The sequence below is a fragment of the Bos indicus genome, chromosome X (genome assembly GCF_029378745.1).
Source record: "Bos indicus isolate NIAB-ARS_2022 breed Sahiwal x Tharparkar chromosome X, NIAB-ARS_B.indTharparkar_mat_pri_1.0, whole genome shotgun sequence".
Classification (NCBI taxonomy): domain Eukaryota; kingdom Metazoa; phylum Chordata; class Mammalia; order Artiodactyla; family Bovidae; genus Bos; species Bos indicus.
Window position 1 is genome coordinate 40,648,321 of NC_091789.1, and position 62,725 is coordinate 40,711,045.

A 62,725-nucleotide genomic window follows, 5' to 3' on the forward strand; every position below is an offset into this window, starting at 1 on the left:
TTAAAGGTTTGTGTAGAGGGGGAGGGGGCTCGCCAGGGCGCCCGGCCGCAGCGTCCTGTAAGCCCTCTCCTTCCTCCGGAGGTAGAGCACAGTCTCCCTCCTTTTCTTCGTCAATGGCAGAAAATATGATCTGCGCAGAAGGTGGAGACCCACTACCATCCACTGCTATAGCCTCTCCCATAGGCTATCCCACAGCCTCATGATGAGGATCCAGAACATTTTTAATCATATTTATAGGATAAGTGTTTAGTTGTTTTTTTCACCTTCACCCAAGTATCTAAATTAACAGTAGCTTTAACAGTTTCAAGATTACTTGTATAAAGAGTTGCCATTCTTAGTTTCAGTGTTATCCATGTCAGAAAGTTAAATATAATAGAAGATAAAGCTTTTAGCTTTCAAAAGATCAGGCTTTTCTTTGGCCTTTTAACTTCAGAAACCATTTTTTCTCTCTAACTCTAACTCTTTAACACTTTCAACACTTCCCACTCCTCTCGCCCTGTCTATCCTACAGGGGGGTCCGTGGCACCCTTGAGTGGGGTCCTAGCCGTCCCGAACACTGGAAGAACAATAGGGCTGATGGCCCAGATTGTTCCGGGGGAGGAACAGTAGGCTGATGGCCCAAACTGTTCCAAGGGAGGAGCAGTAGGGCTGGTGACCCAAACTGCTCCGTGGGGGAACAAGAGGGCTGGTGACCCAGTTGTTCCGAGAACGGGGAGCAATAGGGCTGATGGCTCTGATTGCTTTGGGGAGCTTACCTTCGAAAATCCCTGTCTCGGGCGCCACCTGCCGAGGACCAGCCCCAGCTGATCCAGGGTACTCGAAGGAGAGACGGCGTCGGCGAGGGTCAGGATACGATAGCTTCAATTAGATATTAATTAGAGATATAAAGAGTAATAGAATAAGGATAGCTCAGTAGGAAAATTCAGTGGAGAAAAGAGGCTGAGTAGCTTGGTTTACGCGGGAGACCAATAAAACTTCAAGACAAGAAGCTTGCACCACTTACGTAGGCCGCAGGCGTCCTTCCGTTCTCCCGAAGGAGAGGAGACACTGAGGCCTCCCCGGTCGGATCTTAGAAGCCCAGGCATAATTAGTAAGCATGGTGGGTTCCGCGCTCCAGATGGAGACTCAGCCAGAGGGAGAGAGAGACATGGGGAGACCAGTATTTCGAGAAACTGATCCCAATTCTTTATTTTCCAGAGTCTGTTTTTATACACTAAGATGTTATACAAAAGTCACGTGGGGACAGCAGTCCTGACTTTTATTAAAGTCAGGTGCTTCACACAAATGTATACAGAGGTCTTAGGGGTGTTACATCATCTTCTGGCCAGGGGGGCCTGCTGACAATTTACGACCCTCTCCTTGTGACAGCGGTCAGTCAATCAGGACACTTATTTCTCCAGGGCTGATTATTCTCAAAACAGACGCCACCCAAATAAAGTTACATTCCTACAGGGTGAGGGTGTAGTGGGTTTTAGTTAAGGAAAGAATTTACTTAGCCTAAGGTCTAACGTGATTAATATCAAAGGTTAATTCTATATATTCATTAATGTGTGTAAGGGCAGGGGATGTGGAGACTTAGCAACAAACATTGGCTCAACAAATGAAAAACCCTTCACCAACACAATTTCTAATTAGCCCATTATACTTATACTAATAGTTTTCTAACTTTTCTAAGGAACCTGTTTTTAGAAGGTTTAAAGCATCTTGTGCTTCTCACGGTTGGGAGGCTGTGAGCGATCACATGTGGCCGGACAAGCCTGTCAGGCAGGCCAGAGAACCTTCAGAGGAGTTTGTAGGTTAAAACACTCTTATCACGCCCAGGAATTATTATAAACTGGAGCTCTAAGTTAACTCCTTCTCCAAAAGAGGTGGTGGGGGACAGCCCCCCGTAAAGTCAGAGGTGTAGGTGAGCACAAAGTAGTAAAGTAGGCAGGCTCTGGTTATGGGGGTAGATGCTCGAGGAGTTCCAGGGGGACTCCTGAGGCTCGATCCCGCCTTTGCGTATGTCGAGCCTCCTTCCTCATGACCTTTGTCATGGGCGGAGTACCTCACTCTGGCCCCCAACAACAAGCCATCTGCTAGCCATGGTGTAAGCACAATCTGATGGGAGAGGGCAGGTTTGGGTGCCAAGAAAAAGTGCATTCAAGTCCAAGGACACCTGTCCTGTAAGAGGCTCCTCCACTGTGCAGGCCCTCAGGTATTCCCTCACACCTGCATCACTCAGGGCTCGGGGTGGAGAGGTTGGAGCACATCTTCCAGGCAGACCTGTAAAGTGCAGAGCTTGATACGAGGCAGAGGTTGGGGAGCATGAAATGTGGGGGACCAAACACTGACTCACATCAAGGGACCATGGAGGGCTTTTTAGACGGGAGGGCCATCTTGGCTGGGTCTTGTAGTGAAGAGGGTCTCCTTCGCTGGAAAATGGAGGAAGGCCCGCCAAGAGTTAGACCCATGGAGGGAACTGAGCCCAGGTGTGTAGCTGGAGCAGGCGAGCTTGTGGAGGGCCTGCAGCCTGACACCATCTGTATAGGTCCTCTGAGGGATTTTTAGCAAAGGATTTCTAGAGACTTTGATGTGCTGTGAAGTTTCATCCATTGCCTGCAGAGGCAAGTCTGCGAGCAGGTATGTGCAGCAGCCAGGAAGGCTGGGGAGGCTATGGTCCTCCACAGAGGTGGTGTGCAAGAAAGAAGACACTCTGTTCTGCCATCTCAAACCTGGATTGGTCCCCAGCACCACCACTTCTGGAGTGTGAGTCTCAGCAAATCACTCCCTCTCAGAGTCTCCATTTGTTTATCTGAAGGATGAGCACAGTGTGAAATGTGCCCATTACTAGTAATACTATTTATTTGTGTATCTGATGGGAGTGAGCCAGTCACTGGATGATTCACACAAAAGCAGTCTGTAAACCAGAAAGCACCTACTATGAATACTGGTTGAAGAGGCATCTCTTTTGCCAAGAAAGCTTTCCCCAGAATGAGTGGGAATGCAGGCATGTACCTTGAAGTCTGCAGCTGGGAGACAGGGAGACAGCAAGGATCCTCAGATTAGGAAAGGGGGAAGAGATGGACACCATTGGCCCCCAGTGTCAAAGGTTCTATAGGATGTGGCCTGGTTTGGGGCTTGAGAGCCACTGGTGGATTTTGAGCAAAGATGTATATAGTGGCCCCTGGAGACAGGCATTGTGAGCTGAGTCAAACTGCAAGGATTTGTGAACTGGGGGGAACCAGTGCTAGGACCACAAGTTCCTAGCAGGACTAGGAATCTATGAAGCTGTGAGCCTCTTCCCTGAACTGTGCAGGAGTCAACATCTGCCTGCTGCCTCAGGTCCATAATCTGCTGTCCACCATTCTATCACCCAGAACACTTCAGCAGCCAAGTGTTTTCACCAGATTGACCTAAACACTTTTGGTAGTAAAACAAAAAATGGATGATACCAAGAAGCTATTTATAGTATCCCGAATTTTCTCTATGTAGCCCACTTGGTATTAACAGTCATATGGTTCACTGCAGTCGTGTCAGTGTGTTTGCATGTGCCTGCCTGGGTGTTGATCTCTGTGTCACTATTAATGATTTCTAAATCCCTAAACTCTTGTGGCCCCCAAAGGTTTTGGACAAAGCATTAGGCACAAGTCATCTTAGCCCCAATAAGAGCCAACACTTTCAGAGACTGACGGAGGCCCAGGGGTACTGGTTCTGTTACCTTCCTCCAACCTTTGGCCTAGAGGGATACCCTTCCTGGGACAGGCAGGACCGAGGGCCAGCCCCAGGTCAACCTGGATGAGTATACACCACACCATCTGCCAAACAGCCTCAGGATGTGGAATCTTTTGGTACCAACCATGGTCTTCTGTGGTATAAATGGGTGGAACATAGAGCTAAAAAGAAGAAGGACACTTGGCAAACTCGTGTATTCACTAGTTTGTAATTCTGGACACCTGTCCACAATCTTGTTTCAGGACAAGAGCTGAAGGAGCCCTGTGTGGTCTCCCAGTACAGCCCAAAAAAACCTGGGTCCACCCACACAATTCTGGGGTGTTAATGTGATTCAGAAATCTCTGGTTTTGAGACATAGGCAATGACACCAGAAGCTCAGCAGCATTAGGCTCACCTTGTTGACTTGCTTTCATACCACACTTCTCAAGTGCCAATAGGCAATGCAAGTAGAGGAGATGAGGAGAAAGGTCATTGTGCTGCTGCTGGTGCTGCTTGCCTTGCTGGGCGCCCCCCTCTGTCTCAGAGAAGCCTGTGTGTTAGCTTTGGACAGGATGGAAAGCTGCCTTTAGGAAGTGGCACCCAGGCCTCACTTACTCCATGCTTGGTAGCTAATATTCTTAGGATTAATCTTGACCCTAAATTGCAAAGGCCATGTTTTCCCTGCGCAAAATTGTGGTTTCCAATCAGCCCAATATCTGGAGGCTGTCTCTTGTTTGCCCACCCCAGCTTCTGTGCCCTAGTGTCCCTCCAGGTACCCTGGTTACCCATGAAGGTGTATGACCATCAGCCTCACAGCGCAGGGCTGAGCAGCCCAGATCAGTGTCCTTGCCTGGGTTTGTCCTTGGCCTTGTGGTGTCATGGCTCATTGGCCAGGGTTTAAGATCTTGAGCCAGTGATGACCCTTTTCCAGCCTCAGGTTTCACATCTGTATGCTGGGTGTAGTAACAGTGCAAAGTCACTAGGTCAGCAAGGAGGGTTCCATGAGTTGAAAGGTTGGGATAAACTTGGTGCACAAAGATGATATTGGGAAGGGAACCAGGAAAATTATGCCGTGGTCTTTCATCTGCTTTTGGGACCTACCATTGGTTGACAAGGGCAGAAAAAAGTGCTCCAAGTCACCTTGTTGCCAGCCTGCTATTGTGTCCCTCTGGGGTTCTGGGGACTATCTTTAAGCAGCTTGCTGTTGGCATAGCAACATTGCTGGGAGAAATATCAATTACCTCAGATATGGAGATGACATCACCCTTATGACAGAAAGCAAAGAGGAACTGAAGCGTCTCTTGATGAAAGTTAAAGAGGAGAGTGAAATAGCTAGCTTAAAACTCAACATTCAAAAAAATAAGATCATGGCATCCGGTCCCATCACTTCATGGCAAACAGATGGGGAAACAATGGAAACAGTGATAGATTTTATTTTCTTGGACTCCAAAATCACTGCAGATTGTGACTGCATTCATGAAATTAAAAGACACTTGCTGCTCGGAAGAAAAGCTATGATAAACGTAAACAGTATAGAAAAGGTCTGTGTAGTCAAAGTTATGGTTTTGCCAGTAGTCATGTATGGATATGAGAACTGGATCATAAAGAAGGCTGAAGGCTGAAGAATTGATGCTTTTGAACTATGGTGTTGGAGTAGACTGTTCAGAGTCCCTTGGACTGCAAGGAGATAAAACCAGTCAATACTAATGGAAGTCAGTCCTGAATATTCATTGGAGGGACTGATACTGAAGCTCAAGCTCCAATACTTTGGCACCTGATGCAAAGATCTGACTCATTGGAAAAAACCCTGATGATGGGAAAGATTGAAGGCAGGAGGAGAAGGGGGTGACAGAGGATGAGATGCTTGGATGGCATTACTGACTCAAGAGACATGAGTTTGAGCAAGCCCTGGGAGTTGGTGATGGACAGGGAAGCCTGGCATTCTGCAGTCCATGGGGTCACAAAGAGTTGGACATGACTGAGCAACTGAACTGAACTGATGGGTCCAGATGCTATGCTAAGAAAATTACACATACTGAGTGGTTGCTATAGATTTGAGTATACTGTTATGCCCACTTAACAGATGAGGAAGCTAAGGTAGCATGTAGTAAAGTCGTAGTGACAAGATTTAAGCACAGAACCTGTTGACCTTTTTAGTCCTCTGACTCAGCATGAGACTGAGCCAAGTGACAGAGTCCCTGTTGCTCCAGGGCCCTGGCAGGCAACTTGAAGAAGTGAGGTCAATGGGTACAAACCACAGGAAGCGAGGGGGCTGGAACACATGCAGAGAGCACGATCTAGCCCAGAAGGAGCTGCCACTCACAATAGGAGGGTGTGTGGGCCAGGTGCCAGGACTTTTGATTTATCTAGAATGGCCAAAAAAGCTGAAGTTCAGTAAGAGATCTCCCGCTTTTTGCATGTTGGATCCTCATTTTATAAAGGCACTCTCCACGCCAGCCGCCTATACCTGCCACTCATGCAGAGCCTACAAGTAGCCCTCTCCTTCCTCCACTGCACTGGATCTGCACAGTGTGCCCCTTGCCAGGGATTTGCTCTCAGACTTTGATCTTCTGTCTGAAAGTGCTCCCGCCTGGCTTAAATGGTCTGCTCAGCTTCATGAATGCATGCTGTTGAAGAATGGAGGGAGACTCGGGGAACCCGACTGCTTCCATGTCTCCTCCTGCAGTTTACTCAGCTCAGTATGAACTGCACCTCCAAGCTTTCCCACATCCTCTCTGTTGGGATCAGTGTCCTCTTGGCCAAAGTTCTCCTGAGGCGTTGCACTGCATCTGGATGTATCCTTTCTTCCTTTTACCTGGTCCATTTCTCCTCTCTCCCAGTTACAGAGTCAGCCTCTGGGGACAAGTCCAAAGTCTTACTAATTATCTCACTCTTCTGATCTTTCCCCAAGTCTGATCTCAGTGCTTAATAGGTTTACCTTTAAAATATTTGCTGAATTAAATATAAAAATTGCAGTAAATGTGAGGCTTGTCTTCATATTCTTATTAATGACAAGGCAGGTTCAGTTCCTTTAATAAAGAACTAAAAATAGAGTTACTTTGCATCTTGAATCCTGTTTTCTCATCTATTAAATATTATCAAACCTATAAGAATCACTTAATAGGTGTAAATTCCATAACACAGTGCCTGATGCATAGAAGGCACTCAGGAGAGGTCAATTCATCTTGTTGTTACAGCTTTCATGATTTAATGCAATTGTTGTTTAGACTCTGTTTGATCCCATGAACTGTAGCACTCCAGGCTTCCCTGTCCTTCACCATCTACCAGAGCTTGTTCAATCTCATGTCCATTAGTCGATGATGCCTTCCAAGCATCTCATCCTCTGTCGCCCCTTTCTCCTCTTACCCTCAGTCTTTTGCAGCATCCGGTTATTTTCCAATGTGTCAAATCTTGGCATCAGGTGGCCGGAGTATTGGAACTTCAGCTTCAGCATCAGTCCTTTTTATGAATATTCAGGGTCAATTTCCTTTAGGGTTGAGTGGATCGATGTACTTGCAGTTCGAGGATCACTCAAGAGTCTTCTCCAACATCACAGTTCAAAAGCATCAATTCTTTGGCACCCAGCCTTTTTTCTGGTCCAACTGTCACATGCATACATGACTACTGGAAAAAGCATAGCTTTGACTAGACAGACCTATGTCAGTAAAGTAATGTCATTGCTTTTTACTATGCTGTCTAGTTTGGTCATAACTTTTCTTCCAAGGAAGAAGTGTCTTTTAGTTTCATGGCTGCAGTCACCATCTGCAGTGATTTTGGAGTCCAAGAAAATAAAACCTGTCACTGTTTTCATGCTTCCCCCATCTATTTCCCATGAAGTGATGGGACCAGATGCCACGATCTTAGTTTTTTGAACGTTGAGTTTTAAGCCAACTTTTTCACTCTCCTCTTTCACTTTTATCAAGAGGCTCTTTAGTTGCTCTTCACTTTCTACCATAAGAGTGGTGTCATATCTGAGGTTATTGGTATTTCTCCCAGAAATCTTGATTTCAGCTCAGGCTTCATCAAGCCTGGCATTTCACATGATGTACTATGCATATAAGATAACCAGGGTGATAAAATACAGGCTTGATATACTCCTTTCCCAAATTTGAAACCAGTCTGTTCCATGTTGAGTTCTAACTGTTGCTTGTCTCTCAGAATATGTGTCTCTCAGTGTGTTTCTGTCTCTCTCTCAGTGTGTGTGTCTCGTTCAGTGTGAGTGTTTCTGGTTCTTAGCATGTGTGTGTGTGTGTGTGTGTGTGTGTGTCTCCCTCTCTGTGTATGTCTATCAGTGTGTCTGTGTCTCCCTGTGACTGTCTCTCTCTTGTGTGTGTCTCTCAGTCTGCTTGTGTCTCTCTTGCAATGTGTGTGACTCTCAGTGTGTGTGTATATCTCTCTCTGTATGTATATGCCTCTAAGTGTGTGTGTGTGTCTCTGTGCCTGTGTCTCACAATGTCTGTGTCCCTTTCTCACTGTGTATGTCTCTCTCAGTGTGTGTGTCTCTCAGCGTGTGTGTGTTTGTATCTCTCTCAGTGTGCGTGGATAACTCTCAGTGTGTGTGTGTCTGTCTTTCAGGGTGTGTGTCTGTGTGTGTGTGTGTGTCTCTGTGTGACTCCCACAGTGTCTCTGTTCGTGTGTCTCCCATTGTGTCTCTCAATGTGTATGTGTCTGTCTCACTGTGTGTCTGCCTCAGTGTTGTGTGTCTGTTTTTAGTGTTTGTGTGAATCTCTCAGTGTGTCTGTCTCTCAGTGTGTTTGTGTCTCTCAGTGTCTGTGAGTCTCTCTCTCTGTATGTCTATGTCTCTAAGTGTGTGAGTGGGTGTCACAGTGTGTGTGTCTCACAATGTTTGTGCCTGTCACTCAGTGTGTATGTCTCTCTCAGTGTGTGTGTTTCTCAGTTTGTTTTCCTCCTTCTCAGTGCAGATGTCTGTCTCTCTCAGTGTGTGTCTCTCTCTCAGTGTGTGTGTGTCTCTCTAAGTGTGTATGTGTCTCTGTGTGTTGCGTGTTCCCTCTTTCACAGTGTGTGTCTCTGTCAGTGTGTGTGTGCTTCTCTGTGTGTGTGTCTCTGTGTGACTCTCAGTGTCTCTGTTCTTGTGTCTCCCGGTGTGTCTCTCTCTCTCTCAATGTGTGTGTGTCTGTCTCATTGTGTGTCTGCCTCAGTGTTTTGTGTCTATTTTTAGTGTCTGTGTGTGTCTCTCAGTATGTGTGTTTCTCCCTCCCAGGTGTGTAGGTGGGTATCTCTCTCTCAGTGTTTGTGTGTCTCTCTTAGTGTGGGAGTTTGTGTGTCTCTCTCTCTGTGTATATTTCTCTCCCTCAATGTGTGTGTGTGTCTCGCTCTCAGGAATGTGTTTGTCTTCCTGGATGTGGGTGTCTCTCTCAGCATGTATGTCATTCTCCATTTGTGTGTCTTTGTCTGTGTCTCTCAGTATGTGTGTCTCTCAGTGTGTTTTTGTCTCTCTCTCAGTGTGTGTGTCCCTTTCAGTGTGAGTGTTTCTGGTTCTTAGCATGTGTGTGTCTCTCAATATCTGTGTCTCTCTCTCTCATTGTGTATGTCTCTCTCAGTGTGTGTGTGTTTTTCTCTCTCTCACTGTGTGCGTGGCTAACTCTCAGTGTGTGTGTATCTTTCAGTGTGTGTGTGTGTCTGTATGTGTGTGTCTCTCTGTGTGTCTCCACAGTGTCTCTGTTCGTGTGTGTCCCATTATGTCTCTCCCTCTAAGTGTGTGTGTCGGTCTCGCTGTGTGTCTGCCTCAGTGTTGTGTGTCTCTTTTTAGTGTTTGTGTGAGTCTCTCAGTGTGTGTGACTCTCAGTGTGTTTGTGTCTCTCAGTCAGTGTTTAAGTCTCTCTTTGTGTGTGTGTCTCTGTGTGTGTTTCTCTCTCTCAGTGTGGATGTCTCTTTCTCACTCAGTGTGTGTGTGTATCTCTCCCTGATGTGTATGTCTCTAAGTGTATGTGTGTCTCTCTCAGCGTGTGTGTCAGTCTCAATTTGTGTGCCTCTGTGTGTCTCTCAGAATGTGTGTCTCTCAGTGTGTTTGTGTGTCTCTCTCAGTGTGTGTGTCTTGTTTAGTGTGAGTGTTTCTGGTTCTTAGCGTGTGTGTGTGTCTCTGTCTCTGTGTATGTCTCTCATTGTGTGTGTGTCTCCCTGTGAATGTGTGTGTCTCTCTCTTGTGTGTGACTCTCAGTGTGGTTTTGTCTCACTCTCAGTGTGTTTGACTCTCACAGTGTATGTGTCTCACTCTCTGATGCTGTGGGTCTCGGTGAGTGTCTGTGGGCATGTTCTCTCAGTGTGTGTGTGTCTGTTTCTCAGTGTGTGTCTGTGTGTGTGTGTCTCTCTCTCTCTGTATGTGTATGTGTTTCAGTGTGTGTTTCTCAGTATGCATGTCTATATATTGTCTCTCTGTTTTTGTGTCTCTCTCTCAGTGTTTCAGTCTTTATCCATGTGTGTTTCTCTATCTCAGTGTGGATGTCTCTCTATCTCTCAGTGTGTGTGTGTCTCTCTCTGTATGTATATGTCTCTAAGTATGTGTTTGTGTCTCAGTGTGTGTCTCACAATGTCTCTGTCTCTCTCTCACTGTGTATGTCTATCTCAGTGGGTGTTTCTCTCTGCTTATGTGTGTTTGTCTGTCTCAGGGTGCGTGGATAGCTCTCACTGTGTGTGTGTCTCTTTCAGGGTGTGTGTCTCTGTGTAACTCCCACAGTGTCTCTGTTCCTGTGTCTCCCATTATGTCTCTCAATGTGTGTGTGTCTGTCTCACTGTGTGTCTGCCTCAGTGTTGTGTGTCTGTTTTTAGTGTTTGTGTGAGTTTCTCAGTGTGTCTGTATCTCAGTGTGTATGAGTCTCTCTCTCTGTAAGTCTGTCTTTAAGCGTGTGTGTGGGTGTCACAGTGTGTGTCTCACAATGTTTGTGCCTCTCACTCTGCGTATGTCTCTGTCAGTGTGTGGGTCTCTCATTGCATGTTTCTCCTTCTCAGAGTGGATGTCTGTCTCATTGTGTGTGTCTCTATCAGTGTGTGTGTGTCTGTGTGTGTGTCTCCACAGTGTCTCTGTTCGTGTGTCTCCCATTATGTCTCACTCTCTATGTGTGTGTATCTGTCTCATTGTGTTTCCGCCTCAGCATTGTGTGTCTCTTTTTAGTGTCTGTGTGAGTCTCTCAGTGTGTGTGACTCAGTGTGCTTGTGTCTCTCTCTTAATGTATGTGACTCTCTCAGTCCGTGTGTCTTGCTCTCTGAGTGTGTGTGTGACTCTGTAGGTCCCTGTGTTTTTGTCTCTCATAGTGTGTGTCTGTGTCTCTGTGTGTGTGTCTCTCTCTGTATGCATATGTGTTTCAGTGTGTGTCTCTCAGTGTGCATGTCTCTATGTTGTTTCTCTGTTTTTGTGTCTCTCTCTCAGTATTCTTTCTCCATGTGTATTTCTCTCTCTCAGTGTGGATGTCTATTTCTCAGAGTGTGTGTGTCTCTCTCTGTATGTATATGTCTTTAAGTGTGGTTGTGTGTCTCTGTGTGTGTGTTTCACATTGTCTGTGTCCCTGTCTCACTGTGTATGTCTCTCTCACTGTGTGTGTTTCTTAGTTTGTTTTCCTCCTTCTCAGTGCGGATGTCTGTGTCTCTCAGTGTGTGTGTGTCTCTCTCAGTGTGTGTTTGGCTCTTTCAGTGTGTGTGTGTCTCTTTAAGTGTGTGTGTGACTCTTTAAGTGTGTGTGTGTCTTTGTGTGTTGTGTGTTCCTCTATCACAGTGTGTGTCTCTGTCAGTATGTGTTTGTTTCTCTCTGTGCTTCTCTCTGTGTGACTCTCAGTGTCTCTGTTCTTGTGTCTCCCAGCGTGTCTGTCTCTCAATGTGTGTGTGTCTGTCTCATTGTGTGTCTGCCTCAGTGTTGTGTGTCTATTTTTAGTGTCTGTGTGTGTCTCTCAGTATGTGTGTCTCTCCCTCCCAGGTGTGTAGGTGGGTCTCTCTCTCAGTGTTTGTGTGTCTCTCTTAGTGTGGGAGTTTGTGTCTCTCTCTGTGTATGTTTCTCTCCCTCAATGTGTGTGTGTGTCTCGTTCTCAGGAGTGTGCTTGTCTTCCTGGATGTGCGTGTCTCTGTCAGCGTGTGCGTCACTCTCCATTTGTGTGTCTCTGTCTGTGTCTCTCAGTATGTGTGTCTCTCAGTGTGTTTTTGTCTCTCTCTCAGAGTGTGTGTCCCTTTCAGTGAGTGTTTCTGGTTCTTAGCATGTGTGTGTCTCTCGATATCTGTGTCTCTCTCTCACTGTGTATGTCTCTCTCAGTGTGTGTGTGTTTTTCTCTCTCTCACTGTGTGCGTGGCTAACTCTCAGTGTGTGTGTATCTTTCAGTGTGTGTGTGTGTCTGTATGTGTGTGTCTCTCTGTGTGTCTCCACAGTGTCTCTGTTCGTGTGTGTCCCATTATGTCTCTCCCTCTAAGTGTGTGTGTCGGTCTCGCTGTGTGTCTGCCTCAGTGTTGTGTGTCTCTTTTTAGTGTTTGTGTGAGTCTCTCAGTGTGTGTGACTCTCAGTGTGTTTGTGTCTCTCAGTCAGTGTTTAAGTCTCTCTTTGTGTGTGTGTCTCTGTGTGTGTTTCTCTCTCTCAGTGCGGATGTCTCTTTCTCACTCAGTGTGTGTGTGTATCTCTCTCTGATGTGTATGTCTCTAAGTGTATGTGTGTCTCTCTCAGCGTGTGTGTCAGTCTCAATTTGTGTGCCTCTGTGTGTCTCTCAGAATGTGTGTCTCTCAGTGTGTTTGTGTGTCTCTCTCAGTGTGTGTGTCTTGTTTAGTGTGAGTGTTTCTGGTTCTTAGCCTGTGTGTCTCTCTCTGTGTATGTCTCTCAATGTGTGTGTGTCTCCCTGTGAATGTGTGTGTCTCTCTCTTGTGTGTGACTCTCAGTGTGGTTTTGTCTCACTCTCAGTGTGTTTGACTCTCACAGTGTATGTGTCTCACTCTCTGATGCTGTGGGTCTCAGTGAGTGTCTGTGGGCATGTTCTCTCAGTGGGTGTGTGTCTGTTTCTCAGTGTGTGTCTGTGTCTGTGTGTGTATCTCTCTCTGTATATATGTGTTTCAGAGTGTGTCTCTCAGTATGTGTGTCTCTATGTTGTCTCTCTGTTTTTGTGTCTCTCTCTCTCAGTGTTTCAGTCTTTCTCCGTGTGCATTTCTCTATCTCAGTGTGGATGACTCTCCATCTCTCAGTGTGTGCATGTGTCTCTCTGTATGTATATGTCTCTAAGTGTGTGTGTGTGTCTCAGTGTGTTTCTCACAATGTCTGTGTCTCTCTCTCACTGTGTATGTCTATCTCAGTGTGTGTGTCTCTCTGCATGTGTGTTTGTCTGTCTCTCACAGTGTGCATGGATAACTCTCACTGTGTGTGTGTCTCTTTCAGGGTGTGTGTCTATGTGTGTGTGTGTGTCTCTGTGTGACTCCCACAGTGTCTCTGTTCCTGTGTCTCCCATTATGTCTCTCAATGTGTGTGTGTCTGGCTCACTGTGTGTCTGCCTCAGTGTTGTGTGTCTGTTTTTAGTGTTTGTGTGAGTCTCTCAGTGTGTCTGTATCTCAGTGTGTGTGTCTCTCTCTCTGTAAGTCTATGTCTCTAAGCGTGTGTGTGGGTGTCACAGTGTGTGGCTCACAAAGTTTGTGCCTCTCACTCAGTGTGTATGTCTCTCTCAATGTGTGGGTCTCTCAGTGCGTGTTTTTCCTTCTCAGGGTGGATGTCTGTCTCATTGTGTGTGTCTCTGTGTGTGTGTCTCTGTGTGTGTGTGTGTCTCTGTGTGTATGTATCTGTGTGTCTCCACAGTGTCTCTGTTCATGTGTCTCCCATTATGTCTCTCCCTCTATGTGTGTGTGTCTGGCTCACTCTGTGTCTGCCTCAGTGTTGTGTGTCTCTTTTTAGTGTCTGTGTGAATCTCTCAGTGTGTGTGACTCTCAGTGTGTTTGTGTCTCTCTCTCAGTGTGTATGACTCTCTCAGTATGTGTGTCTTGCTCTCTGAGTGTGTGTGACTCTTTGGGTCCCTGTGTGTGTGTCTCTCTCAGTGTGTGTCTGTGTGTGTTTGTTTCTCTCTGTATGCATATGTGTTTCAGTGTGTGTCTCTCAGTGTGCATGTCAATATGTTGTCTCTCTGTTTTTGTGTCTCTCTCCCAGTGTTTATGTCTTCCTCCGTGTGTGTTTCTCTCTCTCAGTGTGGATGTCTATTTCTCAGAGTGTGTGTGTCTCTCTCTGTATGTGTATGTCTCTAAGTGTGTGTGTGTGTCTGTGTGTGTGTGTCTCACAATGTATGTGTCCCTCTCTGACTGTGTATGTCTCTCTCAGTGTGAGTGGATAACTCTCTGTGTGTGTGTGTGTGTCTCTTACAGGGTGTGTCTCTGTGTGACTCCCACAGTGCCTCCTTTCGTGTGTCTCCCATTGTGTCTCTCAATGTGTGTGTGTCTCTCTCACTGTGTGTCTGCCTCAGTGTTGGGTGTCTGTTTCTAGTGTTTGTGTGAGTCTCTCTGTGTGCCTGTATCTCAGTGTGTGTGAGTCTCTCTCTCTCTGTATGTCTATGTCTCTAAGCATGTGTGTGGGTATCAAAATGTGTGTCTCACAGTGTTTGTGCCTCTGAGTGTGTATGTCTCTGTGTGTGTGTGTGTCTCTCAGTGTGTGTTTCTCCTTCTCAGTGTGGATGTCTGTCTCATTGTGTGTGTCTCTCTCAGTGTGCCTGTGTCTCTGTATATTGTGTGTTATCTCTTTCAGAGTGTGTGTCTCTCTCTCGTGTGTGTCTCTCTAAGTGCTTGTGACTTTGTCTCTCTCTCTCAGTGTGCATGGCTAACTCTCAGTACGTGTGTGTCTCTTTCGGTTTATGTGTGTCTCTCTCTGTGTCAGTCTATGTGTGACTCTCACAGTGTCTCTGTTCATGTGTCTCTCTGTGTGTCTGTCTCTTAATGTGGGTGTCTTTCTCATTGTGTGTCTACCTCAGTGTTGTGTGTCTATTTCTAGTGTTTGTGTGTATCTCAGGATGTTTGTGTCTCTCTCACAGTGTGTGTGACTATCAGTGTGTTTGTGTGTCTCTCTAACTGTGTATGTCTCTCTCAGTGGGTGTGTCTCTCAGTGTGTGTTTCTGTCTCTCAGTGTGGATCACTCTCTCTTTCTCTCAGTGTGTGTGGGTCTCTCTCTGTATGTCTATGTCTCTATGTGTGTGTGTCTCTCACAATGTTTGTGTCTCTCTCACAATGTTTGTGTCTCTCTCTCAGGGTGTATGTCTTTCTCAGTGTGTGTGTTTCTAGTTTGTTTTCTCCTTCTCAGTGCAGATGTCTGTCTCTCTCAATGTGTGCATGTCTCTCTCAGTGTGTGTGTCTCTCTCAGTGTGTCTGTGTCTCTCAGTGTGTATGTGTCTCTGTGTGTTGTGTGTTTCCTCTTTCACAGTGTGTGCCTCTGTCAGTTGTGTGTGTTTCACTCTGGTGTGTCTCTGTGTGACTCTCAGTGTCTGTTCTTGCGTCTCCCAGTGTGTCTCTCTCTCAATGCATGTGTGTCTGTCTCATTGTGTGTCTGCCTCAGTGTTGTGTGTCTATTTTTAGTGTCTGTGTGTGTCTCTCAGTATGTGTGTCTCTCCCTCCCAGGTGTGTAGGTGGGTCTCTCTCTCTCAGTGTTTGTGTGTCTCTCTTAGTGTGGGAGTTTGTGTCTTGCTGTCTGTGTGTATGTTTCTCTCCCTCAATGTCTGTGTGTGTCTCACTCTCCAGAGTGTGTTTGTCTTCCTGGATGTAGGTGTCTCTATCAGTGTGTGCGTCACTCTCAATTTGTGTGTCTCTGTCTGTGTCTCTCAGTGTGTTTTTGTCTCTCTCAAAGTGTGTGTGTCCCTTTCAGTGTGAGTGTTTCTGGTTCTTAGCGTGTGTGTGTCTCTCAATATCTGTGTCTCTCTCTCACTGTGTATGTCTCTTTCAGTGTGTGTGTGTTTTTCTCTCTCGCACTGTGTGCGTGGCTAACTCTCAGTGTGTGTATATCTTTCAGTGTGTGTGTGTCTGTGTGTGTGTGTGTGTGCTTCTGTGTGTCTCCACAGTGTCTCTGTTCGTGAGTCTCCCATTATGTCTCTCCCTCTAATGTGTGTGTCGGTCTCACTGTGTGTCTGCCTCGGTCTTGTGTTTCTTCCTAGTGTTTGTGTGAGTCTCTCAGTGTGTGTGACTCTCAGTGTGTTTGTGTCTCTCAGTCAGTGTTTAAGTCTCTCTTTGTGTGTGTGTCTCTGTGTGTGTTTCTCTCTCTCAGTGTGGATGTCTCTCTCTCACTCAATGTGTGTGTGTATCTCTCTCTGTATGTGTATGTCTCTAAGTGTATGTGTGTCTCTCTCAGCATGTGCGTCAGTCTCAATTTGTGTGTGTCTGTGTGTCTCTCAGAATGTGTGTCTTCAGTGTGTTTGTGTGTCCCTCTCAGTGTGTATGTCCTGTTTAGTGTGAGTGTTTCTGGTTCTTAGCGTATGTTTGTTTCTCTCTCTCTCTGTGTATGTCTCTCAAAGTGTGTGTGTCTCCCTGTGAATGTGTGTGTCTCTCTCTTGTGTGTGACTCTCAGTGTGGTTTTGTCCCACTCAGTGTGTGTGACTCTCACAGTGTGTGTGTCTCGCTCTCTGACGGTGTGGGCCTCAGTGAGTGTCTGTGGGCATGTTCTCTCAATGTGTGTGTGTCTGTTTCTCAGTGTGTGTCTGTGTCTGTGTGTGTGTGTCTCTCTCTGTATGTGTATGTGTTTCAGTGTGTGTCTCTCAGTGTGCGTGTCTCTATGTTGTCTCTCTGTTTTTGTGTCTCTCTCTTAGTGTTTAAGTCTTTCTCTGTGTGTGTTTCTCTCTCTCCGTGTGGATGTCTCTCTATTTCTCGGTGTGTGTGTGTCTCTCTGTATGTATATGTCTCTAAGTGTGTGTGTGTGTGTCTCAGTGTGTGTCTCACAATGTCTCTGTCTCTCTCTCACTGTGTATGTCTATCTCAGTGTGTGTGTCTCTCTGCGTGTTTGAGGTTTTCTGTCTCTCTCCATGTGCATGAATAACTCTCAGTGTGTGTGTGTCTCTTTCAGGGTGTGTGTCTCTGTGTGTGTGTCTCTGTGTGACTCCCACAGTGTCTCTGTTCCTGTGTCTCCCATTATGTCTCTCAATGTGTGTGTGTCTGGCTCACTGTGTGTCTGCCTCAGTGTTGTGTGTCTGTTTTTAGTGTTTGTGTGAGTCTTCAAGTGTGTCTGTATCTCAGTGTGTGTGTCTTTCTCTCTGTAAGTCTATGTCTCTAAGTGTGTGTGTGGGTGTCACAGTGTGTGTCTCACAATGTTTGTGCCTCTCACTCAGTGCGTATGTCTCTCTCAATGTGTGGGTCTCTCAGTGCATGTTTCTCCTTCTCAGGGTGGATGTCTGCCTCATTGTGTGTGTCTCTCTCAGTGTGTTTGTGTCTCTGTATGTGTGTGTCTCCACAGTGTCTCTGTTCGTGTGTTTCCCATTATGTCTCTCCCTCTATGTGTGTGTGTGTCTGTTTTATTGTGTTGCTGCCTCAGCATTGTGTGTCTCTTTTTAGTGTCTGTGTGAGTCTCTCAGTGTGTGTGACTCTCTCAGTCTGTGTCTTGCTCTCTGAGTGTGTGTGACTCTTTGGGTCCCTGTGTGTGTGGTTCTCTCAGTGTGTGTCTGTGTCTCTGTGTGTCTCTCTCTGTATGCATATGTGTTTCAGTGTGTGTCTCTCAGTGTGCATGTCTATATATTGTCTCTCTGTTTTTTGGTCTCTCTCTCAGTGTTTAAATCTTTCTCCATGTGTGTTTCTCTCTCTCAGTGTGGCTATCTATTTCTCAGATTGTGTGTGTCTCTCTCTGTATGTATATGTCTCTAGGTGTGTGCATGTGTCTCTGTGTGTGTGTCTCACAATATATGTGTCCATCTCTCACTGTGTATGTCTCTCTCAGTGTGCGTGGATAACTCTCAGTGTGAGTGTGTGTGTCTCTTTCAGGGTGTGTATCTCTGTGTGACTCCACAGGGTCTCTGTTTGTGTGTCTCCAATTGTGCCTCTCAATGTGTGTGTGTCTGTCTCACTGTGTGTCTGCCTCAGTGTTGTGTGTCTGTCTCTAGTGTTTGTGTGAGTCACTCAGTGTGTCTGTCTCTCTGTGTGTTTGGGTCTCCCATTGTCTGTGAGTCTCTCTCTATATGTATATGTCTCTAGGTGTGTGTATGTGTCTCTGTGTGTGTGTCTCACAATGTATGTGTCCCTCTCTCACTGTGTATGTCTCTCTCAGTGTGTGTGGATAACTCTCAGTGTGAGTGTGTGTCTCTTTCAGGGTGTGTATCTCTGTGTGACTCCACAGTGTCTCTGTTTGTGTGTCTCCCATTGTGTCTCTCAATGTATGTGTGTCTGTCTCACTGTGTGTCTGCCTCAGTGTTGTGTGTCTGTCTCTAGTGTTTGTGTGAGTGTCTCACTGTGTCTGTCTCTCCGTGTGTTTGTGTCTCTCTTTGTCTGTGAGTCTTTCTCTCTGTATGTCTAGGTCTCTAAGTGTGTGTGGGGGTGTTAGTGTGTGTCTCACAATGTTTGTGCCTCTCACTCAGTGCGTATGTCTTTATCAGTGTGTGTTTCTCCTCAGTGTTCATGTCTGTCTCATTGTGTGTGTCTCTCAGTGTGTGTGTGTCTTTAGTGAGTTGTGTTTGTCTCTGTCTCTCAGTGTGCATGGATAACTCTCAGTGTGAGTGTGTGTGTCTCTTTCAGAGTGTGTGTCTCTGTGTGTGTGTCTCTGTGTGACTCCCACAGTGTCTCTGTACCTTTGTCTCCCATTGTGTCTCAATGCGTGTGTGTCTCTCTCACTGTGTGTCTGCCTCAGTGTTGTGCGTCTGTTTCTAGTGTTTGTGTGAGTCTCTCAGTGTGTCTGTCTCTCAGTGTGTGAGACACTCTCTCTCTGTATGTCTATGTCTCTAAGTGTGTGTGTGGGTGTCACAGTGTGTGTCTCGCAGTGTTTGTGCCTCTCAGTCTGTATGTCTCTGTGTGTGTGTGTGTGTCTCTTAGTGTGTATTTCTCTTTGTCAGTGCGGATGTCTGTCTCATTGTATGTGTCTCTCTCAGTATGCCTGTGTCTCTATATATTGTGTGTTCTCTCTTTCACATTGTGTGTCTCTCTCAGTGCTTGTGTGTTTGTCTCTCTCTCAGTGTGCATAGCTAACTCTCAGTACGTGTGTGTCTCTTTCCGTGTATGTGCATGTCTCTCTGTGTCAGTCTATGTGTCACTCTCACAGGGTCTCTGTTCGTGTGTCTCTCGGTGTGTCTGTCTCTTAATGTGGGTGTCTTTCTCATTGTGTGTCTACCTCAGTGTTGTGTGTCTATTTCTAGTGTCTGTGAGTATCTCAGGATGTTTGTGTCTCTATCACAGTGTGTGTGACTATCAGTGTGTTTGTGTGTCTCTCTGTGTATGTCTCTCTCAGTGGATGTGTCTCTCAGTGTGTGTTTCTGCCTCTCAGTGTGGATCACTCTCTCTTTCTCTCAGTGTGAGTGGGTCTCTCTCTGTATGTCTATGTTTCTATGTGTGTGTGTGTCTCAGTGTGTTTGTCTCACAATGTTTGTGTCTCTCAGTGTGTGTGTTTCTCAGTTTGTTTTCCTCCTTCTCAGTGAGGATGTCTGTCTCTCTCAGTGTGTGTGTGTCTCTCTCAGTGTGTGTGTGTGTCTCTCAGTGTGTATGTGTCTCTGTGTGTTGTGTGTTCCCTCTTTCACAGTGTGTGTCTCTGTCAGTGTGTGTTTGTTTCTCTCTGTGTGTGTCTACGTGTGACTCTCAGTGTCTCTGTTCTTGTGTCTCCCGGTGTCTCTCTCTCAATGTGTGTGTGTCTGTCTCATTGTGTCTCTGCCTCAGTGTTGTGTGTCTATATTTAATCTCTGTGTGTGTCTCTCAGTATGTGTGTCTCTCCCTCCCAGGTGTGTAGGTGGGTCTCTCTCTCAGTGTTTGTGTGTCTCTCTTAGTGTGGAAGTTTGTGTCTTGCTGTCTGTGTGTATGTTTCTCTCGCTCAATGTGTGTGTGTCTCGCTCTCAGGAGTGTGTTTGTCTTCCTGGATGTGCGTGTCTCTGTCAGCATGTGCGTCACTCTCCATTTGTGTGTCTCTGTCTGTGTCTCTCAGTATGTGTGTCTCTCAGTGTGTTTTTGTCTCTCTCTCAGTGTGTGTGTCCCTTTCAGTGTGAGTGTTTCTGGTTCTTAGCATGTGTGTGTCTCTCAATATCTGTGTCTCTCTCTCACTGTGTATGTCTCTCTCAGTGTGTGTGTGTTTTTCTCTCTCTCACTGTGTGCGTGGCTAACTCTCAGTGTGTGTGTATGTTGCAGTGTATGTGTGTCTCTGTCTGTGTGTGTGTGTGTCTGTGTGTGTGTGTCTGTGTGTGTGTGTCTGTGTGTGTGTGTCTCCACAGTGTCTCTGTTCATGTGTCTCCCATTATGTCTCTCCCTCTAAGTGTGTGTGTCAGCCTCACTGTGTGTCTGCCTCAGTGTTGTGTGTCTCTTTTTAGTGTCTGTGAGAGTCTCTCAGTGTGTGACTCTCAGTGTGTTTGTGTCTCTCAGTCAGTGTTTAAGTCTCTCTTTGTGTGTGTGTCTCTGTGTGTGTTTCTCTCTCTCAGTGTGGATGTCTCTCTCTCACTCAATGTGTGTGTGTATCTCTCTCTGTAAGTGTATGTCTCTAAGTGTATGTGTGTCTCTCTCAGTGTGTGTGTCAGTCTCAATTTGTGTGTCTGTGTGTCTCTCAGAATGTGTGTCTCTCAGTGTGTGTGTGTTTGTCTCTCTCTCTCAGTGTGCGTGCATAACTCTCAGTGTGTGTGTGTGTCTCTTCCAGGGTGTGTGTCTCTGTGTGTGTGTGTGACCCTGTGTGACTCCCACAGTGTCTCTGTTCCTTTGTCTCCCATTATGTCTCTGAATGTGTGTGTATCTGTCTCACTGTGTCTGCCTCAGTGTTGTGTGTCTGTTTCTAGTGTTTGTGTGAGTCTCTCCGTGTGTCTGTCTCTCTGTGTGTTTGTGTCTCTCAGTGTCTGTGAGTCTCTCTCTCAGTATGTCTATGACTCTAAGTGTGTGTAGGGCTGTCACAGTGTGTGTCTCACACTGTTTGTGCCTCTCACTCAGTGTGTGTGTCTCTGTGTGTGTTTGTGTGTCTCTCAGTGTGTGTTTCTCCTTCTCAGTGTGGATGTCTGTCTCATTGTGTGTGTCTCTCTCAGTGTGCCTGTGTCTCTGTATATTGTGTGTTCTCTCTTTCACAGTGTGTGTCTCTCTCCGCACTTGTGTGTTTGTCTCTCTTTCAGTGTGCATGGCTAACTCTCAGTACATGTGTGTTGCTTTCCGTGTATCTGTGTCTCTCTCTGTGTCAGTCTATGTGTGACTCTCACAGTGTCCCTGTTCATGTGTCTCTCGGTGTGTCTGTCTCTTAATGTGGGTGTCTTTCTCATTGTGTTACTGCCTCAGTGTTGTGTGTCTCTTTCTAGTGTTCGGGTGTATCTCAGGAAGTTTTTGTCTCTCTCACCATGTGTGTGACTATCTGTGTGTTCATGTGTCTCTCTATCTGTGTATGTCTCTCTAAGTGGATGTGTCTCTCAGTGTGTGTTTCTGTCTCTCAGTGCGGATCACTCTCTCTTTTTCTCTGTTTGTGGGTCTTTCTCTGTATGTCTATGTCTGTCTGTGTGTGTGTGTCTCAGTGTGTGTGTCTCACAATTTTTGTGTCTCTCTCTCAGAGTGTATGTCTTTCTCAGTGTGTGTGTTTCTCAGTTGGTTTTCCTCCTTCTCAGTGCAGATATCTGTCTCTCTCAGTGTGTGTGTGTCTCTGTGTGTTGTGTGTTCCCTCTTTCACAGTGTGTGTCTCTGTCAGTGTGTGTGTGTTTCTCTCTGTGTCAGTCTTTGTGTGACTCTCACAGTGTGTCTGTTCATGTGTCTCTCGGTGTGTCTGTCTTTTAATGTGGGTGTCTTTCTCACTGTGAGTCTACCTCAGTGTTGTGTGTCTATTACTAGTGTCTGTGTGTATCTCAGGATTTTTGTGTCTCTCTCACAGTGTGTGTGACTATCATTGTGTTTGTGTGTCTCTCTGTGTATGTCTCTCTCAGTGGGTGTGTCTCTCAGTGTGTGTTTCTGTCTCTCAGTGTGGATCACTCTCTCTTTCTCTCAGTGTGTGTGGGTCTCCCTCTCTGTATGTCTATGTCTCTATGTGTGTGTGTGTCTCAGTGTGTTTGTCTCACAATGTTTGTGTCTCTCTCTCAGTGTGTATGTCTCTCTCAGTATGTGTGTTTCTCGGTGTGTTTTCCTCCTTCTCAGTGCAGATGTCTACCTCTCTCAGGGTGTGTGTCTCTTTCAGTGTGTGTGTGTCTCTCTCAGTGTGTGTGTGTCTCTGTGTGTTGTGTGTTCCCTCTTTCACAGTGTGTGACTCTGTCAGTGTGTGTGTGTTTCTCTCTGTGTGTGTCTCTGTGTGACTCTCAGTGTCTCTGTTCTTGTGTCTCCCAGTGTGTCTCTCTCTCTCAATGTGTGTGTGTCTGTCTCATTGTGTGTCTGCCTCAGTGTTGTGTATCTATCTTTAGTGTCTGTGTGTGTGTCTCAGTATGTGTGTCTCTCCCTCCCAAGTGTGCAGGCGGGTCTCTCTCTCAGTGTGTTTGTGTCTCTCTTAGTGTGGGAGTTTGTGTCTTGCTGTCTGTGTGTATGTTTCTCTCCCTCAATGTGTGTGTGTGTGTCTCGCTCTCAGGAGTGTGTTTGTCTTCCTGGATGTGTGTGTCTCTGTCAGCGTGTGCGTCACTCTCAGTTTGTGTGTCTCTGTCTGTGTCTCTCAGTGTGTTTTTGTCTCTCTCTCAGTGTGTGTGTCCCTTTCAGTGTGAGTGTTTCTGGTTCTTAGCATGTGTGTGTCTCTCAATATCTCTGTCTCTCTCTCACTGTGTATGTCTCTCTCAGTGTGTGTGTGTTTTTCTCTCTCTCACTGTGTGCGTGGCTACCTCTCAGTGTGTGTGTATCTTTCAGTGTGTGTGTGTCTATGTCTTGTGTGTCTGTGTGTCTCCACAGTGTCTCTGTTCGTGTGTGTCCCATTATGTCTCTCCCTCTAAGTTTGTGTGTCAGTCTCACTGTGTGTCTGCCTCACTGTGTGTCTGCTCAGTGTTGCGTTTCTCTGTTTAGTGTTTGTGTGAGTCTCTCAGTGTGTCTGTATCTCAGTGTGTATGAGTCTCTCTCTCTGTATGTCTATGTCTCTAAGTGTGTGTCTGGGTGTCACAGTGTGTCTCACAATGTTTGTGCCTCTCAGTGCATATGTCTCTCTCAGTGTGTGGGTCTCTCAGTGCATGTTTCTCCTTCTCAGTGTGGATGTCTGTCTCATTGTGTGTGTCTCTCTCAGTGTATGTGTGTCTATATGTGTGTTTGTCTCTGTGTGTCTCCACAGTGTCTCTGTTCATGTGTCTCCCATTATGTCTCTCCATCTATGTGTGTGTGTCTGTCTCATTGTGTTTCTGTTTCAGTGTTGTGTGTCTCTTTTTAGTGTCTGTGTGAGTCTCTCAGTGTGTGTGACTCTATTGTGTTTGTGTCTCTCTCTCAGTGTGTGTGACTCAGTCTATGTGTCTTGCTCTCTGACTGTGTGTGACTCTGTGGGTCCCTGCGTGTGTTTCTCTCTCAGTGTGTGTCTGTGTCTCTGTGTGTGTCTGTCTCTCTCTGTATGCATATGTGTTTCAGTGTGTGTCTCTCAGTATGTTTGTCTCCATGTTGTCAATGTATTTTTGTGTCTCTCTCTCAGTGTGAATGTCTATTTCTCAGACTGTGTGTGTCTTTCTCTCTATGTATATGTCTGTAGGTGTGTGTCTCACAATGTCTGTGTGTCGCTCTCACTGTGTATGTCTCTCTCAGTGCGTGTGTCTCTCAGTGTGTGTGTGTCTCTCTCTCAGTGTGCGTTGATAACTCTCAGTGTGTGTGCCTCTGTGTGTGTGTGTGTGTGTGTGTCTCTGTGTGACTCCCACAGTGAGTCTCTTCGTGTGTCTCCCATTGTGTCTACTGTGTGTCTGCCTCAATGTTGTGTTTCTGTTTCTAATGTTTGTGTGAGTCTCTCAGTGTTTCTGTCTCTCTGTGTGTGTGAGTCTCTCTCTGTATGTCTATGTCTCTAAGTGTGTGTGTGGGTGTCACAGTATGTCTCTCACTGTTTGTGCCTCTCTCTCACTGTGTATGTCTCTCTCAGTGTGTGTCTCTCAGTGTGTGTTTCTCCTTCTCAGTGTGGATGTCTGTCTCATTGTGTGTCTCTCTCAGTGTGCCTGTGTCTCTGTATAGTGTGTTCTCTCTTTCACAGTGTGTGTCTCTCACATGTGTGTCTCTCTCAGTGCTTTTGTGTTTGTCTCTCTCTCAGTGTGCATGGCTAACTCTCATACCATATGTGTCTCTTTCAGTGTATGTGTGTCTCTCTCTGTGTCAGTCTATGTGTGACTCTCACAGTGTGTCTGTTCATGTGTCTCTCGGTGTGTCTGTCTCTTAATATGTGTGTCTTTCTCACTGTGAGTCTACCTCAATGTTGTGTGTCTATTTCTAGTGTCTGTTTGTATCTCAGGATGTTTGTGTCTCTCTCACAGTGTGGGTGACTATCAGTGTGTTTGTGTGTCTATATGTGTATATCTCTCTCAGTGGGTGTGTCTCTCAGTGTGTGTTTCTGTCTCTCAGTGTGGGTCACTCTCTGTTTCTCTCAGTGTGTGTGGGTCTCTCTCTCTCTGTATGTCTATGTCTCTATGTGTGTGTCTCAGTGTGTGTGTCTCACAATGTTTGTATCTCTCTCTCAGTGTGCATGTCTCTCTCAGTGTGTGTGTTTCTCAGTGTGTTTTCCTCCTTCTCAGTGCAGATGTCTGTCTCTCTCAGTGTGTGTGTGTCTCTAAGTGTGTTTGTGTCTCTGTGTGTTGTGTGTTCCCTCTCTCACAGTGTGTGTCTCTGTCAGCGTGTGTATGTTTCTCTGTGTGTGTGTCTCTTTGTGACTCTGTGTCTCTGTTCTTGTGTCTCCTGGTATGTCTCTCTCTCAACGTGTGTGTGTCTGTCTCATTGTGTCTCTGCCTCAGTGTTGTGTGTCTATTTTTAGTGTCTGTGTGGGTGTCTCAGTATGTGTGTCTCTCCCTCCCAGGTGTGTAGGTGGGTCTCTCTCTCAGTGTTTGTGTGTCTCTCTTAGTGTGGGAGTTTGTATCTCGCTCTCTGTGTGTATGTTTCTCTCCCTCAAATGTGTGTGTGTGTGTCTCGCTCTCAGGAGTGTGTTTGTCTTCCTGGATGTGCGTGTCTCTGTCAGTGTGTGTGTCACTCTCAATTTGTGTGTCTCTATCTGTGTCTCTCAGTATGTGTGTCTCTCAGTGTGTTTTTGTCTCTCTCTCAGTGTGTGTGTCCCTTTCAGTGTGAGTGTTTCTGGTTCTTAGCGTGTGTGTGTCTCTCAATATATGTGTCTCTCTCTCACTGTGTATGTCTCTCTCAGTGTGTGTGTGTTTTTCTCTCTCTCACTGTGTGCGTGGCTAACTCTCAGTGTGTGTGTATCTTTCAGTGTGTGTGTGTGTCTGTATGTGTCCCCACAGTGTCTCTGTTTGTGTGTCTCCCATTATGTCTCTCCAAGTGTGTGTGTCGGTCTCGCTGTGTGTCTGACTCAGTGTTGTGTGTCTCTTTTTAGTGTCTGTGTGAATCTCTCAGTGTGTGTGACTCTCAGTGTGTTTGTGTCTCTCAGTCAGTGTTTAAGTCTCTCTTTGTGTGTGTGTCTCTGTGTGTGTTTCTCTCTCTCAGTGTGGATGTCTCTTTCTCACTCAGTGTGTGTGTGTATCTCTCCCTGATGTGTATGTCTCTAAGTGTATGTGTGTCTCTCTCAGCGTGTGTGTCAGTCTCAATTTGTGTGCCTCTGTGTGTCTCTCAGAATGTGTGTCTCTCAGTGTGTTTGTGTGTCTCTCTCAGTGTGTGTGTCTTGTTTAGTGTGAGTGTTTCTGGTTCTTAGCGTGTGTGTGTGTCTCTCTTTGTGTATGTCTCTCAATGTGTGTGTGTCTCCCTGTGAATGTGTGTGTCTCTCTCTTGTGTGTGACTCTCAGTGTGGTTTTGTCTCACTCTCAATGTGTGTGACTCTCACAGTGTGTGTGTCTTGCTCTCTGATGGTGTGGGTCTTGGTAAGTGTCTGTGGGCATGTTCTCTCAGTGTGTGTGTGTCTGTTTCTCAGTGTGTGTGTGTGTCTCTCTCTCTATGTGTTTCAGTGTGTTTCTCTCAGTGTGCATATCTCTATGTTGTCTCTCTGTTTTTGTGTCTCTCTCTCAGTGTTTCAGTCTTTCTCTGTGTGTGTTTCTCTCTCAGTGTGGATGTCTCTCTATCTCTCAGTGTGTGCATGTGTCTCTCTGTATGTATATGTCTCTAAGTGTGTGTGTGTGTCTCATTGTGTGTCTCACAATGTCTTTGTCTCTCTCTCACTGTGTATGTCTCTCTCAGTGTGTGTCTCTCAGTGTGTGTTTCTCCTTCTCAGTGTGGATGTCTGTCTCATTGTATGTGTCTCTCAGTGTGCCTGTGTCTCTGTATATTGTTCATTCTCTCTTTCACAGTGTGTGTCTCTCTCGTGTGTGTCTCTCTCAGTGCTTGTGTGTTTGTCTCTCTCTCTTAGTGTGCATGGCTAACTCTCAGTATGTGCAGGTCTTTTTCCTTGTGTGTATGTCTGTCATTGTGTGTGTCTATGTGTGACTCTCACAGTGTCTCTGTTCATGTGTCTTCTGGTGTGTCTCTCTTAATGTGTGTGTCTGTCTCATTTTGTGTCTGCCTCAGTGTTTTGTGTCTGCTTTTAGTGTTTGTGTGTATTTTAGTATATTTGTTTCTCTCACTGTGTGTGTGACTATCAGTGTGTTTGTGTCTGTCTCTCACTTTGTATGTTTCTCTTATTGGGTGTGTGTCTTAGTATGTGTTTATCTCTCAGTGTGGATCTCTCTCTTTCTCTCAGTCCACGTGGGTCTCTCTCTCCATATGTCAGTCTTTATGTGTGTTTGTCTCAGTGTGTGTGTCTCACAATGTTTGTGTCTCTCTCTCAGTGTGTATGTCTCTCTCAGTTTGTGTGTTTCTCAGTGTGTTTTTATCCTTCTCCCTTTGGATGTCTCTTGTGTGTGTGTGTGTCTCTCTCTCTGTATGTATATGTATCTAAGTATGTGTGTGTGTCTCAGTGTGTGTGTCTCACAATATTTGTTTCTCTATTGCAGTGTGTGTCTCTCTCAGTGTTTGTGTTTTTCAGAGTGTGTTTATCCTTCTCAGTGTGGATGTCTCTATCTCAGAATGTGTGTGTGTCTCTCTCTGTAGGTGTGTGTCTCTCTCTGTAGGTGTGTGTCTCTCTCTGTATATGTGTATGTCTCTAAGTGTGTGTGTGTCTCAGTGTGTGTGTCTCACAATGTTTGTGTCTCTCTCTGTGTGTATGCCTCACTCAGTGTGTGTTTCTCAGTGTGTGTTTCTCCTTCTCAGTGTGGATGTCTGTCCTTCTCATTGTGTGTGTGTCTGTCTCATTGTGTGTCTGCCTCAGTGTTGTGGGTCTCTTTCATAGTGTCTGCGTGTTTCTCTCAGTATGTGTGTCTGTCCCTGTATGTTCTGTATATGTCTTTCTAAGTATGTGTATGTCTCTAGGTGTATGTGTGTATCTCAGTGTGTGTCTCTCTCAGTATGTGTGTCTCTCTTTCTCTGTGTGTCTCTGTGTGACTTTCACAGTTTCTCTGTTCGTGTGTCTCCCGGTGTGTCTCTCTCTCTCAGTGTGTGTTTATCTCAGTGTGTTTTTTCTCTGTCTCAGTGTGTCACTCTCAGTGTGTCTGTGTCTCCCTCTCAGTGTGTGTGACTCTCTCAGTATGTGTGTGTTGCTCTCTGTGTGTGTCTCTGTGGGTCTCTTTGGATCTCTCTCTGTGTGTGTGTGGTGTGTCTCTCTCTGTATGTGTATGTCTATAAATGTGTGTGTGTCTCACAATGTTTGTGTCTGTCTCAGTGTGTATATCTCTCTCAGTGTGTTTGTCTCTCAGTGTGTGTTTCTCCTTCTCAGTGTGGATGTCTATCTCAGTGTGTGTGTGTCTCTTTCAGTGTGTGTGTGTCTCTGTATGTTGTGCATTAACTATTTCACGGTGTGTGTCTCTCTCATGTGTATGTCTCTCTCAGTGTGTGTGTGTCTCTCAGTGTGTGTGTCTCTGTTTGACTCTCACAGTGTCCCTGTTCATGTGTCTCCTGGTGTGTCTCTCTCTCAATGTGTTTGTGTCTGTCTCAGTGTCTGTGTCTATTTCAGTGTGAGTGTTTCTGGTTCTTAGCATATGTGTGTGTCTCTCTCTGTATGTGTATGTCTCTCAGTGTGTGTGTGTCTTACCGTATATGTGTGTCTCTCTCTCTTGTGTGTGTATCTCTCAGTGCATATGTCTCTGTGTGTCTCTCAGCGTGTGTAACTCTCAATGTGTTTGTGTCTCTCTCTCAGTGTGTGTGACACTCTCAGTGTGTGTGTCTCACAATGTCTGGGTCTCTCTCTCACTGTATATGTCTCTCTCAGTATGTGTGTCTCAGTGTGTGTGTGTGTCTCTTTCAGGGTGTGTGTCTATGTGTGTCTCTGTGTGAGTGTGTCTCCCATTGTGTTTCTCAATGTGTGTGTTTCTGTCTCACTGTGTCTGCCTCAGAGTTGTGTGTCTGTTTTTACTGTTTGTGTGAGTCTCTCAGTGTGTTTGTGTCTCTCAGTGTGTGTGAGTCTCTCTCTCTGTATATCTGTGTCTCTAAGTTTGTGTGTGGGTGTCGCAGTGTGTGTCTCACAATGTTTGTGCCTCTCACTCAGTGTGTATGTCTCTCTCAGTATGTGTGTCTCTCAGTGCGTGTTTCTCCTTTTCAGTGTGGATGTCTGTCTCATTGTGTATGTCTTAGTGTGTGTATGTGTCTGTTTCTCAGTGTGTATCTGTGTCTCTCTGTGTGTGTGTCTATCTCTGTATGTGTATGTGTCTCAGTGTGTGTGTGTGTCTCACTGTGCATGTCTCTATGTGTCTTTGTATTTCCTCTCTGTGTTTGTGTCTCTCTGTCAGTGTTTAAGTCTCTCTTTGTATGTGTGTCTCTGTGTGTGTGTTTCTCTCTCTCAGTGTGGATGTCTCTCTCTCTCAGTGTGAGGGTTCTCAGTGTGTGTCTCTTGTGTCTCTGTGTTGCCTCTCTGTGTTTTTGTCTCTCAGTCTGTGTTTAAGTCTCTCTTTTTGTGTGTGTCCATGTGTGTGTTTCTCTCTCTCATTGGGGATGTCTCTCTCTCTCTCTCTGTGGTGTGTCTCTCTCTCTATGTGTATGTCTCTAAGTGTGTGTTTCCCATTGTGTGTGTCTCACAATGTTTGTGTGTCTCTCTCAGTGTCTGTGTATTTCTCAGTGTGTGTGTCTCTCAGTGTGTGATTTTCTTTCTCAGTATGGATATCTCTCCCTCAGTGTGTGAGTGTGTTTCTCTCTGTATGTATATGTTTCTAAGTGTGTGTGTGTGTCTCAATGTGTGTGTCTCAGAATATTTGTGTCTCTCTTGCAGTGTGTATGTCTCTCTCAGTGTGTGCATCTCTCAGTGTGTGTTTCTCCTTCTCAGTGTGGATGTCTGTCTTTCTCAGTGTTGTGTCTCTCTCAGTGTGTGTGTGTCTCTGTATGTTATATGTTAACTATTTCACAGTGTGTGTCTCTCTCATATATATGTCTCTTTCAGTATGTGTGTGTCTCTGTGTATGTGTCTCTGTGTGACTTTCACAGTGTCCCTGTTCATCTGGCTCCCAGTGTGTCTCTCTCTCAATGTGTTTGTGTCTGTCTCAGTGTCTGTGTCTATTTCAGTGTGAGTTTTTCTGGTTCTTAGCATATGTGTGTCTCTCTCTGTATGTGTCTGTGTGTCTCTCTCTGTATGTGTCTATGTGTGTGTGTCTCACTGTGTATGTGTGTGTCTCTCTCTTGTGTGTGTTTATGTCTGTGTGTCTCTGTGTGTCACTCAGTGTGTGTGACTCTCTCAGTGTGTATGCGTTGCTCTCTGTGTGTGTCTCTGTGGGTCTTTTTGTGTGTGTCTCTCTCAGTCTGTGTATGTGTCTGTTTCTCAGTGTGTGTCTGTGTCTCTCTCTGTGTGTGTCTCTCTGTATGTTTATGTGTCTCAGTGTGTGGGTTCTCAGTGTGTCTCTATGTGTCTCTGTGTTGCCTCTCTGTGTTTTTGTCTCTCAGTCAGTGTTTAAGTCTCTCTTTTTGTTTGTGTTTGTGTGTGTGTTTCTCTCTCTCATTGGGGATGTCTCTCTCTCTCTCTCAGTGTGTGGTGTGTCTCTCTCTGTATGTGCATGTTTCTAAGTATGTGTTTCCCATTGTGTGTGTCTCACAGTGTTTGTGTGTCTCTCTCAATGTGTATGTATTTCTCAGTGTGTGATTCTCTTTCTCAGTGTGGATGTCTCTCTCTCCCTCAGTGTGTGTGTGTGTCTCTCTCTGTATGTATATGTCTCTAAGTGTGTGTGTGTCTCAGTGTGTGTGTCTCAGAATATTTGTGTCTCTCTTGCAGTGTGTATGTCTCTCTCAGTGTTTGTGTTTCTCAGAGTGTGTTTCTCCTTCTCAGTGTGGATGTCTCTGTCTCAGAGTGTGTGTCTGTCTCTCTCTGTATGTGTATGTCTCTAAGTGTGTGTGTGTGTCCCAGTGTGTGTGTCTCACAATATTTGTGTCTCTCTCTCAGTGTGTATGCCTCACTCAGTGTGTGTTTCTCAGTGTGTGTTTCTCCTCAGTGTGAATGTCTGTCTCTCTCATTGTGTGTGTGTCTGTATCATTGTGTGTCTGCCTCAGTGTTGTTAGTCTCTTTCTTAGTGCCTGTGTGTTTCTCTCAGTATGTGTGTCTGTCCCTGCAAGTTTTGTATGTGTCTTTCTAAGTATGTGTATGTCTCTATGTGTGTGTGTGTCTCAGTGCATGTCTCTGTCAGTGTGTATGTGTCTCTGTGTGACTCTCACAGTGTCTCTGTTCGTGTGTCTCCCAGTGTGTCTTTTTCTCAGTGTGTGTGTATCTCCGTGTGTTTGTTTTCCTGTCTCAGTGCGTGTGACTCTCAGTGTGTTTGTGTCTCTCTCTGTGTGTGACTCTCTCAGTATGTGTGTGTTGCTCTCTGACTGTGTGTGTCTCTGTGGGTCTCTTTGGGTCTCTCTCTCTCTCAGTGTGTGGTGTTTCTCTGTATGTGTATATCTCTAAGTATGTGTGTGTCTCATTGTGTGTGTCTCACAATGTTTATGTGTCTCTCTCAGTGTGTATGTCTCTCTCAGTGTGTGTCTCTCAGTGTGGGTTTCTCCTCAGTGTGAATGTCTGTCTTTCTCAGTGTGTGTATGTCTCTCTCAGTGTGTGTGTGTCTCTCTCAGTGTGTGTGTGTCTCTCAGTGTGTGTTTCTCCTCAGTGTGAATGTCTGTCTCTCTCAGTGTGTATGTCTCTCTCAGTGTGTGTCTCTCAGTGTGTGTTTCTCCTCAGTGTGAATGTCTGTTTTTCTCAGTGTGTGTATGTCTCTCTCAGTGTGTGTTTCTCCTCAGTGTGAATGTCTGTCTTTCTCAGTGTGTGTATGTCTCTCTCAGTGTGTGTGTGTCTCTCTGTGTGTGTCTCTGTCTGACTCTCACAGTGTCTCTGTTCATGTGTCCCCGTTATGTCTCTCTCTCAATGCGTGTGTGTTTGACTCATTTTGTTTGCCTCAGTGTTGTGTGTCTTTTTAGTGTCTCTCTATTTTTGTGTGTCTCTCCATATGTGTCTCTCCCTCCCAGTTGTGTGTGTGTGTGTTTCTCTCTCAGTGTTTGTGTGTCTCTCTCAGTGTGGGAGTGTGTGTCTCACTCTCAGGAGTGTGTTTCTCTTCCTGGAAGTGGGTGTCTCTCTTAGCATGTGTGTCACTCTCAAATTGTGTGTCTCTCAGTATGTGTGTCTCTCAGTGTGTTTTTATCTCTCTCTCAGCATGTGTGACTCTCTCAGTGTGTGTGTCTCTCTCTCTGAGTGTGTGTTTCTCTGTGCATCTCTGTGTGTGTGGCTCTCTCATTGTGTGTGTGTCTGTTTCTCTGTGTGTGTCTGTGTCTGTGTGTGTGTGTCTCACTCTCTGTATGTGTCTCAGTGTGTGGCTTTCAGTGTGAATGTCTCTATTTGTCTCTGTGTTGTCTCTCGGTATTTGTGTCTCTCTGTCAGTGTTTATGTCTCTCTCTCTCTGTGTCTCTCTGTTTGTGTCTCACTATCAGTGTGTATGTCTCAGTGTGCGTTTCTCCTTCTCAATGTGGATGTCTCTATGTGTCTCTGTGTTGCCTCTATGTGTTTGTCTCTCTCTTTCAGTGTTTAAGTCTCTTTTTGCATGTCTCTGTGTGTGTTTCTCTCTCTCAGTGTGTATGTCTCTCTCTCTCAGTGTGTGTGTGTGTCTCTCTCTGTATGTGTATGTCTCTAAGTGTGTGTGTCTCAGTGTGTGTGTCTTACAATGTTTGTGTGTCTTTCTCAGTGTGTATGTCTCTCTCAGTGTGTGTGTGTCTCTGTATGATGTTTGTCCACTCTTTCACAGTGTTTGTCTCTCTCATGTGTGTTTCTATCTCAGTGTGTTTGTGTCTCTGTGTGTGTGTGTCACTGTGACTCCATAATGTCTCTGTTCTGTGTCTCACATTGTGTCTCTCTCTCGATGTGTGTGTGTCTGTCTCATCATGTGTCTTCCTCAGTGTTGTGTGTCAGTTTTTAGTAGTAGTCTCTAGTAGTCTCTCAGTGTGTGTGCCCCTCAGTAGGTTTGTGTGTCTCTCTCAATGTGTGTGACTCTCAGTCTGTTGGTGTCTCTCTCTCAGTGTGTGTATATCAATGTGTTTGTTTCTCTGTCTCAGGGTGTGGGACTCTCATTGTGTTTGTGTCTCTCTCAGTGTGTTTTTATTTCAGTGTGCATTTCTCCTTCTCTGTGTGGGTGTCTGTCTCAGTGTATGTGTCTCTCTCAGTGTTTTTGTCTCTCTGTTTGTTGTGTGTTCACTCTTTCACAGTGTGTCTCTCTCGTGTGTGTGTCTCTCTCAGTGAGTGTGTGTGTTTGTCTCTATCTCTCAGTGTGTGTGGCTATCATTGTGTGTCTGTCTCTATCAGTGTGTGTGTATCTTTCAGTGTGTGTGTATCTGTGTGTGTGTGTCCCTGTGTGTCTACACAGTGTCTCTGTTCGTGTGTCTCCCATTGTGTCTCTCCCTCTATGTGTGTGTCTGTCTCACTGTGTGTCTGCCTCAGTGTTGTGTGTCTCTTTTTAGTGTCTGTGTGAGTTTCTCAGTGTGTGTGACTCTCAGTGTGTTTGTGTCTCTCTCTTAGTGTGTGTTACTCTCTCAGTTTTGTGTCTTGCTCTCTGAGTATGTGTGTCTCTGTGGATCTCTTTGTGTATCTCTCTCTCTCAGTGTGTGTGTGTGTCTGTTTCTCAGTGTGTATCTGTGTCTCTGTGTGTGTGTCTCTCTCTGTGCGTGTCTCTATGTGTCTTTGTGTTGCCCCTCTGTGTTTGTGCCTCTCTGTCAGTGTTTAAGTCTCTCCTTGTGTGTGTGTCTCTGTGTGTGTGTTTCTCTCTCTCAGAGTGGATGTCTCTCTTTCAGTGTGTGGTGTGTCTCTCTCAGTGTGTGTGTGTCTCATTGTGTGTTTCTCACAATGTTTTTGTATTTCTCTCAGAGTGTATGTCTCTCTCAATGTGTGTGTCTCTCAGTGTGTGTTTCTCCTTCTCAGTGTGGATATCTGTCTTTCTCAGTATGTGTGTGTCTCTCTCAGTGTGTGTGTCTCTGTATGTTTTGTGTTAACTCTTTCACAGTGTGTATCTCTCTCATTATTGTGTCTCTCTCAGTGTGTGTGTGTCTCTGTGTGTGTGTGTCTCTGTGTGACTCTCACAGTGTCTCTGTTTGTGTGTCTCTGGTTGTGTCTCTCTCTCAGTGTGTGTGTCTGTCTCATTTGTGTCTGCCTCAGTGTTTTGTGTCTATTTTTAGTGTCTCTCTATATTTTGTGTCTCTCAGTATATGTGTCTCTCCCTCCCAGTTGTGTCTGTGTGTCTCTTTCTCAGTGTTTGTGTGTCTCTCTCAGTGTGGGAGTGTGTGTCTCACTCTGTGTGTGTGTTTCTCTCCCTCAATGTGTGTGTGTGTCTTGCTGTCAAGAGTGTGTTTGTCTTCCTGGATGTGGGTGTCTCTCTTAGCATGTGTGTCACTCTCAAATTGTGTGTCTCTGTGTGTGTCTCTCTGTATGTGTGTCTCTCAGTGTGTTTTTGTCTCTCTCTCAGTGTGTGTGACTTTCTCAGTGTGTGTGTCTCGCTCTCTGAGTGTGTGTTTCTCTGTGCATCTGTGTGTGTTTGTGTCTCTCATTGTGTGTGTGTCTGTGTCTCTGTGTGTGTCTGTGTCTCTGTGTGTGTGTCTCACTCTCTGTATGTGTATGTGTCTCAGTGTGTGGTTTTCAGTGTGCATGTCTCTATTTGTCTCTGTGTTGTCTCTCGGTGTTTGAGTCTCTTTGTGTTTATGTCTCTCTCTCTCTGTGTCACTCTGTGTTTGTGTCTCACTCTCTGTGGATGTCTCAGTGTGTGTTTCTCCTTCTCAGTGTGGATGTCTCTCTGTGTCTCTGTGTTGCCTCTATGTTTTTGTCTCTCTCAGTGTTTAAGTCTCTCTTTGTGTGTGTCTCTTTGTGTGTGTTTCTTTCTCTCAGTGTGGATGTATCTATCTCTCTCAGTGTGTGTGTGTGTGTGTCTCTCTCTGTATGTGTATGTCTCTAAGTGTGTATGTGTCTCAGTGTGTCTCACAATATTTGTGTCTGTCTCTCAGTGTGTATGTCTCTCTCAGTGTGTGTTTCTCCTTTCAGTGTGGATGTCTCTCTCTCTCTCTCAGTGTATGTGTGTGTCTCTCTCTGTATGTGTATGTCTATAAGTGTGTGTGTGTGTGTGTGTCTGTATGTGCCTCACAATGTTTGTGTGTCTCTATCAGTGTTCATGTCTCTCTCAGTGTGTGTGTGTCTCTGTATGATGTTTGTCCACTCTTTCACGGTGTGTTTCTCTCATGTCTGTGTCTCTCTCGGTGTGTGTGTCTCTCTCTCTGTGTCTCTGTGTGACTCCACAGTGTCTCTGTTTGTGTGTCTCCTATTGTGTCTATCTCTCAATGTGTGTGTGTCTGTGTCTGCCTCAGTGTTGTGTTGGATTTTAGTGTCTAGGAGTCTTTCAGTGCGTGTGTCCCTCAGTGTGTTTGTGTCTCTCTCTCAGTGTGTGTGACTCTCAGTGTGTTTGTGTCTCTCAGTGTGTGTGATGCTCTCAGTGTGTGTGTGCTGCTCTCTGACTGTGTGTCTCTGTGTGTCTCTTTGTGTATCTCTCTCAGTGTGTGTGTGTGTCTGTTTCTCAGTGTGTATCTGTGTCTCTCTGTGTGTGTGTCTCTCTCTGTATGTGTGTCTCAGTGTGTGTGTCTCTCACTGTGCATGTCTCTATGTGTCTTTGTGTTGCCCCTCTGTGTTTGTGTCTCTCTGTCAGCTTTTAAATCTCTCTTTGTGTGTGTGTCTATGTGTGTGTGTTTCTCTCCCTCGGTGTGAATGTCTCTCTCTCTCTCAGTGTGTGGTGTGTCTCTCTCTGTATGTGTGACTCTCAGTGTGTTTGTGTCTCTCAGTGTGTGTGATGCTCTCAGTGTGTGTGTGCTGCTCTCTGACTGTGTGTCTCTGTGTGTCTCTTTGTGTATCTCTCTCAGTGTGTGTGTGTGTCTGTTTCTCAGTGTGTATCTGTGTCTCTGTGTGTGTGTGTCTCTCACTGTGCATGTCTCTATGTGTCTTTGTGTTGCCCCTCTGTGTTTGTGTCTCTCTGTCAGCTTTTAAATCTCTCTTTGTGTGTGTGTCTATGTGTGTGTGTTTCTCTCCCTCAGTGTGAATGTCTCTCTCTCTCTCAGTGTGTGGTGTGTCTCTCTCTGTATGTGTATGTCTCTAAGTGTGTGTGTGTCTCATTGTGTGTCTCACAATGTTTGTGTCTCTCTCTCAGTTTGTATGTCTCTCTCACTGTGTGTGTATCTCAGTGTGTATTTCTCCTTCTCAGTGTGGATGTCTTTCTCAGTGTGTGTGTGTTTCTGTCAGTGTGTGTGTATGTCTCTGTATGTTGTGTGTTAACTCTTTCACAGTGTGTGTCTCTCTCATGTGTGTTTCTCTCTCAGTGTGTGTGTCTCTCTGTGTGTCTCTGTGTGACTCTCACAGTGTCTCTGTTGGTGTCTCCCGTTGTGTCTCTCTCAATGTGTGTGTGTCTGTCTCATTTTGTCTCTGCCTCAGTGTTTTGTGTCTATTTTTAGTGTCTGTCTATTTTTGTGTGTGTCTCTCAGTATGTGTGTCCCTCCCTCCCAGTTGTGTGTATGTCTCTGTGTGTTTGTGTGTCTCTCTCAGTGTTGGAGTGTGTGTCTCGCTCTCTGTATGTATGTTTCTCTCCCTCAATGTGTGTGTGTTGCTCTCAAGAGTGTGTTTCTCTTCCTGGATGTGGGTGTCTCTCTTAACATGTGTGTCACTCTCAAATTGTGTGTCTCTGTGTGTGTCTCTCAGTGTTTTTGTGTCTCTCTCTGTGCATGTGAGTCTCTCCTTGTGTGTGTGTCTCTCTCAGAGTGTGTTTTTCTCTGTGCGTCTCTGTGTGTGTGTCTCTCTCATTGGGTATGTGTCTGTTTCTCTGTGTGTGTCTGTGTCTCTGTGTGTGTGTCTCACTCTCTGTATGTGTATGTGTCTCAGTGTGTGTGGCTTTCAGTGTGCATGTCTCTATGTGTCTCTGGCCCTGAGTTCCCTACTTTTTCTCATTTTACCTTCATGCCACCAAGGTATTGTTCTCAATGGAGCTGTGTTATTTCAGGGTGCAAAGTAAGCAATCCTTGGTTTTAGGCTTTCATTGTATTTTATGAAAACCACGTTTTTCCAAAGCCAGTACTTCATAACCCACTTAAGTAAGCAGCTAACAGTTCTTCTTTCACTATTCATTCTTAAGTATTAGCATATAGCATAGTCAAAATCTCCTTTCCCTTCAAGGGTGAGTGGCACTGTAAGATTGTCTTGTCACTCTGCTGACTCCGCTGAAGACAGCCTTAGGGTCCATTATGGCTGCCAGCAAGAGGGAAGATTTGCTTCTCCTACCAGTTTGATAAGAATTTCCTAACCAAATTCAGCCGTATATCTGACCTATGTTTGTTTAAAAGGCCTTCCTATGAATTTGCTTGAAGATTAAGCAATTTTGCAAAGCACAGCTTAACTGTCTATTAAAGACTTAAAAGGTGAGGTTGAAGATCTGATCACAATGTGTTGACAAAGAAGCTGAATTAAGTTGCTGTGGTAGAACCAGAATTATGGCTGATAGATTATACCAGGACATATAGTAAACTTTACCCATACAGTATAATCTTGGAAGGCTTATCACCCTTTGAAAACACTTCCCATGTAATTCAACATATCAAAAGAAACTAATTCAATAATCCTCCTTCAGATGCCTTAAGGGCTCCCTAAAGAACCTTAAAGTCAGCTGGAAGTCAAAAGAAATTTAATTAAAATTTGACATTTGGGAAGTTTGTCAAAAAGTCTCAAAACACTTGGTCAAATAAGATCATTGTTCACTGTAAGACAATGCAAATATAATCTAAAAGTTAAATAAATTATGGCCTAAGATCTGGCACTCAAAAAATACTTAAATAAATGGATGACTGAAGGATAAATGCAGTGAAATTAGTTAATACTGCAATCACCTATGTCTTCACTAGCAATCTTGTAAAGTAATTGAGCCCAGATTCCTCCAAGTTGCTCCTCCCAAGTGGATCTTTGCTTAGTGGTTGAAAGTTTTGGAGGAAATCTGAAATGCTCATGACTATAGGTTCAAAGGAACCTCCTCTGAAAATACATGTTGGTATTATCTCATCTTAGGAGATTAAATCTCCTTTAAGCAATAGCATTTTACTCTAGTGCTGGCTGCACAGAAACTTTCCAGCAGTATAAGTTTCTTAAGCAGTGCTTATTCTGGCAACAAAGGAGAACTCTTTAATTGGCAGATCATAGGCAACTATTTTCTGACAAGGAGGAACATGTCAAAACTTTATGTCAGGAGGATACTACTGAACTATAATGCTGAAGCTGATCTCTTTGGGAAATATATTTCAGCCATTGAATGACTGCCTTTTTAAAGCAAAACAAAAACAGAAACTAAAAGAAAAAAAAAAACAGCATCTTGCATCAAGTCTGCAAGTCCAAACATCCCATGCTGTTAGTCACTGCAAGATTAATTCCAGGCCCAATGCTTGCTTTTTTTCTATTATAAATTTTATACATGCAGAAAATTTGAAAGAAGAAAGCAAAATCATTCTCCATTCAAAGAGAGTAAGCATTAAAATCTGAAGAATTTCCCTCTTGTCATTTTTCTATGAATATTTTAGTATAATTATGTTTGTGTATTATATGTAAAGAGTTTACATTCTGAGTCTTTACAGTTTAATGTGATAACATAGCAGTTTTACATGTGTTTTTGCAAATTATTCACAGATATTAGTGAGATCCATTTACCAAAGTTTAATCTAATCTCACCCTGACCGTGCATAAAACTCCTTTTTTTTTTTTTTTTACTTAAAACATATATCCTACTTCCCTACTATATACTGATAATGTTTTCCTTTATTCTTAGTAGCTTTAATTACATACTTAGATGCAAATCCTCAACTCTTTTTTTTAAATTTTATTTTATTTTTAAACTTTACATAATTGTATTAGTTTTGCCAAATATCAAAATGAATCTGCCACCTTAATTTTTAGTGAAAACTAAGATGCAAGTAATTGTGAACTGTTTGTCATACCAGTATTTTCTGATTGGAAACTTATGCTTTAGTTTTCCTCTCCTAATAAGGCAGAGGTTGGTAAACTTAGATTTGTCCAGCAACGAATGTTCCAATATTTTATCCTATTTGAAGTGTGACCCAAATAGTCAATGAATTCTTGCCTTTTAACTTGGATCACTTTCAAGTTACCAAAATCTGGAGAAAGCTATTTTAGGTAGACTTAATATTTCATCATATAACATTATTGATATGTTCTTGCTGACACATTTGCAACAGATATAAGGTCTTATTTGATCTCTAAAAAACCTAGGTACAACAGTTGCATTACATTTAGAAAACCAACAAACTTAAGCTAGCTTCAATACCAGATATCAATTCAGTACTGAATATTTCCCAGATCAAGAGGTTTGACATTCATTTTGGTCAATTTTCTAAATAATAGGAAGTAATATTAGGAAAAAATATTTCATAAAGCCAAATTTTTTCCAACTGCATATGCAGAAAGAACCAGTGTGAGAATTTCAGACGTTTCATCTTAACTAATTTTTTCCTTCACCATAGTCTAGAGAAGATAGTGGCCAGGCAGTATTAAAAGAAAAGTCATCTTACTCATACTCTAGAGTGACTATAGGATGGAACAAAGCTCTTATTATCACAGCTGCTGCTGCTGCTGTTGCTGCTGTCGCTTCAGTCATGTCCAACTCTGTGCGACCCTATAGACGGCAGCCCAACAGACTCCCCTGTCCCTGGCATTCTCCAGGCAAGAACACTGGAGTGGGTTGCTATTTCCTTCTCCAATGCATGAAAGAGAAAAGTGAAAGTGAAGTTGTTCAGTCGTGTCTGACAGGTATTATCAAATACAGAACAAATAAATGTAATGCAAAACAAGCTTGAGTGACTTACCCTAGGTGACACCAAATCTGGACAATAGTTCTGGACATCTCTCGGCTCCAAACAGCTTCTTGCATTGGGGGGTGGGGAGCAGCTGGCGCCTGTCAGGAAGATTCCCTCCTAGTTACACAGAGCAAAATAAACTTAGGCAGGTCTGCTAGAAACTTGGGAAGTGGATGCCTCTGGTCAAAGTCAGTTTGCCACAGGCACAGATTTACTGTTGAGCTTGCCATGAATTGAGAAAGAAGGGGAGAGCCTCAGGAATCAGGCTCCATGACTTCATATGACACTACAAAGCTATGGTCATCAAACAGGCATGGTATTGGCAGGAAAACAGACACATAGACCAGTGGAACAGAAGAGGGAGCCTAGAAACAGAGCCAGGTGCATATGGTCAATTCATCTATGTCATAGGAGACAAGGGTACATGACAGGGAAAAGACAGCCTGTTCACCAGGTGCTGTTGGAGAAACTGAACAGCTACATGCAAAAGGATCAAACTGGACCATTTTCTTACACAAAAAATGGATTAAATGTATAGCCTGAAACCATAAAACTCCTAGAAGGAAACACAAGCCATAAGCTCTTTGACATTGAGAATGACAGTGATATTTCTGAATAGAGGCCAAAAGCAAAAGCAATGAATCAGAAGTCCAAAGGAGGTAATGTACAAGATAGGAAATACAATCACATTGTAATAAGTCTGTATGGTTGCAGGAGGTAACTAGATTTGTCATGGCAATCATGGAGTAATGTATAAAACAGAATTACTAAGTCCTGCACCTGAAATGAATATAATACTGTGTGTCACATATAATTCAATAAAGGTTATTTAATAGCACAAGTGTGCATGTGCTTATGTGTGTGTGTATGTGTGTGTATGTGTACCAAATGTGGGAACCATAGTGTCTGCTTGTGTGCTTTCTTGGGCTTCTAAACTAATACCAAGTGGGCTTTCACAGACTCTGAAACATGCAGAGACCAGACACTGTATGCAGAGTACATCTGGCGAAATGTTGGGCTAGATGAAGCACAAGCTAGAATCAAAATTGCTGGGAGAAATATCAACCACCTCAGATACGCAAATGACACCACCCTTAAGGCAGAAAACGAAGAGGAACTGAGGAGCCTCTTCATGAAAGTGAAAGAGGAGAGTGAAAAAGCTGGCTTAAAACTCAACACTCAGAAAACAAAGATCATTTGTTGGCAGGAAAGAGGAGCATTGTGCTAAGTGGGATCATTCCAGGAATCGAAGAAAGAGCTATAATCATCATTTTTATTTTTCTCTTTGGAGTTGTTAATTATTCACCATCTACAAGACAACTTCAGCTTACTCTACTATGATTCCAACTGAGAACAGCCAAGTAGCAATGCCTCATTAAGAATGTTGTGACTTTTTTTCTGCCTGGGTAGACACACTTCTCCAGCTTGCTGAACCTGAGTACCAGCCCAAGAGCTCTTGCCTCTGAAAGGCAGATTACTGCCCTGCTCGCACCCATGCTGGCTCTCACTCTGTAGGGAGCAGGCCCTACTTCTACAGGGAAGAAAGAGAAGAGAAAATGGATCCTTAGAGAGGCTAAGTAACATGCTCAAACTCATGACACAGTGGATGGAGAAGTCTTGAGGCTACTGTAAAAATAAGACTGAAAACCAGAAGCAGGAGGCTTAAGTCCAAATCCTGAGAACACCAGAGGACTCCGGACTCCAGGGAACATTAATCGACAGGAGCTCATCAAATGCCTCCATACCTACACTGAAACCAAGCACTACCCAAGACCCAACAAGTTCCAGAGCAAGACATACCATGCAAATTCTCCAGCAACACAGTAACACAACCCTGAGCTTCAATATACAGCATGCCCAAAGTCACTCCAAACCCATTGACATCTCATAACTCATTACTGGACACTTCATTGCACTCCAGAGAGAAGAAATCCAGCTGCACTCACCAGAATACTGACACAGGCTTCCCTAACCAGGAAACCTTGACAAGCCACCTGTACAACCCCACCCACAGTGAGGAAACTCCACAATAAAGAGAACTCCACAAACTTCCAGAATACAGAAAGGCCACCCCAAACACAGCAATATAAACAGGATGAAGATACAGAGGATTACCCATCAGGTAAAGGAACAGGATGAATGCCCACCAAACCAAACAAAAGAGGAAGAGATAGGGAATCTACCGGATAAAGAATTCTGACTAATGATAGTGAAAATGATCCAAAGTCTTGAAACCAAAATACAATCACAGATAAATAGCCTGGAGACAAGGATTGAGAAGATGCAAGAAAGGTTTAACAAGGACCTAGAAGAAATAAAAAACAGTCAGTATATAATGAATAATGCAATAAATGAGATCAAAAACACTCTGGAGGGAACAAATAGTAGAATAATGGAGGCAGAAGACAGGATTAGTGAAGTAGAAGATAGAATAGCAGAAATAAATGAATCAGAGAGGAAAAAGGAAAAATTAATTAAAAGAAATGAGGAAAATCTGAGAGACCTCCATGACAGCGTTAAATGCCCCAACATTCAAATCATAAGAGTCCCAGAAGAAGAAGACAAAAAGAAAGACCATGAGAAAATACTTGAGGGGATAATAGTTGAAAACTTCCCTAAAATGGGGAATGAAATAATCACCCAAGTCCAAGAAACCCAGAGAGTTCCAAAAAGGATAAACCCAAGGCGAAACACCCCAAGATACATATTAATCAAATTAACAAAGGTCAAACACAAATAACAAATATTAAAAGCAACAAGGGAAAAACAACAAATAACACACAAAGGGATTCCCAGAAAGATAACAGCTGATCTTTCAATAGAAACACTTCAGGCCAGGAGGGAATATCAGGACATACTTAAAGTGATGAAAGAAAATAACCTACAGCTCAGATTACTGTACCCAGCAAGGATCTCATTAAAATATGAAGGAGAAATCAAAAGCTTTACAGACAAGCAAAAGCTGAGAGAATTCAGCACCACCAGACCAGCTCTCCAACAAATGCTAAAGAATATTCTCTAGACAGGAAACACAAAAAGGGTGTATAAACTCAAACCCAAAACAATAAAGTAAATGGCAATGGGATCATCAGATCAGATCAGTCGTTCAGTCATGTCCGACTCTTTGCGACCCCATGAATCGCAGCACGCCAAGCCTCCCTGTTCATCACGAACTCCTGGAGTTCACTCAGACTTGAAAGGTTGTTGTTGAATCACGCTAATACACCGGGATTCTAGGCCCCCGGAGGAGAAGAATTCAATCTGGGGCCAGAGACGAGGCTTGATCGCTCAGAGCTTTTGTGTAATAAAGTTTTATTAAAGTATAAAGGAGATAGAGAAAGCTTCGGACATAGGCATCAGAAGGGGGCAGAAAGAGTACCTGCTTGCTAGTGTTAACAATGAAGTTATATATTCCAAAGAGTGTCTGGAGGTTGTAAACACCTCATCAGACCTACTCCCATAATTTACATTTTAAGATAACAGAATTGCCAGAAGGTTTAATCCAAAGACTATCCTCAGGCAGGATACACTATTGCTATATAATCCTAAGGAATGTAAAGAAGGAAAAAAAGTTTGTTCTTTCTTCCTCCTTGAGAATTCCAGACCCCTCTCTCCTCGGGGACCCCTAGACTCCTTATCAACCTGCCTAGGAACTGACTCTCTCAGACTCACGTCCATCGAGTCAGTGATGCCATCCAGCCATCTCATCCTCTGTCGTCCCCTTCTCCTCTTGCCCCCAATCCCTCCCAGCATCAGAGTCTTTTCCAATGAGTCAACTCTTTGCATGAGGTGGCCAAAGTACTGGAGTTTCAGCTTTAGCATCATTCCTTCCAAAGAAATCCCAGGGCTGATCTCCTTCAGAATGGACTGGTTGGATCTCCTTGCAGTCCAAGGGACTCTCAACAGTCTTCTCCAACACCACAATTCAAAAGCATCAATTCTTCAGCGCTCAGCCTTCTTCACATTCCAACTCTCACATCCATACATGACCACAGGAAAAACCATAGCCTTGACTAGACGGACCTTTGTTGGCAAAGTAATGTCTCTGCTTTTCAATATACTATCTAGGTTGTTCATAACTTTCCTTCCAAGGAGTAAGCGGCTTTTAATTTCATGGCTGCAGTCACCATTTGCAGTGATTTTGGAGCCCAGAAAAACAAAGTCTGACACTGTTTCCACCGTTTCCCCATCTATTTCCCATGAAGTGATGGGACTGGATGCCATGATCTTCATTTTCTGAAGGTTGAGCTTTAAGCCAACTTTCTCACTCTCCTCTTTCACTTTCATCAAGAGGCTTTTTAGTTCCTCTTCACTTTCTGCCATAAGGGTGGTGTCATCTGCATATCTGAGGTTATTGATATTTCTCCCGGCAATCTTGATTCCAGCTTGTGTTTCTTCCAGCCCAGCCTTTCTCATGATGTACTCTGCATATAAGTTAAATAAACAGGGCAACAATATACAACCTTGACATACTCCTTTTCCTATTTGGAACAAGTCTGTTGTTCCATGTCCAGTTCTAATTGTTGCTTCCTGACCTGCATACAGATTTCTCAAGAGGCAGGTCAGGTGGTCTGGTATTCCCATCTCTTTCAGAATTTTCCACAGTTTATTGTTATCCACACAGTCAAAGGCTTTGGCATAGTCAATAAAGCAAAAATAGATGTTTTTCTGGAACTCTCTTGCTTTATCCATGATCCATCAGATGTTGGCAATTTGATCTCTGGTTCCTCTGCCTTTTCTAAAGCCAGCTTGAACATCAGTAAGTTCACGGTTCACATATTGCTGAAGCCTGGCTTGGAGAATTTTGAGCATTACTTTACTATCATGTGAGATGAGTGCAATTGGGTGGTAGTTTGAGCATTCTTTGGCATTGCCTTTCTTTGGGATTGGAATGAAAATTGACCTTTTCCAGTCCTGTGGCCACTGCTGAGTTTTTCAAATTTGCTGGCATATTGAGTGTAGCACTTTCACAGCATCATCTTTCAGGATTTGGAGTAGCTCAACTGGAATTCTATCACCTCCACTAGCTTTGTTCGTAGTGATGCTTTCTAAGGCCCATTTGACTTCACATTCCAAGATGTCTGGCTCTAGCTCAGTGATCACACCATCGTGATTATCTGGGTCATGAAGATCTTTTTTATACAGTTCTTCTGTGCATTCTTGCCATCTCTTCTTAATATCTTCTGCTTCTGTTAGGTCCATGCCATTTCTGTCCTTTATCGAGCCCATCTTTGCATGAAATGTTCCCTTGGTATCTCTAATTTTCTTGAAGAGATCTCTAGTCTTTCCCATTCTGTTGTTTTCCTCTATTTCTTTGCATTGATCACTGAAGAAGGCTTTCTCTTCTTGCTTTAATAATTATCTTAAACGTAAATGGGTTGAATGCCCCAACCAAAAGACAAAGACTGGCTGAATGGTTCAAAAACAAGACCCCTATATATGTCGTCTACAACAGACCCACCTCAAAACAGTGGACACATACAGACTGAAAGTGAAGGGCTGGAAAAAGTTATTCCATGCAAATACAGACCAAAAGAAAGTAGGAGTAGCAATACTAATATCCGATAAAATAGACTTTAAAACAAAGGCTGTGAAAAGAGACAAAGAAGGACACTACATAATGATCAAAGAATCAGTCCAAGAAGATATAACAATTATAAATATATATGCACCCAACATAGGAGCACCACAATATGTAAGACAAATGTTAACAAGTATGAAAGAGGAAATTAACAATAGCACAATAATAGTGGGAGACTTTAATACCCCACTCACACCTATGGATAAATCAACTAAACAGAAAATTAACATGGAAACACAAACTTTAAATGATACAATAGACCAGTTAGACTTCAGTCAGTTCAGTTCAGTTCAGTCGCTCAGTCGTGTCCGACTCTTTGCAACCCCATGAATTGCAGCATGCCAGGCCTCCCTGTCCATCACCAACTCCCAGAGTTATAAGGCATTTCACCCCAAAACAATGAATTTCACCTTTTTCTCAAGCGCACACGGAACCTTCTCCAGGATAGATCACATGCTGGGCCATAAATATAGCTTTGGTAAATTCAAAAAAATTGAAATCTTTCCAAGCATCTTTTCTGACCACAATGCAGTAAGATTAGATCTCAATTACAGGAGCAAAACTATTAAAAATTCTAACATATGGAGGCTGAACAACACGCTGCTGAATAACCAACAAATCACAGAAGAAATCAAAAAAGAAATCAAAATATGCATAGAAATGAATGAAAATGAAAACACAACAACCCAAAACCTGTGGGACACGGTAAAAGCAGTGCTAAGGGGAAGGTTCATAGCAATACAGGCATACCTCAAGAAACAAGAAAAAAGTCAAATAAATCATCACCTAACTCTACACCTAAAGCAACTAGAAAGGGAAGAAATGAAGAACCCCAGGGTTAGTAGAACGAAAGAAATCTTAAAAATTAGGGCAGAAATAAATGCAAAAGAAACAAAAGAGACCATAGCAAAAATCAACAAAGCCAAAAGCTGGTTCTTAGAAAGGATAACTAAAATTGACAAACCATTAGCCAGACTCATCAAGAAACAAAGGGAGAAAAATCAAATCAGTAATATTAGAAATGAAAATGGAGAGATCACAACAGACAACACAGAAATACAAAGGATCTTACGAGACTACTATCAGCAATTGTATGTCAATAAAATGGACAATTTGGAAGAAATGGACAAATTCTTAGAAAAGTACGACTTTCCAAAACTGAACCAGGAAGAAATAGAAAATCTTAACAGCCCCATCACAAGCACAGAAATTGAAACTGTAATCAGAAATATTCCAGCAAACAAAAGCCCAGGTCCAGAAGGCTTCACACGTGAATTCTAACAAAAATTTAGAGAAGAGCTAATACCTATCCTACTCAAACTCTTCCAGAAAATTTCAAAGGAAGATAAACTTCCAAACTTATTCCATGAGGCCACCATCACCCTAATACCAAAACCAGACAAAGATGCCACACAAAAAAGAAAACTACAGGCCAATATTACTGATGAACACAGATGCAAAAATCCTTCAACAAAATTCTAGCAATCAGACTCCAACAACACATTAAAAAGATCATACCCCATGAGCAAGTGGGCTTTATCCCAGGGATGCAAGGATTCTTCAATATCCACAAATCAATCAATGTATTACACCACATTAACAAATTGAAAAATAAAAGCCATATGATTATCTCAATAGATGCAGAGACAGCCTTTGAAAAAAGTCAACATCCATTTATGATAAAAACTCTCCAGAAAGCAGGAATAGAAGGAACATACCTCAACATAATAAAAGCTATATATGACAAACCACAGCAAACATTATCCTCAGTGGTGAAAAATTGAAAGCATTTCCCCTAAAGTCAGGAACAAGACAAGGGTTCCCACTCTCACCACTACTATTTAAATAGTTTTGGAAGTTTTGGCCACAGCAATCAGAGCAGAAAAAGAAATAAAAGGAATCCAAATTAGAAAAGAAGTAAAACTCTTACTGTTTGCAGATGACATGATCCTCTACATAGAAAACCCTAAAGACTCCACCAGAAAATTACTAAAACTAATCAATGAATATAGTAAAGTTGCAGGATATAAAATCAACACACAGAAATCCCCTGCATTCCTATACACTAATAATGAGAAAATAGAAAGAGAAATTAAGGAAACAATCCCATTTACCATTGCAATGAAAAGAATAAAATACTTAGGAATATATCTACCTAAAGAAACTAAAGACCTATATATAGAAAACTATAAAACACTGGGGAAAGAAATCAAAGAGGACACTAATAGATGGAGAAACATACCATTTTCATGGATTGGAAGAATCAATATAGTGGAAATGAGTATACTACCCAAAGCAATCTATAGATTCAATGCAATCTCTATCAAGCTACCAATGGTATTCTTCACAGAGCTAGAACAAATAATTTCACAATTTGTATGGGAATACAAAAAACCTCGAATAGCCAAAGCTATCTTGAGAAAGAAGAATGGAACTGGAGGAATCAACCTGCCTGACTTCAGGCTCTACTACAAAGCCACTGTCATCAAGACAGGATGGTACTGGCACAAAGACAGAAATATAGATCAATGGAACAAAATAGAAAGCCCAGAGATAAATCCACGCACCTATGGACACCTTATCTTTGACAAAGGAGGCAAGAATATACAATGGATTAAAGACAATGTCTTTAACAAGTGGTGCTGGGAAATCTGGTCAACCACTTGTAAAAGAATGAAACTAGAACACTTTCTAACACCATACACAAAAGTAAACTCAAAATGGGTTAAAGATCTAAACATAAGACCAGAAACTATAAAACTCCTAGGGGAGAACATAGGCAAAACACTCTCTGACATAAATCACAACAGGATCCTCTATGACCCACCTCCCAGAATATTGGAAATAAAAGCAAAAATAAACAAATTGGACCTAATTAAAATTAAAAGTTTCTGAACAACAAAGGAAACTATAAGCAAGGTGAAAAGACAGCCTTCAGAATGGGAGAAAATAATAGCAAACAAACCAACTGACAAAGAACTAATCTCAAAAATATACAAGCAACTCCTGCAGCTCAATTCCAGAAAAAATAAATGACCCAATCAAAAAATGGGCCAAAGAACTAAACAGACATTTCTCCAAAGAAGACATACAGATGGCTAACAAACACATGAAAAGATGCTCAACATCACTCATTATCAGAGAAATGCAAATCAAAACCACAATGAGGTACCATTTCATGCCAGTCAGAATTGTTGCTATCCAAAAGTCTATAAGCAATAAATGCTGGAGAGGGTGTGGAGAAAAGGGAACCCTCTTACACTGTTGGTGGGAATGCAAACTAGTACAGCCACTATGGAGAACAGTGTGGAGATTCCTTAAAAAACTGGAAATAGAACTGCCTTATGACCCAGCAATCCCACTGCTGGGCATACCCACTGAGGAAACCAGAATTGAAAGAGACACATATACCCCAATGTTCATCACAGCACTGTTTATAATAGCCAGGACGTGGAAGCAACCTAGATGTCCATCAGCAGATGAATGAATAAGAAAGCTGTGGTACATATATACAAGGGAGTATTACTCAGCCATTAAAAAATATTTTGAATCAGTTCTAATGAGGTGGATGAAACTGAAGCCTATGATACAGAGTAAAGTAAGCCAGAAAGAAAAACACCAATACAGTATACTAACGCATATATATGGAATTTAGAAAGATGGTAATGATAACCCTGTATACGAGACAGCAAAAGAGACACACATGTATAGAACAGTCTTTTTGGACTCTGTGGGAGAGGGAGAGGGTGGGATGATTTTGGAGAATGGCATTGAAACATGCATAATATAATATATTAAATGAATCTCCAGTCCAGGTTAGATGCATGATACAGGATGCTTGGGGCTGGTGCACTGGGATGACACAGAGGGATGGTACAGCAAGGGAGGTGGGAGGGGGGTTCAGCATGGGGAACACATGTATACCCGTGGTGGATTCATGTTGATGTATGGCAAAACCAATACAATATTGTAAAGTAAAAAAAAATAATAATAATAATAAAAAAACAAAAATCCTAAAAAAAAGAAAACAAAGATCATGGCATCTGGTCCCATCACATCATGGCAAATAGATGGGGAAACAATGGAAACAGTGACAGACTTTATTTTCTTGGGCACCAAAGTCTGCAAATGGTGACTGCAGCCATGAAATTAAAGACACTTCCTCCTTGGAAGAAAAGCTATGACCAACCTAGACAGTATATTACAAAGCAGAGGCACTACTTTGCCAACAATGATCTGACTAGTCAAAACTATGTTTTTTCCTGTAGTCATATATGAATGTGAGAGTTGGACCATAGATAAGGATGAGTGCTAATGAACTGATACTTTTGAACTGTGCCAACGGATGCCAAAGAACTATGGAGTTGGAGAAGACTCCTGAGAGTCCCTTGGACTGCAAGGAGACCACACTAGTCAATCCTAAAGGAAATTAATCCTGAATATTCATTGGAAGGACTGATGCTGAAGGTGAGACTCCAATAGTTTGACCACCTGATGCGAAGGGCCAACTCTTTAGAGAAGACCCTGATGCTGTGAAAGATTGAAGGCAGGAGGAGAAGGGGACAACAGAGGATCAGATGGCTGTATGGCATCACTGACTCAATGGACATGAGTTTGAACAAACTCTGGGAGATGGTGAAAGATAGGGAAACCTGGCATGCTGGGTTCCATGGGGTGGCAAAGAGTCAGACACAACTGAGTGACTGAACAACAACACAGACAGTGTAGATACTCACTATCAGAAGGGTGGTTGCATCCATATACACATACCTGCATGTGTTAGCTGGGGCCACCTTTCTTCCCTCAAGAGCACACTTGATCACCGTTTCCTGTGAATGCCTACTTTTCATGCCATTTTGTCAACTTTCTTTACAGCATGGATGCCCTGATGTTCAAAATATTTGCTTTCATAAATTTTTACCATTTAGCTGCGTGCAATGCAGAAGATGCAGTTGTTGTCTCAGTCCCTCTCTTCACACCCAGAAATACATTGTTAGTAGGTCCTCCTTCTCTGTGCACATTGTACAAACATGTATTAATGTTCACCTACAGATTTTAGCTCATTCATTATCAGTAGCAAATGTTGTGTTCATGACAGGAGCTATCATTTCCCTAATAGAGCCACGTGTGTACGACTTTGTTCACACATACCACTCATAGATCTAATATGAAGTAGATGATGGCCACACAGATATACTTTGGGCATCACCAGCACAAACTTATTCCTGGTCGAGGTTTTGAGTCTTGTGCTCCAGGGAACTCTGTGTTCTGGCTCTCAGAGCACAGGTGTCATGTGACGACTCAGCAAAAGGGAGAAGGAGAAACTGGTGAGTGAGCCACTGCAGTCTCCCTGCATTAGCCCATAGCACAAACTCAGGGATGGCTGAGTTACCTCAGCCCCAACCAGTGAGCTCCCCATACCACAAGATACACACACATGCACTTACACACACTTTCTCTCTCTCAGCGTGACATTAGAGACCTAAGATACCCTATATGGTTGCATATCATCCATGCTTTCTGCCCCTACACATGCATGCACATGATTCTGCTTCCAGGGTAGATGTTATTTTCAGCTCCTTCTAGTTTGTGATTTTAAAAGGACACTTGGGAAAATGTAAAATCATGCTCACAATCCTAAAATAGCACCAGTAAACTAATCACCTAGGAATACTTAATGTAGGCACATCAGTCCAAGGACTCTAGAATTTTTATTCTAGCCATACCTGTGCTGTATATTAAAAAGTTTCTAAAAATTGTATGACCTACTTCAGTATTCTCTCATATTTAGTTTTGTGTACATTCTTTCAAGAATGAAACACTTTCTTTGAGTGCTTTCAGTGCACAACCAAGATGCCAACTGCAGTTCTTTTTTTCTGATTACTACAGCAATGCTCCTTAAGCTGGACCATCAGAAGGGAAGGGTGTTAGGTGAAAATATTATGCATTAAATGTCCCTCCCAGCATACGCTTTGGCACATTGCCCAAATACCTTCCATTCAGGTTTGGTACACAGACATGCAGAATAATTTCTTTTCATATTTTGCACTAACTGGAGTGCAATACTCTTACAGGTAAGATGGATGACAAATGACAACAAGATAGATAATGACTTGTCAATATGGATCACCTTATGCACAGGAGGAACTATGTGTTAACAACAGAACTTTGAACTAACCTTTAAAGTAGCCTGAATTTTCATAGGGCTTGGAAAAATTAAAATGCATTCAATGTTTCAGTTCACAATCAAATCAAATGTGTCTGTAGAGACAGAATGCACACAGGACAACAGATCGGAGGCTGAATTAACAGTCACCCTGCTGCCAGAACTTCACTGTCAATTTCAGACCATGGTAAAGCCCTCAAATGCACAAGCTTCAAGTTCCTAGGTCCCGGTGCACCTCTTGTTCTATTCCAGTTGTGCCTTAGGTGGGGGACCCAAGAACATGATGGCACAGAGCTTTTATTTCTCCAATCAACAAGCCTGATGCTATACAACTTACCAGAGGACATGAAAGACGTGTAAATGCAGTGGAAAAGTCTAGAAAGGCAAACAGGAATGTCATGACATGGTTCCATCAGAAAGAGAAGAGGAACAAGGATGGAAATGTGTGGTGAGGGCAGATGTTACTTTTCAAATCACTTTGCAAGTCAGTACGGGGAATCACACATTTACATGTCCACAGGCACCAAAATCTTAATTTTACAAAGATGCTGAGGGGATAGGAAAGGAATAGGAAACATTAGGCTACGTGAACAAACGGAAAGCAAGTGTAGAAAACGGTTCCATACCATTACATAGAATGCAGTGAGGATACATTTGAAATGTTTGGCATGTCTTCTGAGGTACATTTTTATTCAGAAAAGGAAATATTCACTTTTAAAATGTGTGTACACCTAGCCACATAAGAGATGTTCAATTGAAGAGAGAGAGGGGATACAGAACATGCATACTGAAGGAGCAAAGAGCCGACAATTTCACAAATAGAAAATTTCCAATGTGGGGGAAAATATCACCTCAATGTGCTAAACTCCAAGCATAATACGTTCACACACACACACACACACACACACATGCGTGTGCACACACACACATGAGATATGCAAATATACACACAAGCAGTAACAGTAAGGCTTTACAAAACCAAAGCAAAAGGAAAGACCTTAAGAAATAAAGACAGCACAACTCACCTGATTATTAGGCAGGGTCCACTTATTATTTTCATTAGAGGGAGCTTGATAGAATTATCTGGAGTCCGAAAAAGACAAAAAGGGAGCAATGGGACCAGAAGGAGGGCACCCTGGTAGGAAGATTGGGGCACTGGTCTTTCTGGAAAAAACTCTGGAAGATACGTCAGCTCCTAGAACCCATGATCTTGGAAGAGAAGGCCTCAGAGCTTGGGCTCAGACTTCTGAGGAAAGGGGCTGTCCAGCTCTGTGAGGTTCCTCAAAGATGTCAGGGGAAGGGTGCATGAAACTGAGACCCCTCACAGGGAAGTTGGGAAAAAATGATGAGCCTGCACCACAGGGTCAGGATCTGAGAGGAGGCCCTTCTACCCTGTCCTCCCCACCAACTCCCCTCTGGGGCTCAGATCCTTTAGGAGAGAGTTCTCCAGTTTACTGATGCTGGTCTTTCTGTGGGCAGCCATGGAGACAGCCCTTGGAGTTTGGAGGTGAGCCACATTATGGACCAGTTGCTCCTACTGAAGTCACACGTCCCTATCCCTGTTGTGTGAAAGGGCAGTCGTGGGGGTGACCCTGAGAGGAGCAGGAACAAACAGGAAGGTAGAGCCAGTTGTCTTGCTTCCAGACCACCTGTCACACCCCACCAACCCCACTGGCTGACCCTCCCGGGGAGCCAGATGGCAGAGTGAAAATGGGGTTGGCAGAACCCCGTCTCAGCACCACTCAGCAGCACACAGAGCTGGAGATGAGAAGCGTGAAACATCCTTTACCTGGAGCCTGATTCTCCTGACAGCACTTCCCTACCCTGATGAAAACTGCAACAGTATATCCTGTAAATGCTGTTGCAAAGAACTGACTCATTGGAAAAGACCCTGATGTTGGGAAAGATTGAAGGCAGGAGGAGAAGGGGATGACAGAGGACAAGATGGTTGGATGGCATCACCGACTTGATGGACATGAGTTTGAGCAAGCCCCAGGAGTTGGTGATGGACAGGGAAGCCTGACGTGCTGCAGTCCATGGGGTAGCAAAGAGTCGGACATGACTGAGTGACTGAACTCAATTGACATCCTATAAATGCTCCATTTTCTCTAGGAACAAAGAAGACACCCCCAAACCATAACATCAGCAGCATCCATTTCTAAACATGCTGCTAAGTCGCTTCAGTCATGTCCGACTCTGTGCAACCCCATAGATGGTAGCCCACCAGGCTCCGCCATCCCTGGGATTCTCCAGGCAAGAACACTGGAGTGGGCTGTCATTTCCTTCTCCAATGCATGTAAGTGAAAAGTGACAGTGAAGTTGCTCAGTCGTGTCTGACTCTACTGGGGTCGCTAGGAGCCCACCAGGAACCCACCAGGCTCCTCTGTCCATGGGATTTTCCAGGCAAGAGTACTGGAGTGGGGTTCCATTGCCTTCTCCGATTTCTAAACATAACCACGACCAAAACCAAACAAAATAAACTTACCCCACAGTCTTTTAAGAAGGAGCTTGTGTTCATGCTTCCATAATAAAGGAGCCACTTCACTGCTTTTAATCCAATTTACCTAACCGTAATTAGTGGCATGCTACAAGGAAATCTGACTTTTAGAGAACATGTTTCTTGGTTTGCCTGTGCCAGCTACTCAGGGTAGGTAGCTGATGATGTCCTCCCCTGGGCTATGCAAAGTTACCTTAGATCTTTCAATCCTGTTCACCTGTCCCATTTGCTGACTTCAAAATTTCTCCCTTATATCATACACATCAAAACACTTCACTCTCAGTAGGTGTAAATGATGAGCAAACTGAAGATCTGTAAGAGCTCACACAACAGACAACCATTGTGAAGCAAAGGTGTAGGATGAGAAGTGTTTGGGGATGCCTGCTTTCAGGGACTCAGGTAACAATGTCCTCACACAACAGGTGTGACATGACATGGGGCAGGGTATGACAGGTTACTCAGGCACCTTAGCACCCCACAAAAGGAGGAGCTTCCATGCTCTCTTTTAAATCAGGAGGGATCAGAGCTCTTAATATCCAAGTAAAGACCACACCACCGGCACCACACATACACACACACACACACACAACTCACATTGAGAGCAGACACCAACTAGTGTCCATGTCTCTACACTTACTCCATCTCTCCAGTCAGTTTTCTTGTGAAATGTTTCTGCCTCTGGGAAAGAGTGCCTTACCCTGGTTGTCATGGAAACAAGAATGCGATCACAATGTTCTCTGTGCTATTAGCTTTCTGTGGAAATCAGGAAGGATTAATACATCAGATGCAGAGTGTTAGTCTCCTTTTTAGACAATGACCCCGCAGATAATCCAATGAATGAATGAATGAATGAATGAACAAATGAACAACCAGACCATTGGACTATTAGAGACAGCATCTTCATGGAATAGGCAGTGGGGGACAGGAATTGTCACCAAATGGGTTATGTAGGGAGTAAAGTGAAAGCACAGGAGCTTCTGTTTCCCTTGAGACACATACTCTTAGGATGCAGGTCCCATTAAGGACCACCTTTCAACCTGCCATGACACACGAGGCCAGGGATGTTTGTGCAGATGGGATCCAAGGACTCAGGGTCAACTAGAAAAGACCCGCAGAGGGGAAAACGTGTGAGGATGACACACCTGGATGTCAGGGGGAGGCGAGTGAGAAACTGGAATACCCGAAGTCAGCTCTCCTGAGGCGACCTCTAGTTAGAGACAGCCCCAGGACCACCCCGGACTCAGGACCCCAGAGTAAGACAAAAGCATGCTGCTCCATGTGCAACTCACAGGAGGAGAGCCAGCCAGACTTTCATATCACTGTGTACCAACCAGGTGAAGGCTTTCACCAGCTTCTTAGTGTGGAGGAAAGAGAGGGACATACCAGGAAGTGCCATCTAGCCTGTCTATTTTTGTTGCTATTATTCAGTTGCTAAGTCGTATTTGACTCTTTCCGACCCCGTGGACTGCAGCCTGAAAGGCTTTCCTGTCCTTTGCGATGTCCCAGAGGGTGCTCAAATTCATGCCCCTTGAGTCAGTGGTGCTATCTAACCGTCTCGTCCTCTTCTGCCCTCTTCTCCTTTTGTCTTCATTCTTTGCCAGCATCAGGTGCATGTACGTGTGCCTTGTGGTATGGGGAGCTCACTGGTTGGGGCTGAGGTAACTCAGCCATCCCTGAGTTTGTGCTATGGGCTGAGAGGTCCTGATTCAGGGAGACTGCAATGTCTCACTCACCAGTTTCTCCTTCTCCCTTTTGCTGAGTCATCACATGACACCTGTGCTCTGAGAGCCAGAACACAGAGTTCCCTGGAGCACAAGACTCAAAACCTCGACCAGGAATAAGTTTGTGCTGGTGATGCCCAAAGTATATCTGTGTGGCCATCATCTACTTCATATTAGATCTATGAGTGGTATGTGTGAACAAAGTCGTACACACGTGGCTCTATTAGGGAAATGATAGCTCCTGTCATGAACACAACATTTGCTACTGATAATGGATGAGCTAAAATCTGTAGGTGAACGTTAATACGTGTTTGTACCATGTGCACAGAGAAGGAGGACCTACTAACAGTATATTTCTGGGTGTGAAGAGAGGGACTGAGACAACTGCATCTTCTGCATTGCACGCAGCTAAATGGTTGAAATTTATGAAAGCAAATATTTTGAACATCAGGGCATCCATGCTGTAAAGAGAGTCGGCAAAATGGCATGAAAAGTAGGCATTCACAGGAAACGGTGATCAAGTGTGCTCTTGAGGGAAGAAAGGTGGCCCCAGCTAACGTGTGCAGGTGTGTGTATATGGATGCAGGGAAACTGTGTGGGAATCCCATATACCACCATACTGAGAGTGAGCATCTACAGTGTCTCCTGTATATATCTCTCTGCACGTTTCATATTCTCTGAAATCCCACTTGATTAGTTCAGAAGCACAAGGAAACATACAAACATTATGGGTCCTGTGTTTGGTACACACACACACACACACACACTGCTGCTGCTATTAAATCTCTTTTATTGAATTATAACTGACACACAGTATTATATTTTTTCAGGTACACTACTTAGTGATTCTGTGTTTTTATACATTACTCCATGATCCCCATGACAAGTCTAGTTACCTCCTGCCACCATACAGAGTTATTACAATATGATTGACTGTATTCCCTATCCTAACATTACATCCTCAGGACTTTTGATTCATTGCTTGTTCTTTTGGCCTCAATCCAGAGACATCACTTCCAATCCCAATGTCAAAGAGCTTATGGCCTATGTTTCATTCTAGGAGTTTAATGGTTTCAGGCCTTGTTTTGGTGTGATAAAGGGGTCTAGCTTGATTCCTTTGCATGTAGCTCTCTGGTTTCTCCAACAGCACCTGTTGAAAAGGCTGTCTTTTCCCTGTCATATACCCTTGCCTCCTATGGCATAGATGAATTGACCATGTGCCTCAGGCTGTATTTTCTACTAGTGTGTGTGTCTGTTTTCATGCCAGTACCATACCTGTTTGATGACCATAGCTTTCTAGTGTCATCTGAAATCAAGGAGCCTGATTCCTGAGGCTATATCCTTCTTTTTGAAGGCTGCTTTGCCGATTCAGGGTCTTTTGTGGCTGCTCCTACTAAACATATGTGTGCAGGCAGATGAAGGCTCTCATGGAGCTGGTCATCCCCACTCCTCTGAGACAGGAGGGAGTAGCAGAAAGTCAGCAGCTTACAGTGGAAGTATTTCAAAATGCAACAGAAGGGAGAAATAAACATGAGCTCCACATTATAAGTGAGATTTAACTAACATTTCTGTTTTAGAGTGGCATGCACTCCAAACTTGGGGAAGGGAGTATGACAAACTAATCTCTGGTTCAGTGGCTTAATTTCCTATCTTCTTTTGCATTTTCTAGATCCACTTTGGAGGTGCTCATGTCCTAGGTCTGTACAGCTGATGCTGTTTGACCCCTGAGAGAACTCTGTGCACTTCAGAAGCACCAAGCAGGGTGAAGGGTCTGCCAGACATGCAGTTTGAGTCTGGGAATCAACAGATCCAGCTCCAGAACCACACCTGCCACAATCCACACTCCCAGGGTAAGCCTTTTCCCTTCTCCTAAACATTTCATCTGGAATCAGTTCTCTATGCAACTCTGGATTCCAAGCTCATGCTCTTCAACATAGCAATGCACTGACACCCAGTATATCTGTACACTGGTGATCACCTCTGGCTCCCCTGGGTGCATGGGCAGTGAGGGCACTGGCTCCTTAGCAAAGAAAAAGTGAAGCATTGCCCTGGGATCAGCCACAAGGAGTACAGAAGGCACAGGACACCCAGTGACACAAATGAGATCCTGGTCATGAGACTCCCTCCCACATGGTTGCCCTTTCCTGCACAGTAGTAACAAATCAGGCAAGGCGTTGGGTTTGGAGGGCTTATAAAATGCCTCCAGAATCTTTGGCAATTTCTCCCCATGTATCTGCCATGCACCTACCCCATAGGCATGTGGATGCGTGGCCTTTATACTTCTTTGCTTTATTGCTCATCAATTCTCTTTGGCCAAGCCTTCTGCTTTGACAAATAACTTGTGGCTCAGATGGTAAGGAATTTGCCTGCAATGCAGGAGGAGACCTGCATTGCAGGAGACCTGGGTTCAGTCCTTGGGTTGGGAAGATCCCCTCGACAAGGGAAAGGCTACCCACTCCAGTATTCTTGCCTGGAGAATCCCACGGACAGAGAAGTCTGGTGGACTAGAGTGCATGGGGTGGCAAAGAGTCAGACACAACTAAGCAACTAACACTTGGTGACATTTAAGCACCTACCCAGGGCTACCATTGGCTGGAAGGGTGCCTTGATGACCAATCAATGCCTAAAGATATGGATGTTCATTGCCCTGGGGAGAGTTTAAGTGAAGGAGTCCATGAGCCTGGGATAGGCCACTAGGAGACTATGGCCAGAAACCACAGTGACTGAAAAACTGACCCCAAGCAACAAAGGGAGGAAGAAAAGAAAGCCCTCCCCACTCCCCCACCCCACCCTCCTACCATCAACCCAGGTCCACAGGCACTTTCATAGTGAGATGACCCCATCCAAGCTCTTCATCCTCTTTCCCACTGAATACCCCCCCACACACACCAAGACTCTTTCTGCATGCTTCAGACTCTCTGAAATCTTACTGTGTGTGTGTCTCTCAGTGTAACTCTAAGTGTCTAAATCTTTCTCACTGGTGTCTCTCAGTGTGTTTTTCTCTCTCTCAGTGTGGATGTCTCTCACTCTCAGTGTGTGTGTGTCTCTCTCTCTATATGTGTATGTCTCTAAGTGTGTGTGTGTATGTCTCAGTGTGTGTGTCTCACAATGTTTGTGTCTCTCTTTCAGTGTGTATGTCTCTCTCAGTGTGTGTGTGTCTCTGTATGTTGTGTGTTCACTCTTTCACAGTGTGTGTCTCTCTCATGTGTGTGTCTCTCTCAGTGTGTGTGTGTTTGTCTCTCTCTCTCAGTGTGCATGGCTAACTCTCAGTGTGTGTGTGTCCCTTTCAGTGTGTGTGTCTCTGTGTGACTGTCACAGTGTATCTGTTTGTGTGTCTCCTTTTGTGTCTCTCTCTCAATGTGTGTATTTCTGTCTCATTGTGTGTCTGCCTCAGTGTTTTGGGTCTCTTCTTTAGTGTGTGTGTGTGTGTCACTTGATGTGTGTGTCTCTCCCTCTAAGTTGTGTGTGTGTCTCTCTCTAAGTGTTTTTGTGTCTCTCTAAGTGTGTGAGTGTGTGTCTCACTCCCTGTGTGTAAGTTTCTCTCTCTCAGTGTGTGTGTCTTTCACTCTCAGGAGTGTGTCTCTTCCTGGATGAGTGTGTCTCTCTCAGTGTGTGTGTCCCTCTCAGTTTGCATGTCTCTCTGTGTCTCTGTGTGTTTCTCTCAGTGTGTTTTTGTCTCTCAGTGTCTGTATCGCTCTCAGTGTGTGTCTCTCTCATTGTGAGTGTCTGGTTTTAGCATGTGTGTGTGTTTCTCTCTGCATGTGTATGTCTATCAGTGTGTGTGTGTCTCACTCTGTATGTATGTGTTTCTCGTGTGTGTCTCTCTCTCAGTGAATATGTGTCTGTGTGTCTCTGTGTGTGTCTCAGTGTGTGTGACTCTCTCAGTGTGTGTGTCTCTATCAGTGTGAGTGTGTCTGGTTCTCAGTGTGTGTGTGTGTGTCCGTGTTTTTGTTTTTCTCTCTCTGTAAGTGTATGTCTCTCAGTGTGTGTCTTTCAGTTGTGTGTCTCTATATGTCTGTGTGTGTGTCTCTCAGTGTTTGTGACTCTAAGTGTATATGTCTCTCTCAGTGTGTGTATGACTCTCAGTGTGTGTGTGTCTCTCTTTGTATGTGTATGTCTCATGTGACTCTCAGTGTGTGTGAGTCTCTCTCTGTATGTGTAAGTCTCTCAGTGTGTGTGTCTCTATGAGTCTCTGTGTGTGTGTCAATGTTTGTGTCTCTCTCTCAGTGTGTATGTCTCTTTCAGTGTGTGTGTGTCTCTCACTGTGTGTTTCTCTCTCTCATTGTGGATATCTCTCTTTCTCAGTGTGTGTGTGTCTTTCTCAAAGAGTACATAATTCTGTATGTTGTGTGTTCACTGTTACACGTTGTATGTCTACTCCCATAGAGTGTGTGTCTCTCTCTTAATGTGAGTGTGTCTCCATTGTGTTTTTCTCTTGGTGTGGATGTTTCTCCCTCTCTCCCAGTGGTGATGCTTCTCTTGCTTTCAGTGTGTGCATCTCTGTATGTGTATGTCTCTCAGTGTGTGGCAGTGTTTCTCTCTCTGTGTGTCTCTGTGTGTTTCTCTCTCAGTGTATGTGTATGTCTATCTCTCAGAGTGTGTGTGTTTCTCTCTCAGCGTGTATGTGTGTCTCTCTCTCAGTGTGTGTGTGTCTCTCTCTCCATATGAGTATGTCTCTCAGTGTCTCTGTGTGTGCCTTTCAGTGTGTATGCCTCTTTCTAAGTGTGCGTGTATCTCTCAGTGTATACGTCTCACTCTCAGTGTGTGTGTGTCTCTCACTGTGTGTTTCTCTCTCAGAGTGGATATCTCTCTTACTCAGTGTGTGTGTGTTTTCTCAAAGAATATGTGTTTCTGTATGTTGTGTGTTCAATCTTACACTGTGTGTCTACTCTTATATAGTGTGTGTGTGTCTCTCAGTGTGAGTGTGTCTCTCAGTGAGTTTTTCTCTTTCTTGGTGTGGATGTTTCTCTCTCTCTCAGTGGGGATGCTTCTCTAGTTCTCAGTGTATGTGTGTCTCTGTAAGTGTGTGTCTCTCAGTGTGTGTCGGTGATTCTCTCTCTGTGTGTTTCTCTCTCAGTGTATGTGTATTTCTGTCTCTCAGGGTGTGTGTGTTTCTCTCTCAGTGTGTGTGGGTAACTCTCTCTCAGTGTGTGTGCGCCTCTCTCTCCATATGTGTATGTCTCTCAGTGTCTCTGTGTGTGCCTCTCAGTGTGTATGTCTCTTTCTAAGTGTGTGTGTATATCTCAGTGTGTGTGTCTCAGTCTCAGTGTGCATGTGTCTGTCAGTGTGTCTGTGTGTTTGTGTCTGTGTGTGTCTCACTCTGTAGTTGTGTGTCTCTCTTTCAGTGTGTGTGTCTCTGTGTCTCTCTAAGTGTGAGTGTGTCTGGTTCTCAGTGTGTGTATATGTGTCAGTGTGCGTGTGTCTGTCTCTGTATGTGTATGACTCTCAGTGTGTGTGTCTCTCCATTGTGTGTCTCTGTGTGTGTCTCTCAGTGTTTATGACTCTAAGTGTTTAAGTCTCTCTGAGTGTGTGTCTCTCAGTGTGTGTTTCTCTCTCTCAGTGTGGATGTCTCTCTCTCTCAGGGTCTGTGTGTTTCTCTCTGTATGTGTATGTCTCTAAGAGTGTATGTGTGTGTGTCTGTGTGTGTCTCTATGTGTCCCTGTGTGTGGCTCACATTGTTTGTGTCTCTCTCTCAGTGTGTATGTCTCTCTCAGTGTGTGTGTCACTCACGTTGTGTTTCTCCTTCTCAGTGTGGATGTCTCTTTCTCTCAGTGTGTGTGTCTCTCAGTGTGTGTGTCTCTGCATGTTGTGTGTTCACTATTTCACAGTGCTTGTCTCTCTCATGTGTGTGTATTTCTCAGTGTGTGTGTGTTTGTCTCTCTTTCTCAGTGTGTGTGGCTAACTCTCAGTATGTGTGTCCCTTTCAGTGTGTGTGTCTCTGTGCGTGTTTGTCTTTGTGTGACTCTCACAGTGTCTCTGTTTGTGTGTCTCCCATTGTGTCTCTCTATCCATGTGTTCCAACCAGTCCATTCTGAAGATCAGCCCTGGGATTTCTTTGGAAGGAATGATGCTAAAGCTGAAACTCCAGTACTTTCACCACCTCATGCGAAGAGTTGACTCATTGGAAAAGACTCTGATGCTGGGAGGGATTACGGGCAGGAGGAGAAGGGGACGACAGAGAATGAGATGGCTGGATGGCATCACTGACTCAATGAACGTGAGTCTGAGTGAACTCCGGGAGTTGGTGATGGACAAAGAGGTCTGGCGTGCTGTGATTCATGGGGTCACAAAGAGTCAGACATGACAGAGTGACTGAACTGAACTGATCCATGTGTGTGTTTTTGTCTCATTGTGTGTCTGCCTCAGTGTTGTGGGTCTCTTCCTTAGTGTCTGTGTTTCTCAATGTGTGTGTCTCTCCCTCTAAGTTGTGTGTGTCTCTCAGTGTGTGAATGTGTGTCTCGCTGTGTTTAAGTTTCTCTCTCTCAGTGTGTGTGTGTATCTCGTTCTCCAGAGTGTGTATCTCTTCCTGGATGAGGGTTTCTCTCTCAGTGTGTGTGTCTCCCTCAGTTTGCAAGTCTCTGTGTGTCTCTGTGTGTGCCATCTACCCTCACGGACCCATGGATTAAAAAAAATGGGCTTCTGTGCCAATGCCTGGGCTCCTGCTATAAGCTCAAGGCATGGAGCATGCAAATTCAGTTGCTTTATCTTTGTGGTAACGAGAATTAATGATCCATTTTAATATCCATTGCTATGTATCTGACATCTCCATGCCTTGGGAAAGTTAGAAAGATTAAGAAGGCAGAAATGGTCAGAGGAGGAAAAGGAAAATAAATACTTTACAATGTATTGACACATTAAGTTTAGCACCTCATTTTTATATTCATACCCTCCAAGCACTGCATGGAGTTTTTTGCCATGGAAGCTCTTACTACCAACCACTTTTAGTTAAAACTGAAGCTGCAAAAAGAAAAAAAAAAAAGACAATACAATTAAAAAATGGTCAGAACACATGAATAGACATTTCTCCAAAGAAGACATAGATGTCCAAAAGGAACATGAAAAGATGCTCAGTATTCTTTATTATTCAGATCAGATCAGATCAGTCGCTCAGTCATGTCTGACTCTTTGCGACCCCATGAATCGCAGCATGCCAGGCCTCCCTGTCCATCACCAACTCACGGAGTTCACTCAGACTCACGTCCATCGAGTCAGTGATGCCATCCAGCCATCTCATCCTCTGTCGTCCCCTTCTCCTCTTGCCCCCAATCCCTCCCAGCATCAGAGTCTTTTCCAATGGGTCAACTCTTCGCATGAGGTGGCCAAGGTACTGGAGTTTCAGTTTTAGCATCATTCCTTCCAAAGAAATCCCAGGGCTGATCTCCTTCAGAATGGACTGGTGTAGACATATGCAAATGAAAACTTCAATGAAGTATCACCTTACACTGGAAAGTATGGCCATCATCAAAAAACCTACACAGAAAAAATGCTGGAGAGGGTGCAGAGAAAAAGGAATCCTTGTATACTGTTGGTGGAAAAGTGAATTGATACAGTCAATATGAACAGTATGGAGGTCCCTGAACAAC

General features: G+C 44.1%; 1 long non-coding RNA gene across 1 annotated transcript; it reads right to left on the reverse strand.

Moving 5' to 3' along the window:
• Window positions 1-1,241: 1,241 nt before the first annotated feature.
• On the reverse strand, window positions 1,242-54,130 carry LOC139181149 (uncharacterized). Its single transcript, XR_011565241.1, has 3 exons — window positions 54,059-54,130; window positions 39,187-39,294; window positions 1,242-1,446 (listed from the first exon to the last, which is right to left on the reverse strand). It is a non-coding gene; the product is annotated as an uncharacterized lncRNA (long non-coding RNA).
• Between the last annotated feature and the right edge of the window lie 8,595 nt (window positions 54,131-62,725).